Raw genomic sequence first — 72,089 nt, 5'->3', positions numbered from 1 at the left:
GCAGATAGCCTTTAATTGCTCAGCCGACTATTTTGCTCAATTATATTTATTAACATAAGCAAATTGATTTTCTGTCTATAAGGAAAGACACTTTGAAATCTATATGCTTCTTGCTCAAAGGTTATGTCAATAAAATACTCAGTAGAGATTTGGAAATGGTCCAATTAATTTGATCAACAGAGACAAACTCAATATGTTAAATTCTAAAGGTTTTTTCCCCTTCTGAATTACTGTCTGCAGACTGCACTGATAGAATTACCAGATAATCACTGCATTTCAGCATTGCTCGTGCTCTGTGACTCAGTGTTAGGAACAATTGGTAGACAGGAGATTCCCTCAACCTGGGATTCTTGTTATACTGTTAGAGAGCAGTCGAGAAGTCAAACAGTTCCAAGGAAATGTATGTTTTCACTGAATTAGAATTGATTGCTCTATTGAATTGCTGACTTGGATAAGAATATACCAATTAATTTGAATGTTCTAGAACATTTAAATATTGCTGCATAATTTTGACTCTAAGGTTTTGATCCAATGCACGGGTGTGTGAGAATTTTTGATAGCTTCTGTTGCACCTGCTTTTTAAACTTCGTCTTGTGTAAGTAGAAAGTCAGAGAATTGGAATGATGAATCTGTGTCAAGGTGTTGGTCAGAGTTTGTGGTGATAGTGGTGACCGTACGTTGCTCCATTCGATGTGCATCTGCTTTGGAATACTGGACTCAGGAAGTCTCTGCGGTCTGGCTCCTTCTGCCTCCTGATCACATCCTGAAACCTCGGAGCGCGTGTTGTGTGCTGTGAGCAAGTCCAAGTGAAACGTAATGAAGAGTCTGCTGCTATTCTATTAATAGCTATCTTTTCCTAGAGAAAATAATTTTGTTACTCAAAATAGAATACAAAAACCAACTCAGTTAATGCCATAGGGTTTTATTAGATTTGCTGTCAGAGAAAAGCTTTGGATGTTAATATATATCATTTTGAAGTGTTGGAGGCTCAGATTTTAAAATCAATTAAAATGGGGTTAATCATTTATTTATGAATGTACCAATTTATGAGAAACAGTAGCATGGAAGGATGGTACGCAGAACAGTCTACAAAAAGAAGTGAACGGGTAAGGCCAGTGCTGTTGGCCATGTTTTCATGGTACTTTGTGATTATTTCAACATTAAGCTGGTTTGTAACTGTTGGAAGAGCTGACCCATCCCCAGACAAGTAGCGTACCTGGCAAGTATAGGGAAATCCAGTAAGAACTTTCTAGACCTAGTAATGTGCTGACTAGCTTTGGAAGCCTTCCTAATTAATTCCTAATGTTTTGCACAAGTCATCAAAACCTGCAGATAAATTTGTCTAGAGCATGATTATATATTTTTTTTCAAAATGTGGGAAGTGAAGTTAAAATAGAAGTTTTGGTGCCAACAAATTTGAAAACCATGCATGTAATTACCAGTCAAAAAGTTAATGGAGAATGTGTATTATGAAAAAAATACTTGGATTCTAAGAAGTTTTATATGATTTGAAGATAGAGAGCGAATATGTAAACACAGATTTATGATGGTATGCGTCCTTTAATAGCAAGCCATTTACGTCTACAGAACGACTGGAATTTGCAAAGTATCCATGATTTTTTAAAGAATTCAGTCCAGTTTTTAGGCTGTATTTACTTTCCTGCTTTGCACTAGAAGTTTGTCCAAAGAAACCATGTGAATCTTCCATCTGTTACCTTTTAAACTTTAAAACAGTTTTCCTTATTGATACTTAGAACAAAATAAGTTGTACAGATTATTTCTTATTTTTAAAGTGCCTTTCTCATACATAGAGGTTAGCCTTGTAGTTAGTTGGAATGGCTGCTAGGTGCTAACCAAAAAGGGAAAGACCCATAGCTGGTACTGCAGCCTGGGGGAGGGGAGAGGAAGGGGGGAGGGGAGTGCTAACCCAGGTGTGCTCAGACCAGGCAAGGAAGCAAAAGAAAACAGAATCGGAGCTCTCTATCCTTTTGGCTCCGACAAACACAAAGGGAGGTGAAGATGAGTCCGTTGTTGAATTCTGCCTTCAAACGACCCTCTAATGCCTCCCATTGGTCCAGATAAGCAGGGAGCAAACTTGCATGGCGTCTAGCAAATGCATTTGGTAGCCAGAGCCGTGTACGAAAGGGTATGAGCTTGCCTGGGGAGATGGTGGATACATAGCCAGCACAGGGGGCAGGCCAAAAGGGGACTCTCATTGGCTCTTGCCTTCAAGAGCTGATGCTCAAAACATCTGGTTGTACACATGTGCGCAGTCGAGTATTTGAAAGAGCAATGCTGATGATGTCCTTTACTGGGCACCAAATCACATTACAAACGTATGCTGGCATAATTATTGCGATGAAGGCACACTGACAGACAACTAGAAAGGCCAGAAACACACACACACACACACACACACACACAGAGTTATAATTAAAATTGTGTTTCAGTGAATCTGACCTTTAACAAATTGTATTGCAACAGTTGAAACTCCACTGAGATTCAAATAAAAAAGGATTAGAGACTCGCCACACACCGTACACATATGTACAAATTTCTTGATGGATTTGTCACTTAGAAATAACAAAGAACTAATTTTTCAAACAGAGGTGACTGCATCCATCATCTTGGGATCAAAGGGATCTTATTAAACAAGAAACATGACTCAAAATCTGTAAAAGAAAAAAAAAGGATATATTTGAGTATCCTGCAGTAAGTTAAAATACATGGCCGGGACACCACAGAAAAGCATTTTAGAACACGGGACCAGGACTCCGTGACTGGACTTGGAATCCTGCCTGAGATCCTCTGAAGCTCCCTTTAAACATTTAATAGGGCTTTCACAGCCTCGACTTCAAAGGCTCTTTCTGATGATTAAGGAAAATTACCCATGTGAAGTGCTCAGCGCGTTGCCTGATTCTTGGTAAGCAATTCTTGATAACGAAACAAGTTCCATTTTCCTGTTGAGTTCTGAAAGTTAATTTCAAAGACACACTGCTCTAAAGTTAACATGTGGCACCTTCCTTTAGGTTTCTTACACCTAATCCACGTGCAATATTTGGAGACGAGTCCAGGAGACGTTGTTTTTAAATGTCTGCAGTCAACTTCATGTTTATATTTTGATCAACTGCAAATCACACATATTTTAAACCCTAAAATTATTGTAATTGCATTGAATACTGTCGAAATAAATCTCTGTGACCTCAGAAGTAGTTAATAGCAAAGTCATAATAAACAAAACATTCAGATTTTTGTCTGTTCAGTAGAAATGCTTTTTCTTAAAGACAGCGATGTCTCACGCAAGTTCATGGTTACTGCAGAAAAGCAAAGGTGGGAAGAGATGAAAGAGACATCAGAATTGTAAGGTACATTAAATAGGTCAGCAGTGTAAACACAGCAGCTTGTAAGAGAAAGATACTATATTCTTCAAGATAAAAAGAATACAAGAAGGTAATAAGTATTTTACACTGGTATCTGTTAGGTTCCGTTCCGAACGCTTTGTTTCTATCAGCATTGTTGTTTAATCCTCTCACTGTCCTTTAGGAAGTTGATGTTCACATGATCACCTCATTGATGAGGACGCTGGGACATGAGCAACTTAGTGGAGGTTGTAAACAAGAAAGCAGAAGTGGCCGGAAGGTACTAACAGCAGCTGAACTCCAGTAACGGGTTGCTGTTAATAATTCAGTGTTAATTTTGGAAGCTTGTGTGTTTCTGCAGTCATTATTCTGATAACTCAGAACTACTCCCAGGATATTCCCCGAAGCACATCATTACCTGTGTGATGTGATTTTGAGAAAATACCAGAGACAATGAAATAACCTAAACCTTCCCCTAAATAAATGTCGAACATATTACGCTTGGAAATTCCTATCGTGAGGCCTCCAACTCCTGTCAAACCTGATAATAATAATAACAATATCTGCAAATAATGTTTCTGGGAAAGATGACAGCATTAGGTTGTGTCAGCTTTTGTCTACCAGTTCTGCAAGGCAAACTTGGAGGAGGTGAACAGGAAGTGAGTGGATTGAGAAATGATGTAGCACCTGCCCATCCCAGGCTGACAGGACCAACAGCACAGTTTGTCCGTAGCCAGACACCACATGGTGGCAAGGCCGTGGCGTCAGGTGATAACACACCTATCTTCCTGATGACACACTGAAGTGGATACTCAGTGACTGCTTTCTTTGATCCAACAGTGATTTGCTCTTCCTATAAAGCATAAACTTTGCTGAGGGATTCTTTGGATGAACTCAGATTTGCCCATTAAAAAGGTCATAGCCCCATCTTGAACTATCACTCTGACCCATTGGACAAAGTGCTGGTGGCTTTAGAATTCACAAGGAGCAAGAAGTGATGGCTCTCATGTTTCCTGATGGCTCGTTCCTCATAGATGGCCTTGTCTAGATGTCCTCACTTACCCGATGGGATGGAAGGAGTGGAAAGAAGGACAGTGTTTGTTGATCGATCACATTTATGAGTGCCCAATCCCCGTCAGGAGGACGTTGGAAGCCACACTTGGTAATCCTGCTGCTTTGGAAATGAAGTGTCAGCATGGGCCTTGCAGGAAGCATGGGCATTCAGACCTCAGCACCCCACTCCTGGAACCCCAAATGCATCCTCACAACTAAACATTCATTCATTCTCATAGCCCTCAGTTCCTTATGATTCAAGCATAGCAACTTTGAAGTCTCATCCGATATCATGTCAATCAAATCCGGTTGAACATCAAAGGTGTAATCGATCCTAAGGCAACTTGCCCTCTAGCCGTAGGTCTGGGACACTGAACCAGCTGTGTGCTTCCAAAACACAGTGGTGGGCAAGCTATGGGATAGACATCCCCATTCCACATGGGAAAAAATGGAAAACAGAAAGGCATAAGAGGCCCTTGCAGAATGCAAAACCAAGTAAGGCAAACATCCTATCATCCTTGAAAATAATCTTAGACTCCATTTGACACCACAGGACACAGCACTGAGGCTGGGCTTCCAAGACCCTGGGGAGGCTTACTCCTGTGGCTTTGCTTGGTGCAACCCGTGCCCTATTGAGGAGTTGGAGTCCTGAGCTAACCCTCTAAGGCTGGTGTTGCACACAACAGCTCTGCAGTTAGGCGACTTGGGAAATGTTGCTGCCCCATGGGTTTACTAAGCAGTGCCTTTGTGGTGGCTCCCTGTGGCATCCTGGGAAATGGACTTACCCTCAACCCACCTCAGAATCAGCACCACACGGACAGCATCTGAACCTGCTGGAGGGGCGGGCAAGCCGCATGTTGCCTCACGTGAGAAAAATCTGTGGCCAACAAGGGCTGCTCTCGGGGACATGGGGAGGAGAGGCTTGGAGCAGCTCTGGGTGCTAAGCTCTGATTCCCACGGGAGCCCTGGACCCCTCCTTGAGGTTCTGTCCTCAAGACTGTAGCACTGTGGCCTTGTGATGGACACGGAAGGCTCAAAGATCTCTGAAATGTGTTTGGAGGTCATTGTCTCATTGTTTGGAGCAGTAGCATCTGGCTTGCTCCTAGCCCCGGTAATCTGCTTATCACAGGACCACTTGGACCCATTTTGACTTAGGTTTCTACACTTGCTTTCTTACTCTTTACATGGGCAGGATGAGTGTTTTCCAAATCCCAATACTCTGTTTTCCTTTTGATTGTCAACTTCGTATTTGGCTCTGTGCTCTCATCCTGTATTTGACTGTCAGTTGTTAGGGGAAGTCATGCAGCACCTAGAACCATGCGTAGAGATGGCTTCTGCCACAAGTTGGAGTTCATTGCTCTGAAGTTCTGCCTCACATAAGATGGTAGAACATGGATAGAGTTCAGCCAGTTTCGCTGCTGTCTTGTAACAAGGGTGACCTGCTCTCTGGTTCCTAGAAAGGATTCTGCATTTCCATCTAAAACAGCATCAGAGTGGCTTTTACTGTCCTGTTCCTACCCGGACCCTGTTGACAGGCATACAGGTATATAGACTTGCCTCTAGCTCTCTGATCCAGGGTAGTCATCAGAATTGAGTTTCATGCTCCATTCATGACAGGCTAGGATTTTTTTTCCTGCATTCACTCAGAACTGTTCAAGCCTCTACCCATTACCAAGTTTCTAAGTCACTTTGACATTTGCAGGTAGTTGTTAAAGCAACACTTCAGTTAACTAGTAAAATTTTTTGCTATAGTCATTTTGTGCTACTAAAACAAGACAGGGGAACCTGGGTAATCTGTAAAAACCTATATACATTAGATTTCCATTATGATACATGTGTGTTATACAAAATAATCGCTCAGTACAAATTAAATTTGTAAAAAAAAGACAAGATGAAAAAACATGGAAAATGTACACATATAAACCTGCGTATAATGCAAACTTAAGTTTTAGCTCTGTTGATGAGATAACCAATAGTCTCATCAGTGAAATGAAACATTAACCCTATACCTATTAGCAGGCACAACTCCTGCTTCTGCTCTGCTCCCAGTAACCACGGGTCTACTTTCTGTCTCTGTGGATTTGTGTATAATGGACATGTCATGGGAGTAGAATCATAATATGTTGCTGTCCTGCTTATTTTCATTTAGCATAATATTTGGAAGGTTTACCCATATCATAGCATATCAATATTTCATATTTTTATTGGATGAATACTCCCACTGTAAGGTTATAGCATATTTTGTTCATCAGTTTAGCAGTTGTCAGACATTTGGGTTGTCTCAATTTTTTTGGCTATTGCAAGTAATTCCTTGGTGCATAATTATGTGTGAGTGTTATGGTTTGGATATACTTTGGGTGTCTCTCAAAAACCAGTGTTGGTGCCCAAAGTCTTATGCTAATGGTTAATGAATTACTGTTGATTGTTTATGGATTAAGGGTGGATACTTGTTCCAAGTTTATGTCGCAGTTGGGTCTTGTGGGAGGTCTGTAGGTCACTAGGGACGTGCTCTCAAAAGATAGTTCTTGTGAGAGGACTGGTTATAAAAGCAGGGTTTGCTCTAGCTTTTCTCTCTGCTTCCTGGCTCATCGTGAATCTTTGCTCTGCATTTAAGTCGCCCCCACCCACCCTCACCAGGCGCCAAACAGTGGGGTCGCGTGATCTTGAATCCTGAACTTCCAAATCTGTGGGCCAAACTAAACCTTTCCTTCGTAAGCAGCCTGTGTCATGTATTGAGTTGTAGTGATGAAAAGCTGAGCAATGGAACAAATTTTTGTGTGAACATGTTTTTTAATTTTGTTAGAGTATTTCAGAAAGTTGAAGGAATGTACATAAGATGAAAACTGTTCACAGGTTACAAATTATTTTGTACCATAAAAAGTTAATTCCATTTTCTGTGAAACTTAGGCAGTTCTTTCAAATACCTAGGAAAAAAAATTTCTGGGTAATTATGTGACATGTTTATTGTTTTGAAGAACTGCCAAAATAATTTGCATGACAGCTGAACTATTTTCTAATCCCACCAATAATGCCTAAATGCCTTGCTTTCTCCTGTATCTTTGGCAAAACTTATTGTTTTCTGTGTCTTTCATGATAGTTATTCTTGGGATTATGAAGTGATCTTTTACTGTGGTTCAGAATTGCATCTACCTTGTGAGTAATCATGTTGAGCCTCTTTTCGTGAACTTATCAGCCATTTATACATCTTGTTTTGGAAATATGTGTGTTGAAAGCCTTGACCCATTTTAGGTATTTGTCTTGCTATTGTTGACTTGGAAGAGTTCTTTGGATATTATCGATGCTAAACCTTTATCAGAAACATGATTTGAAAATATTTTTCCCAGTTAATAAGTTGTAGTCCCCCTTTCTTGAAAGTGTGCTGTGGAGAACCAAAGTGATTCATGGTAATAAGATTGAATTTTTCTTCATTTTTAGTGACTTTGTGCTTCAGCTGTCACATCTAAAACACTGTGACCTATGCCAAGCTCACAAAATTTTCATGGAAGAGGTTTAGGGTTTTTCTATTCTGTTTAGGTCTTTGATACATTTTGAGTAAAGTTTTGTGTAGAATGGGAGGTGTAATGGCTTCTGCATCTCTCTGCATGCCTTTGTATATTCAGTTGTGTAACACTTAAGGGTTTGACCTCAAAGCAATGCATGAGATGGGCATGGCTCCGTGTTAGTAGTAGCTGAAACAAGATGGTACAGGCACAGAAGTTGCTTTGCAGTTTGCTTATCTCTGTATATCTAAAATGTCAGACATGTAAAAGAAAAATGAACAAAAGTTGGAGTGCTGCACCACGGCTGCAGTGTTACAGAAGTAAGGTGATCCATCCGAGGGGACTCTTGCAGTGTGGAAATGCTTTCTCAGCTTACCTGAGAGAAGGTCCACGGTTTTCCTAATCATACATGCCCAGATCGGCTAAACATAGAGGAAAGCATAGCAGTGCTCTCCTGTAAGGTTTAGAACTTAGCAGTTGACTCCAGGTCAGTACTAGTGATGAGGAACTGCGATAGTCAAGCGGGAAGCGAGAGCAGAGAGCTATGGAGTGGATGTTGAAGATGCGCTTGATACTGGAAGCACCTGGGAGAATCTATTAGAGGTCATTTCTGATCCACTCAATCTTTTTTTTTATTATTATTTTTTAAGAATTTTTACTTACTTGAAAGGCAGAGACAGACATTCACCAAGAGATTTTAAATCCGCTGGTTTACTCCTCGAATGCTCACAACAGCCAGACCTGGACCAGGCCAAAGTCAGGAACCCAGAGCACAGTTTAGATCTCTCATGGGAGCAGCTGGACTCCAAGTACTTGAGCCATCACCTGTGGGCTCCCAGGGTCTGGGTTAGCAGGAAACTGGAATTGGAATTGGAGCTGAGACACACAGGCAGACACTATGGTAGGGATGTAGACATCCCAAGCAGTGCCTTAACCCTTTTGCCAAATGCAGCATCTGCCCAGTCTTTCTTGGAGTTGATGGAGTGTGTTCCTGCCTTGGTGGCGGCTAAGGATCACTAGTGAGTCATTTTTGCAGTTAATTTAAGTACTAAAAGGGTTACTCAATGTGCTTTTACAAGTGCTATGAACGGTCGCTAAAGAACCAACTTAGAGAACCAAAATCAATTCTCAAGTTCACAGTTTTGGTCTGCTAACATGCGTATAGCTATGAACCTTGCCAGATGGCCTGAAAGTTTGTTATTTGAATGCCGCCAAATAATGTTTCTTGGCATTACCCAGAGACTGGATGTACACTACAGTACAGTTTTTTGTAGATAATTAACACAGAAGAAATGCAAATATAAGAAGGTGCTACTGTGGAGTATTCCAGTAGGAATTCAGGAATTGATTGAAAAGCTATACGAACAATAGCAGTATTAATTTCAATAAGGAAATCAAAAAAAAGGCAAGTAAGCAGATTATTTTCATCATTAAAAAGAAATTCCTAAAAAAAGCATCTTAGTGTTTAACTTAACATTTATGACTATGTTTTGAATACTTTGATCAATATTGAGAAATAAATGAAAAAAAATTTTTTTTTTTGACAGGCAGAGTGGACAGTGAGAGAGAGAGACAGAGAGAAAGGTCTTCCTTTGCCGTTGGTTCACCCTCCAATGGCCACCGCGGCCGGTGTGCTGCGGCCGGCGCACCGCGCTGATCCGATGGCAGGAGCCAGGAGCCAGGTGCTTCTCCTGGTCTCCCATGGGGTGCAGGGCCCAAGCACTTGGGCCATCCTCCACTGCACTCCCTGGCCACAGCAGAGAGCTGGCCTGGAAGAGGGGCAACCGGGACAGAATCCGGCGCCCCAACCGGGACTAGAACCTGGTGTGCCGGCGCCGCAAGGCGGAGGATTAGCCTATTGAGCCGCGGCGCTGGCCAATAAATGAAATTTTTTAGACTGGACTATCTATGATGAAAAATGACCAAAACTATGTAATAGGTAATTCTTTGTGAATCTCATTTTAAGATCCTTTCTGATTATTAAATGTGTAGCATTTCTATTATTTAAGATTTTTTTCATTTTATGCATATATAATTTTTAAATATTTCTATTATCCAGTTTTCATGCCAGATAGAAATGACTTTTGTATTTTATTAGAATGTACACTCTTTTTAAAAAAATATTTATTTAAAAGAGTTAGAGGGACAGAGACAGCTTCAATCCGCTGGTTCACTCCCCAGTTGGCCACAACAGCCAAATCTGGGCCAGGCTGAATCTAAGAGCCAGGAGCTTCTTCTGGGTCTCCCACGCTGGTGGCAGGGACCCAAGCACTTGCGCTGTCTTCCACTGCTTTTCCCAGGCCATTAGCAAGGGGTGGATGGGAAGTAGAGCGGCTGGGACAGCAATGGTGCCCCATGAGATGCTGGTGTTGCCAGTGACGGCTTTACCAGCTATGCCACAACTTTGGCCCCTACAGTCCCTTTAAAATCATACTTTTGGCTAATCCTCCACCTAGCGGCGCCGGCACACCGGGTTCTAGTCCCGGTTGGGGCGCCGGATTCTGTCCCGGTTGCCCCTCTTCCAGGCCGGCCCTCTGCTGTGGCCAGGGAGTGCAGTGGAGGATGGCCTAGGTGCTTGGGCCCTGCACCCCATGGGAGACCAGGAGAAGCACCTGGCTCCTGGCTCCTGCCACCGGATCAGCACGGTGGCCATTGGAGGGTGAACCAATGGCAAAGGAAGACCTTTCTCTCTGTCTCTCTCTCTCACTGTCCACTCTGCCTGTCAAAAAATAAAAAAAAAAAAAAAAAGAAAATCATACTTTTATCATTATGTTACTTTTATATAAATTACTAGCAGTTTTATATTAAAACGGCTTATTACTATCACTCTTTATCTCAGGAAAAAAAATGGAAAAAACTTAGGACTTCAGGGCTGCCTGAGAATTTCTAGAAATTCTCATTTCTCATTCAGGAAACTTGACTATTAGGGCAGGAATTTGGAAAAAAATCCTTGTGCTACCTCGTTGCTGTTTGGAGAGTCAAGAGCTAGCAGTGAACACCAGGAGCCTGCTAAGAGTTGGGCTGTTGTGCTCCTGGCAGGCAGTGAGCTGAGCTAGAAGAAGAAAGCTTTTAACAATTACAAGCAGCCACTCCCCAGAGGGACGCGGAGACACAGTGGAGAAGGGGGCTCAGTAAAGGCCAGCCTACTGAGTCCCTTAGAATGGGAGCCCCCAAGAGTGTTTGGCTGTTGGGAGCCCTGTTGCCTAAGAACTGGACCATCAGGGACATCTAAGATTCGGAAAGAGTTCAGGTTCTAAAAGGAAGAAATTAGTGAACCCTGGAAGAGGAGCGTAACAGGGACAGGCTTGCTCAGTCCCCGTCCTGGGGGTGTCCCCAAATGCTGCTCTTGACCATCATGAAGGAAATAAACAGTCACAGGTGGATGTAAGAAATGACTGTTGACGAGCGGGCACCCGGGTGAACTTTGGTTTTATCCCATTTTCTGCGTACCCCTGGCATTCTCTCACATCTTCATAACGAATCCTCGTGAACTGTGGAACTTCCTGCCCTGGAGGTGCTTAAGAAAAGTTGTGATTCCATTTGTCTGTAGTGGACAGATGGGCGTCTTGGTGTCTTAAGTTACCACTCTAGGCCTCTTCGTAAGAGGCTCAGTCTGGCCTTGGCTTTGCTATATGCTGATGGCATTAAGATCTTTTCACTGTGCCGTGATCAAATAAGAAATAAAGCCATGTAGTTCAACATTATTAACTAGCAATTCAGGTCACAACAAATATTGAATTTAGCACAGAGCTCACGTCTGTTTGTAGGCCATTGGCTGTAGAACACTGGAGGGAGGGGTGGCGTGTGTGTGTAGGTGATAGTAGATGTTTACGCCCCCAGCATAACCATTAGACAAATTCTTCGTGCTGAACATGAAGTGAGAGTGGAGAGCATGAGAGATGTATTGTGCTTTGCAAAGCAGGGCAGCTCTTTCTCTGCTCACTAAGATGATGAGGCTCAGTGCCTTCTGCATGGATACAAATGACATTTTGCAAATTGAAAACAAGCATGGACAAGCTTTTTTGCTTTCAAATGATCTTGAGAATCAAAAGAAAATGCTGTAGCTACAAATTCGCTTGGAACAGAAGAACATTTCTATTCATTTTTGTGTTACAGAAAGTTTTGACAATTGAAAGAGAGTGAACTGACTGGTAGTTTTTCTGTTTGGTGTTTAATCCTTGCTGTTCTTGTGCAGAAAGCCTTCAAGATCGCTTAAGTATGTTATACTCTTTTGGAACTGTATAGCATTTAACTAAAAACCTGAAAGCAATAATGCTTTTCAGGAATGGAAAAGAGGTATAACAGTCCATTAGAAGTGGATTATTTCTGTCATTAAGGAGAATCATTATGTGCTTTTGAATGAGAAAACACACTGAAGAACCACAATTTGTTGGTGAATGAACATTTGGTTAATAGTTAGGCAGCCTACATTCAAGAAGAAATAAATATTTGTGCATGTGACTAATAGACGAGAGACTCTGAAACACACGTTGCACGTGCCATTGAAGCACAGTTATTTCTAGTGAACCCCTAAGATTTCCATCATTTATATCATCATGTTAATACACATTTTTCAAAGATAGCAATTTTGAAACCTGATCTGCTGTTTGCTCTATTATAATAAAACCGTTGAATTGCTGCCACTGAAGGATTTACATACCGGCCAGAGGCTGCCAGTTCTTCAGTCAAAATCCAAGTGTCTCCATCGCAACTCACACGCATTGCCTCCTCTCCCGTTAGGAACTGCGCGCTTGTCTCCATCCTCAACCAGCCGAGAGGCGGAGAGCATAGTCCACCTGTTAAGTTAAATAGTAGAAAACTGTACTGGATTGGAGACTGCTGGTAGAGATAAATACACGTGTACAATAGCATCCTGGCAGGCACATAAGCAGAACGATACTGTCTCTTCTCCACTGCATCCCGCAGCAACCACTGAAGAACTAGTCTTAGAAGAGGAATAACACGAAGGCATAGAAGAAAAACATGCAGATGAAAACATCCCATAAGGATGAGATGATAGGTCTTTATTTTCCAGATTGAAAAATTAGCATATCATTTACATAAAAGCTCTTAGTGAAGGCTTAGTAACACAGGAAAATATTTCTCTTTGGTATCCTCAAAAAGAAAATAATGACATCATCTTGTTATCCTAACTATGTTAAAATTCCCTTAAAATCCTTGGAAGAGGGAGATTCTCTCTCTCTGTCTCTCTCTCTGTCTCCCTCTCTCTCTGACACCCACTGCCACACACATTTGCAAACACAGTAAGATCAGATGAGCAGGGGAGCGCAAATCTGCACCGTAAAATTTAGAATCTTCAGGATGTTTATTTGGTCGCTGAATTTGAGTGTTACCAAGCGACGATCTTTTCCAGATGAATTTGTGCTTAGCAAGTTCCAAGTTTTATCAGGTGTTCTCATATTTCACAACAATGGATCGCTCGGTGGCTCAAAACCACTCCATCCGCCTCTGATTTGTGGTTTATGATTTGCTGTAGTTTGGGAACTCGCAGAAGGCACCTGACTATAATTGTGTCCAACAACAGATGAAAAGAAAGAATGTCTGCAATAGGGGCCCCCAGGGGTCCTTGGAACGCTGAGAACTTAAGAGTTGTAAACGTGGATTCAGATCACTTAAACTCTAGATGTGTTTTCTCTGCCGTAAAATACATATGGGGTTGGACTCAGCGAATGCCAAGTTCCTTGACAGCTTCGGTTCTTGTTTAGGTTCTCCATGGCAATTTGTTTTTGTTGTGATTTTTCTCTTTGTTCGGTTTCTTAGTTTGCTGAATAAGTGACCTCCCTTAGAAGCGCGACTGTCCTTGACTCTCTGAGCTGTTTAGTAGCAAGATCGTCTCTAAGAAATCAAGTGGAAAATGCAATGCAATAAGCACAACTTGTGAGCTGTGCTTTCGTGGCTTCTACAAATATTCCGTGAGTGTGGATGCAGATGTACAGCAACGTATCACCAAGCAAGTCATAGGAAATGACCGAGAAACACTTGCTACTTGAACGAGTGAATGAACTCATAACCAAGTAGTTCAGGCAGTGTCAAGGGTTAATCCTAGAGCAGGATTTCAGCTTTAGGTGCTTTCCTATTGTTCTTCATTTGCTTTTATTTTGTTTCTGTGCTTGTTTAGTGAGCAAACAGAAATACACACTTTGCCTTTTTCCAAGCTTAAATGTAAACAGTGTTTTCTGATCTATAAGGACAGAGAACAGCAGTGTGTGAATTATGTGTTATTTGGCTTTTCCTGAATTCACTCATAATTAACCCTGTTCCTGAGATACAGGCATTCTGGGATGTGAGTGTGTGTGTGTGTGTGTACCAGACTACACATATGAATGAGGAAATGACTAACAATGACTAGGGGTTTATTGAGGGGATTTTTTTTTATTAAGTGGCTGTGTTCAGGCAGCCTAATTTCTTTCTCTTGATAACTTCCCCTTCTATTACAAACTGTTAAGCTCAGAGCCCAGATCAGCTAAACAGCGGACTCAGTAACAGTAAATGAAGTACCCTGAGCTTACATCAGACTAATTAGTCGAAGGGAAAGAAAAAGGGGTGGGGGAAGGGCTTGGGAGGACTTTCCAGGTTGCTTTGTGAAAGGCAGTTTGCTTAATTAAGCCAACCACTAATTGTTAAATATTTTTCAGGCATTAACAGAGCTACTCTGAGTGTAATTAAATTTTGATTTTAGTGGTATTTGCAGGGATTAAAGTCACAATCTGCCGAGGCTTGGGGTTAGTTAATATTCACTTCACTGCCACAGCTGTCCTCCATTATAATACAAAGGACAGGAAAAGAGACAGCAGAATGGGGTGAAGTAATGGGAAAGCCATTCATTCAACTGAGCCAGTTCCTTGCACAAATGGGTCTGAGCTGGGTGACACAACCAGGCATTAAATCCAATTTAATTTGATACAATAAAGGGACAGCTTAGCCCCATGCATTTCTTATTTTTAAACATGAGACTACAGAATGGATAAAAGAAATTCGTGTGATTATCATACATTTCCATCCAAGTGGTATCTCTGCACTTGTTCCACAGTATGACAGTCCTGCAAGGTTGTCAACGCATTCCTGCTGAACCCTTCCTTGTCCCAGCTGAGGGTGAACGAACCCATTGAAAGGTGACCGTAACTTTGAGTCTCTGGTACAATATAAACTGTATCTGTGTGCTCAGTGCTTTCCTTGCACTGAGACTATTAAAAAGAAAACGTTAATGGGGTTGTAATGCATTCCGTGTGAACGAAGCTTAGCATCCATGTGAGATGGAGGGACGTTGCTACCGCTGATGGATGGGTCACTGGTGTTTTGTGTGTTGTTGTGTTCTTTAAATTCAGTAGCTGGCATGGTTAAAACAAAGAGAGCAGTCGCAGCAAGAGATCTTCCTTGTCCTCCCTTCCCCCACTATTCCCACAACAGGCATCTACTGTAAGCTCCGTTGTTTCTGTGTGGTCAGTCATCCCATTGGCTGTTGATGGCAGAACTTGAGCTGTCATGTGCAATCCATGGTCTCCATATATACAAGGAAGCCACCAGTTGTATTAGGCTCCCAGGATAGGCCAAGTGCTAGTCTTGGAATTAGCTCTACATACAGCACAGGAGTAGGTGTGCAAATAGGGGAATGTCAACACCTACGTCCTGTAATGCTAGAAGAACCTGTATTTAATCAGATTATCAAAAACTGGAGCGGCCCTGGGGTTCACGTTGATGGCAGGATAGAAAGAAAAGGAGAAAGAAGGAAGGAGGGATAAACAGGAACTGAAGGTAGGGAAGAAGTGTAAGAAAAGGAAGTGGGATCAGAGTAGCAAAATCCCGTCTTAAAGGAATTTGAGGGTGACCTTTCTACTCAGAGTGAACAAATGCAGAGGCCAAATCCTTGGTATGCCTCGTGAGATCTTTTCTGGAATCTTGTTGAAATACTGTATAGTGAAGCCGTATTTTTGATTGTTGGATAATGACATCTCCTGTCCGTTCCTCAGGGAAAGTGGGGTGGAGACATGAGTGGGTTCTGTGGGGCAAGCGCCTTGAATTTGAATCACATTAGCGTAACCATTCTGTTGTTCAGGTAACCCTGGCCTAAATGTGTTAGTTTTTTTAAGGACTTTATTGATGCTTCACATGGAGCCCCCACTTCGCAACTGGCAGACAGTTTCTACCAGAGAGACAAAGCTTCCTGTTAAAGGTGCATCATGCGTGGTTTAGGGAGAAGTTGAGCAGAGAGCTTTAAGCCTGCACTCCCCACGTGCAGGGTGGCTGTCTCAGGATGTCCCCATCTCTCAGATCTCCGAGTGAGTCGAGCTGACAGAGGGCTCCTGCTGCCCGCACTAGTCAGAGCTCTGCTGCGTGGCCCTTGCTTCTGGAGTCCTCTCAGCTGCCTCCATGGCCTGAGCCATCACCTCTGCCTGCTGCCTTCCGCTCGCTTCCTTCAGCAGCTGCAGTGTTTCCTTCAAGGACTTTTCAACTTAGCAGGTCCTGCTGTCTGCTATGCTGTGGCTATTTTAGTAAAGGAACTGATAGAGCAAACAACCCAACAGCCAAAACCACTGCTAGGCAGGACTTTTTCGTCTGCAGGCTTTTTGTTACTCATCTCGTGTGTCATTCACCTCGCCCAGCATCATTTTTTTGCAGGCTGGCTTTGCATCCCTTCTCTGAACCACCCCTGTGTGGGATGGAGGGAAGACACAGCCTTCTTTGTGGTGGAATGAGAAGGCCATGCCAAGATGGCCGCTGGCAAGTGAGCGTCAGTCACTCAGGAATGGCTTGGGAAATCCCCTGGGAAACCACCTGGCAACAGAGCCTGCCTGGCAACGGGCTGTGATTGGTTAGGGCATAGACAGCCCCTTGACCAGATTGGCTGCCTTGGCTACTTAAGCTGCTGTACCAACTGAAATAAATGAGTCTGCAGGCTGCTCCCCCCTGGCCCACTTTCACCCGACTCCTGAGGTCTGTGTGGTGACTCTGCGCCTCTTGCCCTCACTGCGCTCATCCTCTCAGAACGAATCCACAGCAACACTTCTTGGCTTGAGGATGCCTTACTTGCAATCTATTATCAAAAGTTGAAACAGGAGAAAAAAATCTCCAACCATTTCTATGTGTCATAGTAACAGTTTTCACCAACATTATGCCTTTGGTCAAAAATAAAACTTCAGGTTCACCATTCTTAGAGCACCTGCTTTTATTCTAAAGAAGCGGAGGACCTTGACCCTTTATAGTAATTAGCCAATAATTGTGTTTATTGGATCTTTGCAAAGAACAGCAGTGGATGGTTTATTGACTGCTGTTGAGGAATGGGGACTCCATTGCCATGGGAAACACAACAGCTAACTAGTTAACTACACAGCGTAGGTAGCGGCCAGGTCTGTGGCTCCTGTGGACGCAGGCTTCAATAAACCAAGCTACCTATTCACAGACAGGATTGAGCTGACTGTGGTCTACGGTGGATGTCCAGGTTGATGAGAAACAAAATTTCATTTTCGATGGGAAAACAAACCTGTCCCATTTATAGCTTGCGGTTGCCGTCGAGACAAAAATGTAAGATGCTAAGATGACCAAGTAGAGTTTGCTTGATGTTTCTGGAACTATTCCAAACCGATCTGACACATGAGCATTTTATACCAGTGAGTCAGGCAGTCAACATGCACCTACCAGTTCTTTACAATTAAAATCGGATGGGGAACCAGAGCCTAGGAGCATGGCTGACAGCCTAGGTCTATCATACACATCCGAAATTCTAAAATACAGTAGCAAGGCAGGTAGTATTCTTATGCCTATCCTGTGAATTTATTAATGGAATAAAATCTGATTTGATCTAAAGCAAACTGGCAAACTGTTAAAGGACCTAGAGGATTGATTCCTTTCTTAACAATCCACTCTCTGCTTACATGTGCTCTCAAAGGCTCACTAATTTTTTCACCGTCGTCTATCATTCTTCCTCTAGTTCTGTTTAACAGGTTGAAGAAGACCTGGGGCACTATTTGGATTACCATTATAGTTCTTCCCAAATTATTCACTTCATACTCCAGGCAGAAAATTATATCTTTGTAAATTTACATTCATTTTTGTTCTTAAGTTCTGTAACACAATGAACTCAGGGCTGGCAAGTATCATCACTCACTTGGCATATGCGATTTGTGAGATGATGCAACCATGCTACAGAAGCGTTTTGCAAAGTTGGAGCAGGAGGTTTTTGTAAAAAAGATACTAAATGTACTAAATGTACTAAAAATGATGTGAGAAATTCTTAAGGGAGTCTGAAGCTGAATCGGATTTAAAAAAAATCATTTCCATTCTGAAACAAAATTTTTCTGGCAGGAAAGCCTCCTTCATTGTGATGGGGACAATCACATATATCACTTAGTTTGCATCTCGAGTGGGTGGAGTGAGGGGAAGCAGCCCAAGTCGCATAGGAGCTGTGTCAGCCAGCCTGTCTGTTCCTCCTGGTCTTTGTGAGATGCAAATATTTATGCATTACGCCAGGCAAGGGCTGCGTTTGGAAGACCACAGTCAGTAAGTAATTGTAAATAGCACGATTTTTGTCTTGTGGCCACCCTGGAAGATCAAGCTGAAAGAATTTGAACTGCAAGGAAGGAAAAGCTTGTTTAAACACATGTATGATATAATTAAGGAAGGGCTCTAGGGAAATTATCCAAGGCACGTAAGAATCAAATAGATTAACAAGTACAAAAACTCTATTCAAATAACAGCTTTCTGTGGCTTTCTAAGAGATCATATTTTAAAAAAAAATGGTAGTGGGGGTGAATAGGGATTATAATTCATTCTAGAACTATACAGCATAAGTAAATGAACAATAAAAATGATAAATTAGGCAATAAAAAAGATTACAGAAATAATGCTTTCGCATATTGGGCATTCATTAAATTGACTTCTCCATGTAATTACTTTAACATTTCTACTTCTGATTCAGTGCAGATTTTTGGATCATTAAATAAGATAGTAAATATTATACATTTTTCAGGAAGATAATTTACAGTCTCACAGATTGTCCAAAAGAGACTAAGACTGGCTGAAAACCAGACCAGCCTTTAACACGGTACATTTTTGAACTTCAGATAATTCTTCAAAACCATTTGTGCAAGTAAGTATTGGGAACCTGCTACATACTAAGTGTTGTATCGTGGAAAAGCATACAGTTGGCACCCAGCAATTGTTTGAGACACCTCCTTATTCCTGTAACGTTTTGTGGATATACATTGTATGACAAATGCCTAAGAGAAGCTCCCGGTGGAAGATAAAGGTTTATTGTGGTTTATAAGGGTTTAAGGTTTGCAGTCCAACAGTGGGTGGCCCTATGGCAGGTGGAATACATGCAGAAGGATCCCATGATAAGGCAGGAAGCCAAGAAAGAGCACCTGCTCCAGACGCAGGCTTATGTAATGAGTCCTTTCACAAGGGCATGCTCCCAGGAACCAGGGACCTCCTATTAGGCCCACTGGCTCAGCACCATAATTGGATCAAGTCTGCAGCCTTTCCCGTGAGGGCCATCCTGGTGCCACCCCTGGAATGCATAGCCCTGTAGCGGATGCCAAAGCCAATATCCAAATGAGGGCAGAGCTCAACTTTATATAGCAAGCAGTAATTACTATGACATGAGTTTTTATTCCCAAGTAAGCTAAAATAGCAGTGGGACTGCTTCCACAAAATGTACCAGTTAGGAAGATAGCCATGGAAGCAACAATCAGCAAAGTGCTATCAGAAAAATAGGTGATTAAGGTTGGAAGATGGCAGTTGGAAGACGGTGCTTGATCTAGGTGTTCAGAATTCAAGAACTCCCTAGACCGCAAGGTAAGTAAAGAACACGTAGGGCAACAAACAGCATCAGGCACAGACACGGGGATTTAGCTGGCATATCCACTTGGTGATGGGGATTGGAGGAGAGGCATTGGCACTGCCTAAGAGCTTGTTAGCAATGGACAGTCTCAAGCTCTGTCCTTGAACTTCTGAGCAGGATTTACAGTTCCACAAGATCTCTAGGTGATTGCTCTATCTGCTAAAGATGGCAACGCTTGAGTTGATGCAGCTTGCACTGTTGGAATACTCAAAGTCAAAGCTGCCAGCTGTGGGGGACCGAAGCCAGGCTATAAGCACAGAGCTAGAAGAGAACACGTAGGAAGTTGAAACTCAGTGCATAGGCATGGATGAAGCACACGAGGTTTTCTGAAAGGCAGAGCAACAATGAAAAATTTGCTGCCTGTGGATGCCAGTACTTGTGGAAGATGGTGAAGAAAGAAACCCCGTTGGGGATTTTTATAGCAGTTTATGCAAGAGATGAAGAAGAATTCTGGACTGAGTAAGGAACTTGAAAGAATGAGCCATATTCTGGAGATGGCCTTGGGAAGGATTGCCAGGGTTTTAGCACAGCTGTTAGGGGTCACCCTCCACCAGGGAAGCCTGAAAAAAGAGCCCTCCCACCCCCAGGAAGTAACTCATTTCAAAATGAATTATGCTGTAGGGCTTCAGTACAGACCAACACTGATAGCACTATAAAGGGAAAGAAACTTCGAAATGAGGATGGCAGACGGGTCAGCAGCTAAAACAGCAGCCGTTTACTGTAGGCAGTCATTCGTCGATTGATCAACATTTGTTCAACAGTGGATCCTAAATTCAGACATGCCAGTCACCTGCAAGCCCCGGGAAACCACGTGGCTTAGAAACAAAACAGGCGGACACTTGAAGCTGTATTAGAATTCCAGGTGTGGGTAGTGCTGGTGCTGTTTTAAACAGTACAACAGGCTCCTCAGTGAGTCGGAGGTTATTTCAAGGATAGAGGTGAGGAAAGAGCTTTGTGAATATGACAGAGGGGAAAAGCTCATCTACCTAGAGCCATCTTGGAAAATTCCACGACTTTTAAGAAGCTGTGTATTGTATTTATTGACACTGAGTCATCAAAGTTTGGTAACATTGATAACCTTTGGCACTTCTATGAGTTTTTATACTTCCCTATATATTTCATGTGATTCTTGTAATGCTTCCGAAAGAAAATAGGCAGGTTTTAGAGATGAAAAGTAGAGATTCAAGATCCCATTTAGAAATGGACATTTGGCATAGCCATTAACATGCCACTTAGGACATCTGTGACCCATTTCACAGGGCTTGGGTTCGTTTGAGCCCCAGCTCCTTTGCCTGTTTTGGCTTCCCAGTAATGCAGAACCTGGAAGATGGCAAGTGATGGCTCAAGTAGTTGGGGGCTCTCCCACTCGTCTGGAAGACTGGGCATGGATTCCTTGTTCCCAGATTCAGCCTGGTTTGGGCATTTGGGGAGTGAACCAGCAGATGTGATGGTGTTCATTCATTCGCATTCTCTCTCTGCCTTTCAAATCCTTTTAAATCCCATACATACAACTTAAAAGTTCTCTGATCTTTTGGTGTATGGATTACTTAACTACTAGATAATGAATTACACATTGAAATGTGTTAAAAGCACATAAAATGGAGAGCTCAATACTGAACATCTAAAAATACGAACCTCACTGTGAAGGATTTCAGATAACTGCAGATTCTTCTCCTACTACCCCATCTGTGTAGGAATGGAGTCTATTTCGCCTTGTCTTGAATCTCGATAGCTGGAATGACTTAGCTTCTGGCAGAATGTGGAGGCAGTGGGAAGCGACTTGGGACTTGGGAGGCTAGCACACTTAGAAAAGCCTACTGTCTTCTGTGTTTGCTGTTGACATCGCTCACTCTGGGAGGAAGCCAACCACCTGCCAAAGGCGTAAGTACACAGAGAGCCCTGTGCTGTGAGGAAGATGGAGGAGCCAGGTGGAGGACCTGCCTAGGGAGGCGCCCAGCCATGCCAAGCTCGGACACGAGGCATGGTGTGCAAGGGAGAAAATGTGCAGGACGTTTCCCGCTCTAGCCTTCTCACTGGTGTTGAACACAACCACGGGAAGAACCCTAGGGAGAGCTGTTCATCTCAATCCCGTCAGTCCTCAGAGGTGAGAGAGGTGATTGTTGTTGGAAGCCGTCAATTTTTGGTAAGTTTCTTAGACCTCTATGTAGCTGAGATGGTCATTATTTTCAAAAGAAACAAGCCGTCATTAAACAAATAAACACGGATTGAACTAACAATGGTCAGTTTACCATTTCTCTTTGTCGATATCTTACTCTGTAGCACCCTGATACGTATGCAAAAGATAGTTTTTTAGAGTAATGAATTTGTTTTGGATATACACTGGGTTTATAATGTTGCCCCAAGAAATCAGTGCAACACAAACTTAATAACAATACCCTCAGATCTCTAGACTGATAGTTCCCATGTTCAGAGGATGTTTTAAAAATCAGTAGTTCAACAGATAATGAAATTTGCATGGTATTTTTTGACTCACAAATTAGAAGTTTGAATCCAAGTATTATATAAATTAGGCCTAAAATATCATATCCAAAAGCAGTACTATATGCTTTTCTGATGACTTGTGCTACCTTCCATTTCTTGGCAATTTAAAAACTATTTTGTGCACAGGAAAATTAATCTATGAGGCTAGAAGCCAGAAAAAGTGGTTTCCTGTAGGGTGAGGATGTGACAGACTAGAAAGCAACGCAGAGGAGCTCTGGGGCAGTGGAAGTGGTGCACACTCGATCCTGGTGTAGGTCACAGCAGGATGTGTCTTACTATAATTCATGAATGGTGTTTTTAATATTGGGCTTTGCACTGTGCATAACTTGCTCCTTCATGTAAACAATAGTGAAGTTATTTCACATAGGAAAAAGACTTGTCAATCATGGATGGTTTGGGCTTATTTAACTACCCTTTCTCTATTTTCCAAATATCAAATGGATGGGCGAGGTCTAAGGTATGGGTATCTGTGGTCACAAAACTAAATAAAACTAAGGAAGTTCCTCAGAGCCCCAACGTATATGCCCCCAGAGCATGAGTGTTAGAATGGGTCTGAGAAATCATCTACCCCAGCTTATTTCACTCTGTAGGTAACCTTGGCCTTGCTAACAAACCCAGTAAATAGCTTTGCATTCTTAAAACTTGATGGTAAGTGGATTTGTGGAAGCACAGTGTGTGGAGTAGGAGGTCACTTACCCAGTGGGTGCAAGTACATAAAGTCGGTGAAAATGAGATTCGGGAGGAGAGAAGCATGGACAGCGTCAGCATTTCAGTTGAAATAAAATAAGAAGTAAGTCCAGATCCTGCCGGGCTCTTCGGGGTTTAGATGAAGAAGCACGAGCTCTTTCTCCGCCGGCAGTTGCCATGGCGAGTGTGGAAGGTCATGGGCCACTGTGGACGCGGCGAGGAAGCACAGCACAGCCGGAGAGCAGCAGCGTGTCCGACCTTGCCTGTCTGCTGACTCTCAGCTGGCGGTGTGACTTTGTGAAAGTTGCATAGCCTCTCTGTGCCTCAGTTTCTACCTCAAATGGGCTATTTCCTATTGCAGAGAGCAGCTGTGAGGATTAAAAACTCAGAAAAGTACTAACGCATTGAGGGAGCAAGGTGAGTGTCTAGGAAATAAAAGTAAACGACTCTGAAAATGTGTCCGCTTTGACTTCCAGTTCAGTTTCTTTAGGTGACTAAAGACTGAATTTTTGAAATTATTTTATGCATTTTTTTATTTCTGAAGTACAAACACAGCTGTCATCTTCCAGTTCACTCTTGGTGCCCACAGTGTCTGGGCTGAAGCTGGGAAGAATGGTACAAAATGCAATGCAGGTGTGTGGCTGGAAACCAGGGAGCTGGCCTATCACCATTCTCTCTCCTGCACTGGCAGGAAGTTGCAGTCAGGGGCTGGAGCCAGAAATCAAACGCAGGTACTCTGATACAGGACACAGCAGCGTAACCAGGAGGCCAAACACCTGCTAACTAGATGATTAAATGTTTAAAGAAACCTCTCCTCTTTTTTTAAAATGGTTGTCTGATCTGTCTGATTTGATAGCCTTTGTCTTTGGGTTTTCAGTGAATCGACTTTGTCAAATCTTTCCTCCACATGAAACTGTTTTCCAAAGAACCTCAATAATCTTAACAAATTTGACTACTTGGCATGACATGTACTTAATAAAATAATTAGAATGGGAAGGAAAGCTTGGGTGGTATAAAGACAGTAAACACTTGTTTGCACCGCTTCAGCAACTGGGGCAAATGTGCAGAACAGGGCACTAGCCAAGTGTTTGCAGAGAGCATACTGTCGGCGTCAATCCCTGTGTTCCACAGAGAGATGGGAACTTAGGCCATGCCTTGAGGTTGAAAGAGTTCAGGACTGGTTATGGAAGTACCTTAAGAATGTTTGGAGCCTTTATACTGTTTCTGGCTTGAACTTGCAGGATCTGTGTTCAGTAGTTGCTAAACCAAATACTTGTAATAGCCCCCTGAATCTATTTTCCAGAGTATTAGCAGAAAAAGTACAAACGTCAACAAATCTCTCATACAAGGAGGTTGCATTTTCTGGCGTGAGGTGACTCTACGTATTGTCCAGTTAGACTTAAGGCTTCAAGTCCAGAAGCGGTGCTGTTGGTTTTTCTGATATGCAGTCCGTATTATCCAGTTCGTCTGGGCAATTTAAAACCAAGTGTGTTTAGGGGAAAACTGACCTGCGGGTGTAGATATCACAAGAGTGGTTACAAGTAGGCTAGAGTGGGGATTAGCAAAGAAACACAAGAGCATTTGCCTGGGTGCTGGAAACTTTGTCTCTCCCTCTCTCCCTCTCTCTCCATCTCTCTCTTTTGATGGGCACATGGGTTACACGGGGAGTGGGACCTGGTTCACTACTCCCCCCCACCCCCCGTGTTTCTCCAGTCCATGGGATGCCCACTGCTGTCTGCATTTCTGCTCTTGCTACTTAGCCCTTAGAAGTGCTCACCAGGAACAGGTCAGCCGAAGTGGTGCAGCTTTCCCTTGTTGGTATCTGGCCGGAATAGGACAGTTCGTAAATCCCTAATAAAAGACGTACTTTGGCTATTGACATTCGCATAGCTGAGCTGCGATTCTTGAATCTTAAAAGCGTCTGTGAGAGTCCTTAGTGACGAGGGGTGAGAGGTTGCATTCCATGTTCCCTACGCAAGCATGGAAAGGCTGAACGACACAGCAGTAACACCTGACGTGGCTGCGTGGATAAGCAAGCATTCCAAAGATAAATACAGACACCTCCAGCCAGGGCTGGAAAGCATGGGTTTTCCTTCTGGACGGGCCCATTACCGGCTCACCAGCAGGGCTGAGTGTTGATCCCCGGTCAGCAACACTTCGGGAGTCTTTGTTCCAGCATTTTCCAGCAGCGAAAACATAATGGAAGAAGACCAGCCAAATGAGAGTGTGCTTCTGCCATTTTTTGTTTAAATACAAGAAGCATAGTTGTGAAGGAAGAAAACAGAGTGGGAATAGAGGAGTAGACAGAGATGAATGTGTAAGACAAATTTAGATAATCAAAACGGAGCAAGCTTTCACTGATACTTTATGGTTTTTCCCTCTTGTAAAGGAAATGAACAATGAAACAAAACTAAATAAGCAAAAAAAAAGTTAATGGCTGGAGCTATGGGCACCACCTTGGGTCCTAGTGGTCCTGTGGGCAGTGCTTAGGGGATGTTGGTGAGAAGTGGGGGTAACGGAGGAGAATGGGTTGCAGCAGCCCTCCCAACAGCCTAGTATTAAACTGCACTTCTGGGGTAATAAAGAAATGTCCTACCTCATTGCAAAATAATAATAATACCGGGGGGAACACATAACAGGAGTCCTTATAAATCACACAGCAAAAAGACGGAGTGGGCTCGTGCCCAGCTGGTAACACCATCAAACCCTCTGGCTTTTCTGTGCCACATTCGGCCTCTTCTTTGTTTGCTTCCTCTGCATCACGCCCTCCTGGTGATCTTGCATGTGAAACTCACACGCACATTGGATGCTTTCCTTAAAGCCACCCCGGAATCCCAAACAAGACTAGTTTAAAACTATGTATCATTTTCCAAGACAAATGCACACCTTTCAAAGCAGAGGGCTCTGTTTGAATTCCAAAGGCAGCCGAAAAGCCACAGCAAGAGGAGCTGCGCGTCTCCAGGGCTCTGTGCTGGGAGGGTTGGGGGTAGCACTGTCACGAGGAGGCTCCTGGCGAAAAGAAGTGGGATTCAAAGCCAACACCAGTTCCCCTGGGGTCTGTTGTAATCAGGAGACAAATGGTCTGTGCTCAGTAGCATGTATTCATTCTGTTGCAAGAGGCTGCCAGTGCCAGCTTCCCTGGGCTTTTGTGGAAATAGAGTACAAGTCTTTTCCCCTTTCAGTTAGCTTCAGAACAGGAAGAATAAAAAAGTCCACTGCTGACAAACAGCGCTTTGGGCGTTTGACACCAGCCTTTGATCTAGTTACTCAGACAGTTCAAAATGAACAAATTAGGTGTTTAGGACAAAAGACATGGCGATTCTTCCTGCTCCCGGCCAGAGCAGGGTGGACGGACGGCGTTGTCCACCAGAGCTGGGGGAGCTGTCCCCTCCAGGCCATGGGATGGACCTGGGCAGTCCATCCTCCTCCAGCCCCAGCCAGGAGCGGGTTGCGCTCCTCGTTAATTAAAATAAGTGGGGAAGGGAAACTCGGCGGCGCTGGGGTTAACACAGTAAACTGGAAGCCATCTGGTGCTGGAGTCACTTCAGCTGAGGCCTGCAGGCTGGACCACAGGCTTGCATCCTGGTGGTGGTCAGGCGTGGTTTGATGATCAGACAGACACAGAAAAAGCATTCATGTCCGCCTCTGCCTAAGGACCCAGGCTCCCTCGCGGTCCACATACCCCATAAAAAGAAGCCAATTCTTTATTCTGTTATGTGAATTGAGCTCTTACAAGTATTCTGACGTGGAAGGAGGCAAAGTGGGTATCTCAGTGTCATCTCTCTTCATGGGAGAGGGTGGTTTTGTTCCCCTGATTGAAGGTCAGTGTTATTCCTTTTTTTCCTTCTTAGAAAAATCTCTTTTCCCTTTGTGGAAGGAAGTGTTTGTACTCTGAAATGATTCGTTGGGAACCCAGCAGCCTACGACCCACGAAGGAGTATCCGTGGGATTGGTCATTTGCACCACGTTTTTCTGTTCGGGGCTACTGATTAAAATCTTTTAAGTAATGTTTCCTGGGGCTTAGAAAGGAGACGGCACTTGAGCTCTTGGGTGGAACAGCAGCAGGCCTTGAGGTGAGCTACGGCTTTGAGGTCAGTGGGTCGGGCACCCAGGGAACGTGCTGAAATGTAGCACCTTAAAATCACAGTGTATTTTCAGCAGACAATGGGAAACTGGAAGGAGAAAGTGAATTCAGAAAAAAAGAAATCGGTGAGCACAGATCCCGATAGCCCTTCGCGTGGAAATGTCGGACTTGAAAAGTAAGCCAGCTTGTGTCATCTCTTGCCATTCTGCTTGGTGATGGCCGGGTAGGGATTATTTATCTGCTGAGTTCAGCTATCCCGTCAACCCCCGCGAGTTCCAGCCTCAGCCTGTGCTGCAGGTTCGATTTCCTCTCTTCGCTCTGCTTTTTGCAATGTCTGGGATCCACATTCCTGCCTCGTGTCTGTGAGGGTTAGGGGGCATCCGCTCACGCACCCTCGGTTCGGGCCCCAGGAGGCATCTCCCAGCAGTCAGGGAGGTGGTGGCTGTTGGGCACAGTGTCAGCCCCACAAGTGTGACTGCTTGGCCGGGGTTCGTTTCCTCTCCACTACCGGCTCAGTGATCAAGAGAAGCCTCAAGAGGATGGTGTTTGCCGCTTTGACCTCCTTGGAGCTCAAGGGCTTCCAACATTGGCCCACGGTGGTGCAGCCCAGCCAGGAGACAGAAAACTCCCAGTAAATGGATGGCAGAAGGCAATGAGCTAACCATGCCTCTCCCTAGCAAGGGATCCTGGAACACAAAAGATCTTGCGCTTGGTGTGCTTCTTCCTTGTAAGCCATTTGTACCAACAGAGCCTGGCTTGTCCGAGGCAAGAGCTGGGGAGACCAGGGCACACCTAATGTAAAAGAAAAATACAGAACGTGGATGCTGCATTCCTTTCTGAGCAGGCTCCCGCTAAGGAATCCAGCCCTTAGGAGAAAAATGGACGCCTTGGGCGAGGTGGGATCGCAAGGTCTGCTAGACCTTGAGTCTGGACTCACCCCATGTTAGAACTCTTCAGGAGCAGAGGTTCTTGTTCAAGTTCACCTGTGGCTGGACTCCATGGCGGTTGGAAGTTTTTCTAGATGGTTACTCGCTGGGCTCTGTTCTCTCTGTCACTCAAGGTTAGTGCGTCAGATTTGTATAGATCTTGAATGCCAGTTCTGGCACTTAACACCTATAGGACCCTTGGCAGGTCTCCTAAGCCCCCTCAGCTCTTGGTGCCTCCATACCCTCTGCAATGAGATAATAAAAATCCCAACAGCATGGGAATGTTGTGAAGGTTAAGCGCATTATATATGCTGATTACTTGAACTGTGCCTGACTTATGTGTTAGGTACTGATTCTATTAGTAATACTTTTGTGACAGTCACATACATGCAAATCCTTGGCTCTCTTTCACTTACTTGCACTCAGCTGTGATCCAAAAATATATAGGAAACTGGAGAAGTAAATAACTCTTAAGTTTTAAATTCCATTCCATTCTGAGTATCCTGATGAAATCTTACCATGTGCTGTGTTTTGTATACCAAGATGTGAATCGTCCCGTTGTCTGGTGTCTCCACACTGTATACACTACCCTTCTGTTAGTCACTTAGTAGCCATCTAGGTTACCAAATAAGTTACAGCAATACTACAATGTTTGTGAACAAGTAACCCTTTCTTAATAGCATCCCTAAAGGACAAGAATAAAGATACCAACCACTTCACCTAAAGGACTTCCTTTAGGTAAAACTTGATCAGGAATAAAGGAAAATCTAATGCTAAGGGTGCTAAGCTCTGCAGTACAACACACAGAGACAGACCACGTGCACACGGCTTCTATCACAGTGTGCTGTTGTGACTGTTCTGTTTTACTAGCTGTTACTGTTATGCCCTTGCTATGCAATATTTACACATGAGACTTTAGTCATAGGTTCGTATATACACGAGAAAGCATAGTTTAGACAGGGACTAGGACTACCCACGGTATCAGATGTTGCCGGAGGCTTTGGGTTGGACCCTCTGCAGATGGGCTGGGGGGAGACGACTGTGTTTTATTTGCTTTGCTGCTTCCCTTCCCCCTTATTTTTGGCGTGTTGATTGGACACACTCAGGGGACGTTTCTGATAATGAAAATTGGTTAACAATGGAAGCACAACATTTAACCTTTAAAGAGAGCTTGCTCATAGACAAACACTTTGTCCCAATATTCTAAGGTCAACTTCTGCTGGTGTAAGCACTCATTTACATGTCGTGCAACAGGAATGCAGCTTTGAGAATTTCTAACAATTTTGAAATCTAAGGGTGTGCTGTCTGTATGCATTTCCTGTAGCAGCTGCAACAACTGACTGCAACCTTGGGATTCAAGGACATCAGTGTGCATTTTTTTTTCATGATCTTGGAGGCCAGATGTCGGAAGTCCATGTCAGTAGGACGGCATTCTATCCCAATGTACTAGGGAAGACTCTGTCGCTTGCCTCTTGTACCTGCTGCTGGTTCCAGGGTTCCCTTGGCTTGCAAGTGCATCCTTCCAAAGTCTCACAGCCATCTCCTTTTCTTGCTCTTTGCCCTCGTGTGTCTATTAATAGTGCCCCTCTGTTTGCCTCTTACAAAGATAACTGTCATTGGTTTGGGAGCTCATTAGATTTAGGGATAATCTAGGACAAGCTCTTGCTTCCCAGAATCCTTCACTCCATCACATCATTTTTGTTGTTTTAAGATTTATTTATTTATTTGAAAGGCGGAGTTACAGAGAGGCAGAGGCAGAGAGAGAAAGAGAGACAGAGAGAGGTCTTCCATCCACTGGTTCACTTCCTCAGATGCAGAGCTGCGCCGATCCAAAGCCAGAAGCTTCTTCCAGGTCTTCCATTCTGGTGCAGGGCCACAAGGACTTGAGCCATCTGCTACTGCTTTCCCAGGACATACCAGAGAGCTGGATTGGAAGTGGAGCAGCTGGGTCTCTAACCAGCATCCGTAGGGGATGCCAACACTGCAGGCGGCAGCTTTACTCGCTACCCACAGCACCATCTCCCCATCACATTGTTTACCATTTAAAGTAATACAGAGCCTAGTAATTAGCAAATGGACTTTTTTATGGAGGGATACTGTTCTCCTCACTTGGTTGTCTATGACCAAAATACACTGGGAGAGATTGAAAAGGTACCTGCTTTATTCAAATTAAATGCAAATGCTGTGAAAATGGACAGAGGACACATAGGAGAGACAGGCAGCTGGTGTGAGTGCGTGCGAGATGCATCCCACCAGCATCCTCTAGAAAGATCTGAAGTAGGTTTTGTTGGCTGTTAGTTCATGGGTGGAGGTTGCCAGTGCAAGGTGGCACTGGAATGAATGTTTCCTGTTGAAGGAGGGAGATGTGCCACCCTTGTAAATACCACTTGCCTGAAGACTGAGAAAGGACAGAAGCATTTTGACAAATGATTTTTCACTGCTGCTGTATAACAAAAATGCCAAGATTATAGTGCCTTACAAAATGCACATTTATTATTTTAGTCTCCATATCTACGCTGGATTCTGACATGGAGATAGTACCAGCACTGCGTTCCTTTCTGTGGGTTCTGCAGAAAATCCACTTCATCCATGTTTCCCCATCGGCTGCTGGCTGCTCCGTCTCTGAGCCAGCAACGGCCTATCTCCTCATCTTCCTGCTCCTATTCCCTCTGAATATTGTTGGCCGTGGAATGGCTGGTGTGAATCTGCAGGGCACACCTGGACTCTGCTTCCCCGTGTTAATGCCAGCTGATAAGTAACCTTCGTTTGTCTGGAAAGGCCCCTTTGCCATGTGAACAAATATGGAAGAACTTTCTCTCTGTCTCTCCCCCTCACTGTCTATAACTCTACCTCAAATAAAGAAATAATTAAAAAAAAAAATGGACGACACAAGGGCTTGAAGGCCATAGAGGTCAGAAGTCTCCGCTACTGAATCTTGGAGTAACCGACCGCAGCTTACCCCGGGAGAATGCTCCTTGGGCTTGCAGCCAAAGGCCCCTTCCAGTTGCACCGGATGGGCTGGTGAACGTGGGTGGCCACTGTCTGGCTTGGGGACCACTTGCTTAGGATTTCAAAGTGAAGCAGTCTGAATGGATACCACTCAGCATCTCTCATGCTCCGAAATTATGCAAGTCTGTTACTCCATCATGAAGACTGCAACCCGCTATCAAGCCCACAGTGCAAAATGCATCTTGAGGTTTTGCTGGGCATCACCCAGCTATTGTCAGCACCATCCGTGGGGCCAGAGCAGTGGGATGCTGTCAGCTCACAGATGGGTTGTGCTTTCAGAATAGATGGCATTGAAGAGTGTGATAAGATAAGCATACCAAATAGTTTCTGCCAGGAAGTCGCGGAGGAAGTGGACAGTTGAGTAGTAAAAAATAAGGGTTTGGGCCATGTGAGTGCATGCTGCTTTTACAGAAGTCATTACAGGAGGAATTTCAACACAGCCACGTATCCCAAGTGAGAGCCACAGGAGGCCTCTAATTCCCAGCACACCTCAAGGGCAAGTCCCAAAGAAGGCAGTGAACTCGCCCTTTCTGCACTGTCCAACTCCTTCCGTAAATCTCTCCCTGATGCCCGAGCTCAGAGAACGTTGTTCAAAAGGTATGCGCACTTGGCAAACCTTGGCTGGACCTAGAGACTGAAGCGTTGCCTAGGTCTTAAAAAAGAGGTAAACATTTTATTCTGTCATTTTCATGTTGGTCATATTGCTAAGATTTCACTGAGTCTTGATAAGCCAAATGGATTAGCCCAGTACTCATATTTTTAAATAGTTAAAAACAGTAAGGACCTATTGTTAATTTCCATCTTCCTCTTTCTTGATTAATTTATCCACATGACTGTGCCCCTGAATCTATTTCCAGATCTTCCTTTGTTATGCTTCTGTATCTGTAGCATTCTTCCAAGACTAAAGAAATAGATTTTTCTGTGGATTTTCCTAAAAGGTTACTAGTAGTTTTTAAGACCGAGATACTCGAATTTCATAGCAGTAAGCAGAGATGCGACTTAAAACTTCTAGCTTAGGTCTAGAACTGGATTGAATCGTGCTCATTCACCAAATATGTACGAACAACCACATCTGCTAGGGATAAAGTGGGGACCAAAACTGGCCTTGATCTCGAGGAGTTTACATAGGAGTACAAGATAGGCAGTAAACAAATCAAAAACTGTGATAAAGGATGCGAGAGAAGGAATTGAAGGTTGATGGGAGTGGAGTATGACTGCTGGGGAATGGGGTGTGTGTTAGGCAGGGTGGTTTCTGACACGGACCAGCTAAACAGGAGCAAGCATTGTGAAGTTGCAATGCTAGCACCATTGGCAGAGCATTCGATTGGCAAGTCCAAATGCCCTGGTATGACAGTTGTTGGGCAAGTTGGAGGAACAATAAAGAAGCCAGGCTGTCTCTAGTGCTGTGAGCAAAAGGTTGAGAGAGAGAGTTTGAAGGGAGAGCCAGGGTCAAGGCCTATTGGATTAGGATAATGACAGGAAATTTGGTTTTCAAGTGTGATAACAATCAATGGAGGCCTGAGAACAGAGGAGTGACATCGTTTGATTTTCAGTGTTATCACTCTAGTTGCTGTTTGAGAATGGAGTGCAAGCATGAATGCAAGAAACCAAGTTAGAAATGTTGTATTACAAATGTAAGCTCAGGCGGATGTGGGCAGGCATGGTGGGAGGCAAAAAAAAAAAAAATCACATGTAGGGGCCAGCGTTGTGGCGTAGTTGGTAAAAATGGACTGTCTCTGATGCCATATGGGTGCCTGTTTGTGTCCTGGCTGCTCTACTTCCAGCCCACCTCCTTGCTATTGGCCTGGAAAAGCAGCAGAAGATGGCCCAGGCCTTTTAGCCCCTGCTGGCCATGTGGGAGGCTCGGAAGAAACTCTGGCTCCTAGTTCCAGCCTGGTCAAGCCCTGGCCATTGTGGCCATTTGGAGAATAAACCAGCAGATAGAAGATATTCTCTCTCTCTCTCTAACTCTTTCAAATACATATGAAAACCTTTATATTTTTTTTAAATGCAGCTTTAGCATGCAATTTGAGGGTTCCATTGACCTGTCATCATGAGCATGGAATGGACATGGAAAATGAGGGAAGAGGAAGGGAAACAGCTGTCGCTGACAGGATGTGGTCACCGTCAGACATCCCAACACGTACGCTCGGTCTCGTCTTGGAAGAGAAGGGACTGATCATTGTCTTCAGCATCGGCCACCGTGCAGGACTCACTCACGTGAGGAAGGGACAAGGGCTAACTAGAGACAGAGCCTGAGCACGCAGCAACACAAAGGAGAGGCTGTGATCCTCTCCGTACTGGAGGAGACGGGTGAGCAGCAAGTGTGTAGTCTGCCTTTGATTCACAAGAGCCCAGTAAGACAGCTGTAGTCGGAAGACAGATGAGCACTTGGCTGTTAGCATTCAGCTATAAGGCATAACCGTGTCACCTGTAACCATGGTAGTATTAGACAAAGTAGGAAGGAAAAACATCTCATTGCCTTTTCAAGTACATTAAAAATGTACCTTGGCAGGGGCTGGCGATATGGTGCACTAGGTTAATCCTCCACCTGCAGCACTGGCATCCTATACAGGCGCCAGTTCTAGTCCCGGCAGCTCCTCTTCCAGTCCAGCTCTCTGCTGTGGCCCAGGAGAGCAGCAGAGGATGGCCCAAGTGCTTGGGCCCTGCACCCGCATGGGAGACCAGGAGGAAGGACCTGGCTCCTGGCTTCAGATCGGCGTGGCATGCTGGGTGTACTGGCCGTTTGGGGGGGTGAACCAACAGAAAAAAAGGAAGACCTTTCTCTCTGTCTCTCTCTCACTGTCTAACTCTGCCTGTCAAAAAAAAAAAATAGGCTCAAAGCTATTTTATAGATTATAATTCAGGAATATCAAGCCATATTATTCCTTTAATTTTGTCTTTTCATAGTCTTGTGAAGGCTTGGTGTCAACTATTCTGTTTAGATTGCATTTAATAAATCAAACGAGGTTCTTATTATAAACTGGATACTACGTCTACTCTAGAAACATGGCTGTAAGTACTACATAGTCCCAATCTGTCTGTAAAGGAAAAAACAAATAAACACCAGCATTTGTGTATAGTGTAAAAACAAGGAATGGATCGAACACCAGGGGAATACTGTTAAATAAGCTGTAACTACTATTTGAGTGGAGATGTCGGGCAAAGTGATTGAGAGAGCTGAGATTTGAGCAGGATCATGAACACTTAGAATCATTAAAAAAAAAAAAAATACAGAAAAGCAAGTGTTGGTCCAGCAGCTTGTTGATGCCAGCGGTGGCTCAAGATCAGTGGAACCAGGATGGCACACAGTCAAGTGCATTGCCTCTGCACGTACAGACTCGGCTCGAATCCTTCTGCCCTTCCTGTGTGTTGCTGGGCCATCGCCTTCATCTCTGTGTGCCTCAGCCTTCCCGTCTGTGCTGCTGGGATAGCAGCCATGATGCCTTTCACTCAAGTTGTTAGTGGATAGCAAAAGCTATCCCACATGTTGTGTGAGTGTAGTGATAAAAAGTAGGCTCATATTTTTTATTTGACATAGATTAATCCAGAGGACAGAGCAGCTTTGTGAAGTGAGTTAGGCTTTATAAAGGATGAACTTACTATTCCCTGGATCTCACAAGTAAAGACCAAACGTAGCAAGCTAGGAATCTTATTCTCCCGAGTCTGCGTGTGTGGGTCGTGATTTCCAGTGAAAGGGAGTTGGGGGCTTTTATAGCTAAATGGGCCATGTGGCTTCACCCTGCTCTTGGCCACAGACAAAACCATCCACCGTGGCTGACCTCGAGGTGAGTGGCTCACAAGAGAGCAGACCGCAAGGTGGAAATGTATCTGTCTTACTCGACAGCTCCCAACTAGAAAAACAACTCAAACTCATGCGCTCATGGCTGCAAGGTAGTGAGGTCATTTTAATAGGTTCATTTAATGCTTTAAGAATCATTAATTAGACTGCATTGTTCCTACGCCTGTGGAGGAAACTGTATTTGAATTGTCGGAGGCGAAAAATTCCGGGTGAGATGCCAACGTACTCAGCACACGTCAACACCTTGTATATGAGTTAGACAGTGAAAGAGAGACAGATCGTGAGAGAGAGAGAGAGAGAAAAAGGTCTTCCTTCCATTGTTTCACTCCCCTAATGGCTGCCACGGCTGGCGCTGCACTGATCTGAAGCCAGGAGCCAGGTGCTTCCTCCTGGTCTCCCATGCAGGTGCAGGGACCCAAGCTCTTGAGCCATCCTCTACTGCCCTCCTGGGCCACAGCAGAGAGCTGGACTGGAAGAGGAGCAACCGGGACAGAATCCAGTGCCCCAACTGGAACTAGAATCTGGAGTGCTGGCACCTCAGGTGGAGGATTAGCCTAGTGAGCCACAGCGCCAGCCTGGCCATTCATATTTCACAACAAAGTTTCCAAGTGATTTCATCAGATTCTCATTTCCAGGATAAAATTTTAAAAAATCAAACTTAAGGCTCTTGTGAAGACTTACTGTGGTCAAGATGGAAGAATGCCATGGAGATCTCCCTGATCAGCAACAACTACCTGAGCACCAAAGGGGAACCTGTTGAAGTGAAATGGACACTATGAGAAACAGTGACTTGATCAGCTCTTGTCCTGACTGTTGATGTACAATGTAATACTTTACCCATTTTAGTATTTTTTTTGTTTTGTTCTAGTACTATTGGTTGAACTCTGTAATTAACACACAATTATTCTTAGGTGTTTAAATTTTAACTGAAAAGTGATCCCTGTTAAATATAAGAGTGGGAATAAGAGAGGGAGGAGATGTACAATTTGGGACATGCTCAATCGGACTTGCCCCAAATGGTGGAGTTAGAAACGTGCCAGGGGATTCCAATGCAATCCCATCAAGGTGGCATGTACCAATGCCATCTCACTAGTCCAGGTGATCAACTTCAGTTCACAATTGATCACACTGATAGGTCTAAGAGTCAAAGGGATCACACAAACAAGACTAGTGTCTGCTAATACTAACTGATAGAATCAAAAAGGGAGAGAACGATCCATCATGGGAAGTGGGATACACAGCAGACTCATAGAATGGCGGATGTCCTAAACAGCACTCTGGCCTCAGAATCAGCCCTTAAGGCATTCGGATATGGCTGAAGAGCCCATAAGAGTATTTTAGGCATGGAAAGCCAAGACACTCTGGGGAAAAAAAAAAAAAAGAAGAGACCTAAATGAAAGATCTCTGTGAGTGAGATCCCAGTGGAAAGAACGGGGCCATCAAAGAAGGAGGTACCTTTCTCTGAAGGGAGGAGAGAACTTCCACTTTGACTATGACCCTGTTGGAGTAAGATCGAAGTCAACGAACTCAAAAGGCTTCCATAGCCTTGGCAACTCATGACTAGAGCCTGGGGAGATTACTGACGGCATAAACAAGAGTGTCAAATTGTTAAGTCAACAACAGGAGTCACTGTGTACTTAGTTCTCATGTGGGATCTGTCCTTAATGTGTTGTCCAATGTGAAGTAATGCTATAACTAGTACTCAAACAGTATTTTACACTTTGTGTTTCTGTGTGGGTGCAAACTGATGAAATCTTTACTTAATATATACTGAATTGATCTTCTGTATATAAAGATAATTGAAAATGAATCTTGGCCGGCGCCACGGCTCACTAGGCTAATCCTCCGCCTAGAGGCGCTGGCACACCGGGTTCTAGTCCCGGTTGGGGCGCCGGACTCTGTCCCAGTTACCCCTCTTCCAGGCCAGCTCTCTACTGTGGCCAGGGAGTGCAGTGGAGGATGGCCCAGGTCCTTGGTCCCTGCACCCCATGGGAGACCAGGATAAGCACCTGGCTCCTGCCATCGGATCAGCGCAGTATGCCGGCCATTGGAGGGTGAACCAATGGCAAAAGGGAAGACCTTTCTCTCTCTCTCTCTCTCACTGTCCACTCTGCCTGTTGAAAAGAAAAGAAAATGAATCTTGATGTGAATGGAATAGGAGAGGGAACGGGAGATGGGAGGGGTGCGAGGGGGAGGGAAATTATGGGGGAGGAAGCCATTGTAATCCATAAACTGTACTTTGGAAATATATATTTACTAAATAAAAAAATAAAAAATAAAAAAAGACTAAACAGCAAAAAAAAAAAAAAAATGCCATGGAGAAATACAGTGACGAGAAAGGGAAGATGTCCAGCGTGGTACTGGGGATGGTGAGAATGAAAACTGGCACTCACCTTAACCAACTGTTCCATGTCTTCTGTGTGCTCTGCTTTGGCCCTGCCTGGCCACCCCTGCACGTGCTCTGGCGGCCATGGAGAGGTGCAGCCAGAATCTGCCATGCCGGATGCGTGTTTGAGTCATGCCGTGACACCTGTGATCAAGGAAGAATGGGTGATGTCCTGCCTCCAGCTGCTTTGCTGGGCTCCAGCTCTCCTCTGGGCATTGCTTGTTTTGAACACATGGGCGGGCACTGGAAACAGATGAGTGAGGCTGAATATTGAGAGAGGTGAAGGTCTGACATGTTCAAGGCAAACATGGAGATGTTTCAGTGGGAGGAAAAGTCCCATCCGCTACAGAGGCTGATGGACCCATGACACGGGGAGCACTGAGTGGCCCAAATGTCACTTCAAGATGTGAGGTCGCTGGTGGTGAAAGCAATGCACTGAACACAGCAGCTGTGAGCCTGCCGAGGCCAGGGGAACAAGATGGCTGCCTGGGGAACAAGATGGCTGCCAGGGGAACAAGATGGCTGCCTGGGGAACAAGATGGCTGCCAGAGGAACAAGATGGCTGCCAGAGGAAAAAGATGGCTGCCTGGGCGCTAAGCACAGCACCAAAGAGAAATCGCCATAGGGGATAATGCAAGGAAGAGAGAGATTTAGAATGCATCGGTGGCAGAAGATGTATTTTAACTAGCGTTCCGAGCCTGAAGCCTATAGCCCTGTGTGCTGTTCTGTGCAGGACAGGTGGTGCACACCTCCTTTGGAAGTTTCATGTTCAGTGACCCTAAAGAAATTTTCCTCAGGTGGCCTGCCTTAAGGAAGGCTTTGCCAACACCCCTAGTAAGGACAGATGCCAAAACATTTGCCAAAGTATTGGAGAGTTAAAAAAAAAAAGTTGGGGCCGGCGATGTGGCGCAGCAGGTTAACACCCTGACCTGAAGTGCTGGCATCCCATATGGGCACCAGTTCAAATCCCAGCTGTTCTTCTTCTGACCCAGCTCTCTGCCGTGGCCTGGAATAGCAGTAGAAGATGGCCCAAGTGCTTGGACCCCTGCACCCATGTGGGAGACCTGGAAGAAGCTCCTGGCTTCAGATCGACACAGCTCTGGCCATTGCGGAGTGAACCAGCGGATGGAAGATCACTCTCTCTTTCTCTCTCTCTCTCTCTCTCTCTCTGCCTCTCTTTCTGTGTAACTCTCACTTGCAAGTAAATAAATAAATATTTCAAAGAAAAAAAAAAAAGTCTTGTTGGTTGAAAACACCATTTATGTATCGACTAACCTTGGGGAGTGTCTGACCCATGACCTCTATGAGAGTTTATGGAACTAGAGAATCAAAGGCACCCAACTCAATATCTGCAAACCCCATGAAGCAGCAGATCCAACGGCGGACTCCAAGTCACTCTGACATGTGAAAGCAGCCAGGTATATGTCAGGCGAGGTATCAGAGAAAGCAGAGAGAAAGTTGGGTAATCACAGCCTTCCTTGGCCTTCGCAAAGGAAGAAAGGCCAGGAAATCTGAGGCGTGCATTTCTCAGTGTGTTCACAGCACGTGGATTCTCTCCGTCACACAGGGAAGTTAGGGAGGCCTGGTTTCCATGTAGTCTTCAAAAGGAATTTATTGAGGCGCTGCTATGTACCAGACACCAGGCTGGGGCTTGGGAAGAAACTGCAAATGACACAGCATGAGACAGAAGACGCAGGTATCTCCATAACGTCAAAGACGTGCATCTAAAAAGAGATACCATGCTTCCGTGTGATTTACATTACATTTTCAAAATCACCCAACGTGGATTGTTGTGAAGAATAATAGAAACGTAATAGTGTGGAAGGTGCCCAGGATTTGGGTGAGGATTAAAGGTAGGCTGTGCCTTTAATTGAAAGAGCATGTCAGAGGAAGAGTATAAGGAGTCTTCAAAACTGTTCATGAAAAACGCATTTTCTGAAAAAACTACGCAGGGGTTAATTGAAAATTCTTACACCCAAGTAAACTTCATTTGATTTTTTTCCTACCAACTTGTTTTTAAAATACCTTCTCATCTGAAAAGGAAAATGGTGAATTCAGATTTGAATAGGCCTCTCTGGTATGCATAGCTCTCTGCAAAATAATACAACGACCTGAACTGCACTTGCTTTTTTTCTATTACCGTCATCGCCTTGGCTGTTACAACACACAAGTAGTAGATGGACAAGGAAACAAGAACAGCACCACAAGTGACTTGACTGTATTTTTAATAAAGATTTATTTATTTGAAATAGTTAAAAGGGAGAAGGAGAGACAGAGAGAGATGCCTTCTGCTGGTTTACTCTCCAAATGGCCACAATGGCTGAACCTGGGCTGATGTGAAGCCAGGGACCAGGAACCATGTAGAGGGGTCTCCCACTTGGGTGTGGGGACCCAAATATTTGGGCCACACTCTGCTGCTTTCCCAGGTGTGTTAGCAAGTGGCTAGATGGGAAGTGGAGCAGCCAGGACTTGAACTGGCACTCATATGGGATGCCAGCACCCCAGGTGGCAGCTTAATCCGCTTGGCCACAGTGTCCACTGACCCCTAACTGTATTTTCAAAAGAAGCGTTTGGGGCATCTGAGAATTTTACACGTGTGCCAGACATCCAGACTTCCTGCTTTTATTTGATCTGCATCTTTCCCTCCATCCGTGTTACCCACATATAACTTCTGAGCCCCGGAACCCGCACAGGTTCAGTTCCTGAGTTGATGCCCATGTGGGTGACCCTCGTGGTTTGCTGAGTGCCCTAACGCTCCCTTCCCTGCGTGGGAAATGTGGCTGATAGTGCCTCACCCACGTGGTTGAGGAGAGGAGTAACAGGACCTTGTACATGAAAAGCTCACACTGCAGCCTAAGGCAGCCAGTGCTGTTTATATATAATCTATTTCTCCCTCTACTCTTGTTTTTCTCCTGTTCCTTAAGCTTTTTTGTTTCCAACTCCCACACCCCTGGACCCTGTTCACTTTCCTAGGAAAGATTCACAGAGCAGATTTCCGGAAGAAACACTTTGTGTTGATCTGTAGTGCAGTCTTGGTGCTGTTGCTTATTACCTGTGAGTTCTTGTAAAATTCCTTGACCTTCCTAAGTGTCCCCAACCATAAATTGCAGATGTTAATAATGTGCTTAATCAGGCATGGTAAAAAAAAATGAGGGGAGTTTTATGGGTGTTGGGTACTCTGTCTGCTCCTCTAAGCTGACTCTTCCAACTTCACACTCTTGCAGGTCGCTGGCATTTATTAAATAACTCAGGGAGCCACCTTGCCCTGGTGTGGCTTGGCACAGCACGGCTTAGCCAGAAGTCACCAAGAGGATTTCGAGAAGACGCAGGAGCGTGGTTAGGGTACCCAGTTCTCTCCCTGTTGGCACTGTGTTTTTTCAGTGCAACAGTCTATTGAGGCCTTGATACGTAGGTTTTGGTGAAGAGGCTTTTGTCCCCCCTGAGTTCTGACAACCATTCTCTCCCATGATGCTTTAAACCCAGGGGTGGTCCAGGCTCCTCACTGTGGGCAGTGCTGCATTGCACAATCAGAGGAAACAGTACAAATTATGCATGCATTACTCTTAGCTGGTTTTCCTAAAACAACCAACCCTACACACACCTTTGTAAGTAGCTGCTTATTAAATTCTCCTGGTTTACCCCAGTGTGAGCCTGCCATTTTGGCCTTCCAGGGTCCCCACCGCTACAATGTGTCAAGTCCCTGGCTGCCTGGCTCCGAACCAATGAGACTTTGCCCTAAAAGCAATGCCCACCAGTAACTTCCTCAAACTTTGGCTGGCTTGACAGTACCATTCACAGCAAATGTCAAACTTTACTCTTGATGAACTGACTGGACAATCCTATGGAGCCTCTGAAAAACAATAGTCCCCAAAGTAGACAAACCTACATCCAAATAAATGTAATCTGTAGGAAGTACAATTTGGGTTCCCTGTTCCTATGCATTGCCCACTCTGTGTACTGCCAATTGCAACATTTCCTTGTTCATTGTGCTGTGTTTTGGACAAATGTCAAGTCCTCCAACACACAGAGGAGATGTGCCAATGGGACAGAGACTAGAGTTCATTGGATATTGTAGGTCTGCAAAATACACCTCACTCAAAGAGTTTTTCTTTTTTTTTTTTTTTTTTTTTTTTTTTTTTAATTTTTTATTTATTTTTTATTTTTTTTTAACTTTTATATAATGAATATATATTACCAAAGTACGATTTATGGATTACAATGGCTTACCCCCCATACCGTCCCTCCCACCCACAACCCTCCCCTTTCCCACTCCCTCTCCCCTTCCATTCACATCAAGATTCATTTTCGATTATCTTAATATACAGAAGATCAGCTTAGTATACATTAAGTAAGGCTTTCAACAGTTTGCTCCCACACAGAAACATAAAGTGAAAAATAATAGATGATTTTTTTTAATGATGATGAAATCAGATCAGACCTATTGTCATGTTTAATCCCAGTGAGAGTCAAGTTGGGAGTTGATAGTTTCTTTTCTTTTTTTTTTTTTTTTTTTTTTTTTTTACAGAGGATCAGTTTAGTATGCATTAAGTAAAGATTTCAACAGTTTGCACCCCCATAGAAACACAAAGTGAAATATATTATTTGAGTACTCATTATAGCATTAAATCTCAATGCACAGCACATTATGGACAGAGATCCTACATGAGGAGTAAGTGCACAGTGACTCCTGTTGTTGACTTTACCAATTGACACTCCTGTCTATGGCATCAGTAATCTCCCTATGCTCCAGTCATGAGTTTCCAAGGCTATGGAAGCCCCTTGAGTTCTCCGACTCTTATCTTGTTTAGACAAGGTCATAGTCAGAGTGGAGGTTCTCTCCTCCCTTCAGAGAAAGGTACCTCCTTCTTTGAAGACCTGTTCTTTCCACTGAGATCTCACTCACAGAGATCTTTTGCCAGAGTGTCTTGGCTTTCCATGCCTGAAATACTCTCATGGGCTTTTCAGCCAGATCCGAGTGCCTTTAGGGCTGATTCTGAGGCCAGAGTGCTATTTAGGGCATCTGCCATTCTATGAGTCTGCTGAGTATCTCACTTCCCATGTTGGATCACTCTCCCCTTTATTTATTCTATCGGTTAGTGTTAGCAGGTACTAGACTTGCTTATGTGCTCCCTTTGACTCTTAGTCCTTTCATTATGATCAATTGCGAACTGAAATTGATCACTTGGACTAGTGAGATGGCATTGGTACATGCCACCTTGATGGGATTAAATTGGAATCCCCTGGTATGTTTCTAACTCTACCATTTGGGGCAAGTCAGCTTGAGCATGTCCCAAATTATATATCTCTTCCCTCTCTTATTCCTACTCTTATGTTTAACAGGGATCACAATTCAGTTAAATTTCAACACTTAAGAATAACTGTGTATTAATTACAGAATTAAATCAGTCATATTAAGTAGAACAGACAAAAAAACTACTAAGAGGGATAATGTATTAAGTTGTTCATTAACAGTCAGGGCTATGCTGATCAAGTCACCGTTTCTCATAGTGTCCCTTTCACTTCAACAAGTTTCCTTTTTGGTGTTCAGTCAGTTGTCACCGATCAGGGAGAACATATGGTATTTGTCCCTTTGGGACTGGCTTATTTCACTCAGCATGATGTGTTCCAGATTCCTCCATTTTGTTGCAAATGACTGGATTTCGTTGTTTCTTACTGCAGTATAGTATTCTAAAGAGTACATATCCCATAATTTCTTTATCCAGTCTACCGTTGATGGGCATTTAGGTTGGTTCCAGGTCTTAGCTATTGTGAATTGTGCTGCAATAAACATTAGGCTGCAGACCGCTTTTTTGTTTGCCAATTTAAATTCCTTTGGGTAAATTCCAAGGAGTGGGATGGCTGGGTCGAACGGTAGGGTTATCTTCAGGTTTCTGAGGAATCTCCAGACTGATTTCCATAGTGGCTTGACCAGTTTGCATTCCCACCAACAGTGGGTTAGTGTCCCTTTTTCCCCACATCCTCGCCAGCATCTGTTGTTGGTAGATTTCTGAATGTGAGCCATTCTAACCGGGGTGAGGTGGAACCTCATTGTGGTTTTGATTTGCATTTCCCTGATTGCTAATGACCTTGAACATTTTTTCATGTGTCTGTTGGCCATTTGGATTTCCTCTTTTGAAAAATGTCTATTGAGGTCCTTGGCCCATCTCTTAATTGGGTTGTTGGTTTTGTTTTTGTGGAGTTTCTTGATCTCTTTGTAGATTCTGGTTATTAACCCTTTATCTGTTGCATAGTTTGCAAATATTTTTTCCCATTCTGACGGTTGTCTCTTCACTCTCCTGACTGTTTCTTTTGCAGTACAGAAACTTCTCAATTTGATGCAATCCCAATAGTTAATTTTGGCTTTGACTGCCTGTGCCTCCCGGGTCTTTTCCAGAAACTCTTTGCCTGTGCCAATATCTTGAAGGGTTTCTCCAATGTTCTCTAGTAACTTGATGGTGTCAGGTCGTAGATTTAGGTCTTTAATCCATGTTGAGTGGATTTTTGTGTAAGGTGTAAGGTAGGGGTCTTGCTTCATGATTCTGCACGTGGAAATCCAATTTTCCCAGCACCATTTATTGAATAGACTGTCCTTGCTCAAGGAATTAGTTTTAGATCCTTGATCAAATATAAGTTGGCTGTAGATGTTTGGGTTGATTTCTGGTATTTCAATTCTGTTCCATTGGTCTATCCTTCTGTTTCTGTACCAGTACCATGCTGTTTTGATTACAACTGCCCTGTAGTATGTCCTGAAATCTGGTATTGTGATGCCTCCGGCTTTGTTTTTGTTGTACAAGATTGCTTTAGCTATTCGAGGTCTCTTGTGCCTCCATATAAATTTCAGCACCAATTTTTCCAGATCTGAGAAGAAGGTCTTCGGTATCTTGATTGGTATTGCATTGAATCTATAAATTGCTTTTGGGAGAATGGACATTTTGATGATATTGATTCTTCCAATCCATGAGCATGGAAGATTTTTCCATTTCTTGGTATCCTCTTCTATTTCTTTCTTTAAGGTTTTGTAATTTTCATCGTAGAGATCTTTAACGTCCTTGGTTAAGTTTATTCCAAGGTATTTGATTGTTTTTGTAGCTATTGTGAATGGGATTGATCTTAGAAGTTCTTCCTCAGCCATGGCATTGTCTGTGTATACAAAGGCTGTTGATTTTTGTGCATTGATTTTATACCCTGCTACTTTGCCAAACTCTTCTATGAGTTCCAATAGTCTCTTGGTAGAGTTCTTTGGGTCCCCTAAATAAAGAATCATGTCATCTGCAAAGAGGGATAGTTTGAGTTCTTCCTTCCCAATTTGTATCCCTTTAATTTCTTTTTCTTGCCTAATAGCTCTGGCTAGAACCTCCAGAACTATATTGAATAGCAGTGGTGAGAGTGGACATCCCTGTCTGGTCCCAGATCTCAGTGGAAATGCTTCCAACTTTTCCCCATTCAATAGGATGTTGGCTGTGGGTTTTTCATAGATTGCTTTGATTGTATTGAGGAATGTTCCTTCCAAACCCAGTTTGCTTAGAGTTTTCATCATGAACGGGTGTTGTATTTTATCAAATGCTTTCTCGGCATCTATTGAGAGAATCATATGGTTTTTCTTCTGCAGTCTGTTAATGTGGTGTATCACATTGATTGTCTTGCGCACATTAAACCATCCCTGCATACCAGGGATAAATCCCACTTGGTCTGGGTGGATGATCTTTCTGATGTGTTGTTGCATTCTATTGGCGAGAATTTTATTGAGGATTTTTGCATCAATGTTCATCAGGGATATTGGTCTGTAATTCTCTTTCAGTGCTGCATCTTTTCCCGGCTTAGGAATTAAGGTGATGCTGGCTTCATAGAAAGAATTTGGGAGGATTCCCTCTTCTTCAATTGTTCTGAATAGTTTGAGAAGAATTGGAGTTAGTTCTTCTTTAAATGTCTGGTAGAATTCAGCAGTGAATCCATCTGGTCCTGGGCTTTTCTTTGTTGGGAGGGCCTTTATTACTGTTTCAATTTCTGTCTCAGTTATGGGTCTGTTTAGGTTTTCGATGTCTTCCTGGTTCAATTTAGGTAGGTTGCATGTGTCCAGGAATCTATCCATTTCTGATAGGTTTCCCTGTTTGCTGGCATACAAGTCCTTGTAGTAATTTCTGATGATTCTTTTTATTTCTGTGGTGTCTGTTGTTACATTTCCTTTTTCATCTCTGATTTTATTGATTTGGGTCTTTTCTCTTCTTTTTTTAGTTAGTTGGGCCAATGGGGTGTCAATTTTGTTTATTTTTTCAAAAAACCAGCTCCTCGTTTGGCTGATTTTTTGTAATGTTTTTCTTGATTCAATCCTGTTGATTTCTTCTCTGATTTTAATTATTTCTCTTCTCCTACTAGATTTGGGTCTGGTTTGCTGTAGGTTTTCTAGATCCTTGAGGTGAATAGAAAGCTCATCTATTTGGTGCCTTTCCAATTTCTTGATGTAGGCACCTATTGATATAAACTTTCCTCTTAACACTGCTTTTGCTGCGTCCCATAAGTTTTGGTATGTTGTGCTGTTATCCTCATTTACTTCCAGAAAGTTTTTGATTTCTCTTTTGATTTCTTCTATGACCCATTGTTCATTCAGGAGCATGTTGTTCAATCTCCATGTGTTTGCGTATGCTCTAGGGATTCCTGAGTTGTTCATTTCCAACTTCATTCCTTTATGGTCTGAGAAGCTGCATGGTATGATTCTAATTCTTTTGAATTTGCTGAGACTTGCTTTATGGCCTAGTATGTGGTCAATCCTAGAGAAGGTTCCATGTACTGCTGAGAAGAATGTATAATCTTTAGCTGTAGGATTGAAAGTTCTGTATATATCTGTTAGATCCATTTGGGCTATAGTGTCGTTTAAATCTACTGTATCCTTGTTGATCTTCTGTCCTATTGATCTGTCTATTTCTGAGAGTGGAGTATTGAAGTCCCCCAGTACTATTGTATTGGGGTCTAAGTCTCCCTTTAAGTCCGTTAACAAATCTTTTAGATAAACCGGTGCCCTGTAGTTAGGTGCATATACATTGATAATTGTTATATCTTCCTGTTGAATTGATCCCTTAATCATTATGTAGTGTCCCTCTTTGTCTCTCTTAATGGTTTTTGTGGTAAAGTTTATGGTGTCTGATATTAAGATGGCTACGCCTGCTCTTTTTTCATTTCTGTTGGCATGGTATATCTTTTTCCAGCCTTTCACTTTCAGTCTGTATGGATCTTTGTTGGAAAGATGTGTTTCTTGTAGGCAGCAAATAGATGGGTTTTGTTTTTTAACCCAATCAGCCAAACGGTGTCTTTTAACTGGACAGTTCAGGCCATTCACGTTCAATGTGACTAATGATAAGTGGTAACTTTGCCCTGCCATTTGCCAAAGATAAGTTCTAATATATGCTTTGAATTCCCTGTGATCTTTTGCTGTGAGCTTTCCTTCCTTGGTTTCCTTCCTTTACCTTCTTTCATATTGATGACCGTGTTTCTTTGTTTCTGTGTGTAACACATCTTTAAGCATCTTTTGCAGGGCTGGACGAGTGGCAACAAATTCTTTCAATTTCTGTTTGTTATGAAAAGTCTTTATTTCACCTTCATTCACAAATGATAGCTTTGCAGGATATAATATTCTGGGCTGGCAGTTGTTCTCTCTTAGTACCTGGGCTATATCTTGCCATTCCCTCCTAGCTTGTAGAGTTTCTGATGAGAAGTCAGCTGTGAGTCTGATTGGAGATCCTCTGAGAGTAATCTGACGTTTCTCTCTTGCACATTTTAGGATCTTTTCTTTATGTTTCACTGTGGAGAGTTTAATTACAACGTGCCGTGGTGAGGGTCTCTTTTGGTCGTGTTTATTAGGGGTTCTGTGAGCTTCCTGTACTAGGATTTCTCTGTCCTTCTCCAAACCTGGGAAATTTTCTGCTAATATCTCACTAAAAAGGCCTTCTAATCCTTTCTCCCTCTCCATGCCTTCAGGAACTCCTAGAACCCGAATGTTGGGTTTTTTAATAGTATCCTGAAGATTCCCGACAATATGTTTTAGATTCCTAATTTCCTCTTCCTTTCTTTGGTCTGACTGTATCCTTTCCTGTTCTCTGTCTTCTAAGTCCGATATTCTCTCTTCTGCTTCTCCCATTCTGTTTGTAAGGCTCTCTATTGTGTTTTTCATTTGATCTATTGAATTCTTCACTTCAGTCACTATCCCAGTTTCCTGTTGTACTAGTTGTTTCGTTTCATTTTGATTCCTCCTTAATATTTCATTTTCACGAGAGAGATTTTCTATCTTGTCCATTAAGGATTTCTGTAGTTCAAGAATTTGTTTTTGAGAACTTCTTAATGTTCTTATCAATTTTTTGAGATCTGCTTCTTGCATTTCTTCTATGTCATCATCCTCATAATCTTGAATTGGGGTGTCTTTTTCATTTGAGGTCTTCATGGTGACTTCCTTGTTTTTATTACCTTGGTTTTTGCGTTTGTTATTTGTCATATTGGAGATATTTGGTTTCTTCACTGTGGTGCTTTTTCTTGTTATACTATGACTCTAGATTAAGTGGACTATCTGTTTTTGATGGAGCCTTAGGGCTTGAGATGGGTGTGGCCTGAGAGCTCTGTTTGGTGTGCCAAAGGTGACACTCCCAGGTTAGGCGTGGTAAACCTCTCTCTCTCTCTCTCTCTCTCTCTCTCTCTCTCTTTTTTTTTGATTCAACAGGGAAGTTATTCTGCACAGCTCGCGTTCCAGCGCTGGTGTGTTGAGTCTGCCGCTGACGTCCCGAACTGTGGGCTCCCACGCTCTCCACGCAGGTCTGCTCCCCTTCCAGCGCCGATGTGTGGACTCGGAGCCCTGGACTTCCCAAGTCTCCCCGCTGTTGCACTCCCCTTCGAGCACTTGCGCGCAGCTCCGTCCCTCGGCTCGGCTTCCGCGGCTCAGTCCCGCTGCTCGGTCCTGTGGTTCGGCTTTCGCGCGCGGTGGGCGACCTTGTTCTCCCAGTAGGTCCTCCGATTCACGCCCACTGGATCCAGAAGAGTTTTGTCTGCAATATTTTCCTGGTTCTTTTTTCTGAGGCTACCGTAACTCCCCTTTTATTAAACTAAATTTTCCCGGACTATCGGTGTGCGCCCTCACTATTCCGCCATCTTCTCAAAGAGTTTTTCTCATAGGCACTGGTTAGATGTTTGGGTACAGTGACTGCAATGCCAACTCAAAGTAGATAAAACTCTGTTAAAACAGTATTGAGAAATTCAATAAGGTTCTGCATGCAATATCAAGTACTAGATTTATCCTCTTATTTGTAAATACCTGCATCTCTTTTAGTTGAAAATGCAAACTGTTCATATGTTGCAGTACAAGAAATATGATGGGTTATCAATCTGATAGCTGCCAATGAAGCAAGAACTGTTGGTTTCTTTTAGGTGGCACACAGCAATTTTCTTACATTTTTCCTGTGTCCTTGGCTTTTTCCCACATCTTACAGCTTCTTTCTTGTGTTTTTGTTCTTTTTTTTTTTTTTTGACATGCGGAGTGGACAGTGAGAGAGACAGAGAGAAGGGTCCCCCTTTCTGTTGGTTCACCCCCCAAATAGCCGCTACGGCTGGCGCACTGTGCTAACAGGAGCCAGGTGCCTCCTCCTGGTCTCCCATGTGGGTGCAGGGCCCAGGCACTTGGGCCATCCTCCACTGCACTCCCGGGCCACAGCAGAAAGCTAGACCGGAAGAGGAGCAACCGGGACAGAATCCGGCGCCCCAACCGGGACTAGAACCCAGGGTGCCAGCGCCGCAGGCGGAGGATTAGCCTAGTGAGCCGCGGTGCCAGCCTGTTCTCTGTTTTTTGAAGCAGGCTTTTGCTAAGCTTCATGTTCGATTAGCCTCATCCAAAATACCACATCTTTGTAATTTAGGTCCTTCAGTATACGCAAGATGTGAACATCAAGGTGCTGTTTCCATAGCGCTTGACAGGGCATGTTGTAAGAGGACTTTTAGAATTCTAATTATTCTGCATTTTGAGAAAAGTCCACACTTAGAGCACTGCCACTTTAGGTGTAAGCTGTATATTTAACTCATCAACACCAGTGGGCTCAGTGTGGTGTTTCTTTTATACACTGGATAGGAGCCGTTGACTCGGGTGTTCTGTTGCCTTCTTTATCTGTTCCACAATTATTTTTGCCTGTCTGTTGTAAGAGCTGCAGGTCTGACTGATACAGATCACAAAGTACTGATGTCTCTGTTTTGTTGAAAGTTGGCAACCTCTGCTCTTGGCTCCTCTTGGACGCAAGTCCCTGTGACTGAGAGCCTTACTCCTCCAGTGCCTCTGAGAAGCCACATCCCTCCTCTCGTCCATAGCGAAGCTGGCACACAATAGAGGTCACAGGCCCCAATTCTTCCTGCAGGAGGAGCGCAAGGCGGGTGACTTGCACCCTGGGAAGCTGTGAGGTTTGTCTGGGAGGCTGTTCTGATGCTTGGCTGACGCTGACAGATGGAGTAGGGCCAGGAGGAAAGGCATGACTTTTTTTTCTCAGTTTGAAGTTCAGCAGTTTTTCTTTTTTCTTTATTTCCATCCGTGCTTACCGAGCAGACTCGAAGGGGAAGAACAAGTGGCAGTAGGAAGACCTCTTAGCCTCTTTCTGTGGCTCTCACCTTCTGGCACTGCCAGCATTGATCGGTGCCTCCAGTGTGGGGCTGTGCAGCAGCCATTACAGGTTTCCAGCGACGTGCAGTCAGGAAATTTCTCGAGGGGGCTGGACCAGTCCTTGATAGATAACCACAGCGCATAAGCTTTGCGACCAAACCGACAGACTTGGAGGAATCATTAAAGACAGTGTATAAGACAACATCATATCGCCAAAGGTACAGATACTGTTACTTTAATATTCCTCACTATTAGACTGCTAACCCAGCAAGTCACGTAGGTAATGCGTCTTGTGTACATTTTAAAATATGCATTCTTCCATTTGCAAGAAGAAGAATAGTCTTTATTGCTTTGGATAGTAGCCAATATCTAAAGAAGGCAGTATCTGGGTACCACCTTGTTTAGTGAACTCTGGAGTTGTTAGGTGCCAACCTGTACACAGAGAAGGGAAATTCAATATTAAGGTGATTCTTTTTAATCCACCTTCATTTCCCACTTAAGAGTAATATACTAGGTCTTTCTGAAGTCTGATATTGGTGAACCCCACTCCCTGGTTTCAAAAGAACCTGTGTGTTTTGTTGGGGGACCATCCTTGCCCATAAGGAAGTTGAGGGTTATCACACAAACACATGGGCTCAGTAACAAGAATGGCTTTGGACAAGTGTGTTATCTGCTGAACACATTTTGTATGAATAGAAGTCGAGTTGATCATGTCGATTCAGTGAACAGAGAGCAGAGTTTGCAGTAAGCAGGGGTTGCAAATCCTGACTTAGCTTCTGGTTAGTGATTGGGTCTGTAGCATGTGACTTGAGTGGAGTGCCATCTTCGTCATCAGTAAAACAGGTGATAATAACGTGAGAATTAGCAATACGCCTACCAAGCTAAATTGGCAAGTGGAGTTTGCCTAATAGACAGTTATCCTGACAAACTACATTTTGCATAGCCTTTGTTACAGTATGCAGTTAAAAAAAAATTGTTCAAAATCGGAGGAAAATATTCCAGTCAATCAATCTGGAATCTTCTCATCTTCTCCCCTGCAGTATTGTCCCAGGTTTCTCAGCCCATCTGCTAGCTTATTCTACTTGGGAACAGCTTGATTTCCTCTGCCAAATTAACACTTGCACCGTGACCAGGCATTTTTTCTGACCCATTCCTGGAACAGAGAATTCGACCTGTCCTCACACTCTCTCCTGCAGAATGGCGGTCTCTGCCTTCCTGCTAAAAGGAATCAGAGCGAGAACTTGGTGACATCATTTTTCTTCTACTTATCCAACTTTGGTCAATATTCTTCATCTTTGATTAGCAGTTAGGTTATTTTACAACTTAATTCTACAGTGAAAGCATAAATGCCTTCTCTTTACAATTATTGACTTACTGATATTATTTGAAAGGTACAGAAACACAGAGTGACAGAGAGAGCCCTCTGATCTCTCTGCTGGTTCGATTCCCAAATGACTACAACTGCTAGGACCGGGCCAGGGCAACATTGTGAGCTAGGAGCCCAGTCTGGCTGTCTCTTGTGGATGGCAGGGACCCAGCCACCTGAGACATCACAGCTGCCTCCCGCAGTGTGCCTTGGCAGGAACTTAGAATCAAGAATGGAGCCAGGATTCAAAACAAGCCTTCTAATATGGGATGCAGGTGTCGTAAGTGAATCTTAGTCATTAGGCTAAATGCTTGTCCTAGAATGAATACATTTTTACAGATAATCATCTAATAATGGCCCCATACTTCGTAGCCTGGCTTTCTGGTCCTTGGGGGTCCAGGCCTGTGGGCCACATGACCATGGCCAAGTGATTAATGTCTCTATCAGGTTTCCCGCCTGAAGAGGGAGTATAAAAATACCATCTCACTCTTAGAGTTATGGTGAAACTTGGTGAGTTAATTATACAGAAGAGCTTAGAACAAATAGAGCATGTCATAGACATGCCAACTGTGATTGCCCAAGGAGTTCTTTTTTGGAATCTATTTCATGTTCACTTTTGTGCAAAGGAGAAAAAGAGGTGAAAATGGCTTAGTCCACAAAATGTAGCCTAATCCCTCACCTCTCTCCTGGCCCTGCTGGCCCTGTGCTTTCGAGAAGGTGACTCTTAAATTAGTTCTTTTTATTTGATGAGTTACCTTGGGAGCTTTTTCCCCATTTCTCCATCAAAAACTCAAAAAAATAGCCTTTGAAAGTGTGCTGAGTCTCTGACAGCATCGTGAATGTCACAGGCAGTCCTCCTCTCCCCTGAGAGAGGCCCAAAGCCCAGCACACTCTCCTCCGACTTCATACACAGGAGGAAGCAGAAGGAAGTCAGATGTGGCCAGAACACTGGGCAGCAGCGACTGGAAGCACTGAGAGCTTGTGAAGAGTGCTTGAGTCCCAACCCTTTTGTGCTCTGTCTCCTGGCATCATTTCCTCTTTGCTTGCAGAAATTTAATAAGTGTATTGGAAAGGCAGAATTACAGAGAGAGAGAGAGGTGGGGGAGGGAGAGAGAGGGAGAGATTGTCCATTTGCTGTTTCACTCCTCAAATGACGGCAATGGTCAGGGCTGGGCCAGGAAGCCAAGAGCCTGGAACTCCATCTAGGTCGCTTATGTGGGTGCAGGAGCACAAAGACAGGTCATCTTTGACTGCTCTTACAGGTGCATTAGCGGGGAGCTGTATCAGAAGTGAAATAGCTGGTGCTGTGGCTCTCTAGGCTAATCCTCCGCCTGCGGCGCCGGCACACCGGGTTCTAGTCCCGGCTGGGGCACCAGATTATGTCCCGGTTGCTCCTCTTCCAGTCCAGCTCTCTGCTGTGGCCTGGGAAGACAGTGGAGGATGGCCCAAGTGCTTGGGCCCTGCACCCGCATGGGAGACCGGGAGGAGGCACCTGGCTCCTGGCTTCGGATCGGCTCAGTGCCTGCCGTAGCGGCCATTAGGGGAGTGAAGCAACGGAAGGAAGACCTTTCTCTCTGTATCTCTCACTGTCTATAACTCTACTTGTCAAATAAAAAAAATTTTTTTAAAAAAGTGAAGCAGCTGGGATTCAAACCAGCACATACATGGGATGGCAGTGCCAGAGGTGGCAGCTTACGCCTTTGCAACTGCAGTGCCAGCCCTTCTTGCTCGAGGTTCCAACCTTCCTGGGAAGCTTTGGTGACACTGATTTGCCAACCTGTGCTTTTCTCTAGGTCTCAGGACCTTGGTGACTGCAGGTGAGCTAGATACATTTGATTTTTTTTCCATAAAACTTTATCATTTTAATGACTTACCAACATTTAAAATTACTGACCTCTCAGTTAAAGGTTTGGTCTTAACTTCTCTTGACAATTGTGTGCGAAATTGAGCCCTGACTGCCTGTAACTCATTGTGGCCACATCATATAGGCAGGGCCAGAGAAAGCCAGTATCCCACTCCTTGCTCTCTCAGACAGCCCACCTGTGCACTCACTGATGCAGCCTACAGTGGCCCTCAGAGAGTCTCACAGTTGGCCACTATCCCAGGGAGAAGCGTCATTTCCCTTGATGGGCTTTTCTTTGACTTTGTCTTCATCTCCTTCCTCTTTCTGTTCATCTCTTCTGACAACTGAGTAGCTCTAAGAGGCCTGATCAAACTCTGGGCTTGAGGAAAGATGCCAGTTTTGGGATCCAAGGTAGAAAAGTCCCCAGGTACAACAGCTGTAACAGGTGAGCCAGGCAGCACAGAAGCCAACATAAGGTTAGCCACAAGAACTGCCTCTCGTGTCCTTGTGTTGTCACATGTGTCAGCCTTCACTGGAGAAGAGTTAGAAACCTTTGATTTCCAACAGCACCATGCTCTTCAGAACCTGTTCTTACTGAAATCCTGTAAACATTCCTGCCTCATTCATTACCTAATACCAATTATTTACTGTTGGTTCCATCCTTAGACATGGCACCACATCCTCCATCCCACTGCCTGCAATACTGACTTCCAAAGAGCTTTTCTTCTTTTATTTCTTGTATTTATGTATTTTATAATTCATTTGAGGGAGGGAGAGAGAGAGAGACACCACTCCTATCTGCTTGTTTGCACCTCAGTTGCTCACGAGGCTGAGGCTGGGGGTCAGGGCTGGGGCCAGGAGCCAGGAACACAATCCGGGTCTTCTGTGTTAGGTAGCAGAAATCCAGTGCATTGAGCCATCACAGCTGTTTGCCAGGGCCTTCACTGGCACCAAGCTGGAGTAGGACACAGAGCCAAGACTCCAACTCAGGTCTTCCAATGTGGAGTGTCCACAGCTTAACTGATAGACTGAGTGCCAACTCGCTCCAGTGACCCTTTGAAAAGTTGCTATAGAGCTTTGCTGTTGATGACCACATTGCAGGTTTGTTTGTCCAGAGTATTCAGGAAAGTAGAGGTGCCATTTTGTTTCTGCCATACAAAATGTACAGTTCAGAAGCCTAGAATGCTGCATCTCCCAGTAATGTCTCTGTAGACAACAGTAACACCATTTTACTCAAGTGATTGCTTGCACTGTAGACTGCTCTGTGTCCCACAACCTGTGAGGACAGTGGGCCCACAGTGGGGTGAAAAGAGTGGTCCCATTCTTTAGCAAAGACACAAGACAGATTCAATTACTTGAGCCACATCAATCAGACGTAGCAGAAGTAAGAGGATCTGGCTGGAAGGACCCGTTGGTCTGCCCTGCACAGAGCTAAGTCCCTCAGAACTGGGACAGAAGTGGGTATGCTGACTACACTGCTTGCCACTTGCGGGACTATGAGCAGTGAAAGTAACTCCTCCTGCAGTAGCTCTTCAGCACTTGGGAGTGCTGTGGGCTGCAGGTGGCCTATGGTGGAGACTCAGAAAACGGCCATGTGGGCACTGAAGCACCATTTTCACCCAAAAGTCAGTGGTACGTATTGGCAGACGAGAACCCTGAAATAATCCTAGGTATGACACAGGTAAGCACTTGGCAGCCAGTCAGCCCTGTTCTCCAAGGTCCCACCAGGGAATGCCAGGCCTGCCAGTGGGGACAATTGGCTTTTCTGCGCCATCCCAAGTCTTTGTCCTAAACACAGGGATGTCTCGTAGATGAGGGTCCTGGAACTCCTTGGGTGCCTGTGGCTAGACCTTGGTCAAGGTGGTGTGTGGGTGACTGTGGCGGGAGAGCACCCTGAAAGCAGACAACGTGGACCAGGGTGGGGTCCACACTGCCCCAGATCAGCCTCAGAGCTTCCCACCCCAAAAGTGCTCCTGTGCTATCTGGCCCAAGATGCTAAAGGAATACCTCTTGGCTGAGTCTGAGTGTGATACTGGCCATCAGGGACCCCTCTGGAGGCATTTCTAAGTCTCTTTTGGGTGAGGCCAATATGTGTCAAAACTTTATTTTCTGCTTGGTGGTCATCTTGGTAAACCTGTGCCTCGGCACTTTTCTCTTGGACACTCATTGCTGTCATTAATAAGGATTCTCTTCCCTCTTACTGTTGGAAATTTTATATAGTCAAGTTCCCTTGTTCTTTGTTCTTTTGTTTAAAGAATTATTTATTTGGTGCCAGTGCTGTAGCATAGTAGGCTAAGGCTCTGCCTGTGGCACTGGCATCCCATATGGGTGCTAGTTCAACTTCCGGCTGCTTCGCTTTGGATAGAGCTCCCTGCTTGGAAACCAGTAGAAGATAGCCTAAGTGCTTGTGCCTCTGCACCACCATGGGGGACTTGGAAGAAGCTACTGACTCCTGGCTTTGGATCAGCCCAGGTCTAGTCATTGTGGCCATTTGAGGAGTGAACCAGTGGATGAAAGAACTCTGTCTGTAACTCTGTTTCTCAAGTTAAGTAAATAAATATTTTATTAAAATATATTGAATTTTTAAGAAATATATTTAAAAAGATTTTTAAAGAAATATTTATTTACAGAGAGAGAGAGTTCTTCTATCAGCTGGTTCACTCGCCAGATGGCTACAACAGCCAGAGCTGTTGCCTCCGTGCCAGGAGGCCAAAGCTAGGAGCCAAGAGCTTCATCCAAATCTCCCCAGTGAGTGCAGGGGCACAAGCTCTTGGGTCATTTCTGCTGCTTTCCCAGGTGCGTTAGCAGGAAGCTGAATCCAAAGTGGAACAGCTGAGACTTGAACCGGTGCCCATATGGGATGTAGGCATTGTCGGCACCAGCGAAACAGTGTGGCTTAACAAACATTGTCATAGCACCTTGAGAATAGAGAAGGGAATTGCATCGTGTGGAAGGCACAGGGAGAAAATGAAAGCATTCGTGGGCCATCCCCAACAGCAAGGGATTTTTGTGACCATTCACTCCATGAGATAAAGTCAGCATGTGATAGGTACCCAGTGGCTGAATATTAGTTAATGTAAGATAAGGTATTCAGACAGCTGCCTTACAGTGGGAGAGTATTGGACTCTATTCGTTCTACCCTGGAGCTTATATCCTACCACAGGAGCATGGAGCCTCATGGGCCCGAAGGGCCATTCTCAGACCCTCCACAACCGGCTCAGTTCCATCCACCAGGAAAGTAACCACTTAAGTTATTGTCCATAGACATTTAAGGCTCAGTTCCTGGTTCCAGAGTTAGATCTCAGCTTCACCCTTAAACCAGTGCCCTTTGGAGATCATTGGTCCCCCCAGAGAAGCATTTTCCTAAGCAGAATTCTAGCAGCACAAATTTTGAAAATGGATTTTCTTGCCTTGCCTTTCCTCGTCTGCCATCCAGTGTTTGCATTGCCAGGCAGGATTCAAAGGTCAACTTCCCGGACTCCTCTAACCACCCAGCAACCTCGGAAAGCAGTGTGTATTTCCTAAGCAAATGGCCCCTCTGGGATAGAGTAGAGAGTTGATCTGACTCCTTCCTTTCTGTTCCTCTTTTTGAAAAAGTAAGCACTTGGCTGGGCTTTGCTAACTGTTCACACCCTGTTCCTCATCCTAATGTTGATGGCCAGCTCAGGACCCTGGCCATCTCTACATCTTTCTCCACTGTGGAAACAAGACCAACATAACCAACATGCATTGTCAGTTAGTCTGTGAAAGCATTACATTTTTAGTTTAACTATCAACTGGTAAAGTAGTTTTCATTTTGTAAAAATCATAATTATCTATAATTCACAACTATCTGCATGTTTTGACTATTCTATGGGTGATAAATGCTGAGTCTGAATCAGGATTTAAGCTGAATTTACTTTTAATTTACATATAGTCATAGTTAAGAAGACCTATTTAGAAATTCATATCTTGGCCAAAATCAAATTCTAGAATTCATATTGATTCTCAATAAGGTAAGGATAAATTTATTCTTTTCTTCAAAAATATATATTCTTATGGATTTCTGTGATTCATTGTGAATAAATAACCATCCTACTTAATATCATTTAAAGGAAATCCAACTGCAAAATAAATGAATTTATTATTTACATTGACAACTAAGATAGGAAATTGATTCATTTCAGTTGGGCCTCTCAGCATTACCTTTGCTTAGTTTTAAGGAAGACCAGAAAGACCAAAGGCATTGTTGAGGTTAGCAGGAAGTTCTGTGTAATTAAATAAATCATGTGATCTTCTGTGTATCTACTAAAAGAAAGGCACAATACCGAGGTATCTACGGACCCACACTGCTGGTAACCTTGTGTGGAAGAGGGTGATGATTTTGAGAGTTATAACTGGTAATGGCCTTTGAATGCAGCCTCCACAGGTCTTGAAGTCCCCAGTGCACATAAGGTTCGGCCCTGTCCAGATGGGGAGTGATAAGGACGCTGCGAAGAGAGCAGGTCATTGTTGGGCAGCTGCCAGAAACTTGCCGCAGAGTGAATCATGTCAGCCTGGGGTGCTTTAGCCAGCATTTTTCTGTTTTAATTTATCAAGCCAAAGCTTGTTGACATGAAAGTGAATGAAATTGTTATACAGTGGGCTCTAAAAAGCCAGCTCAAGGGTTTAGTGCAGGAGAGCTCGGGCTATAAATAACAAAGAAAATACAGGGAAGGCTCTTTGTGCCAGCACCTGCTCTGTTGCTAGAGTTGCATCGGCAATTAACTCAAATCCCAATATCAGCATCAGCTGGAATGAGGCCAATTCTGTGAAATAGCAGAAAGGTTCCCTAAGCTGTGTCAACGATTATCAAAGGACTAATCCTCTAAGTAGTCGTTGCCGTTTTTGACATGGGGCTATATTTATTTGTTTATCAAATGTAATAAATAAGTGACAGGAATGACAAATTGTACTGGTGTTGCTGGGAAGGTAGCTTCACAAAGGTTAATGTTATCTTTGGGAAAAAAGATCTGAGAGTGAATTGTGCAATAAGGACACAATGAATCACAGAGTAGCATTTGTAAATGGAACATTTGTGTTTAGCTAAAGTGTATAAACTGGCTTAAACCAAAACAAGGTATCAACAATTTCACAGTGAGTGAAAGGGACAAACCAGCCTACTGGAGTAATATTTAACACACATACACTGGGGGGACGGGTGCTCTGTGATGAAAGGGCGTTGAATATTCCAAACCTCTACTCAGTGTTGTGCACGTCGGAGCTCCTAAGGATGTATCATTCTCTTCTTTAAAAGGATGTTACATGTCTTAGGCAGAAATGAAGTGTGGCACTGTCTCTTGTCTTCTGAGGATGGGCCAGCAAGACGTCTCCATTGCATGCGCTTGGCCACTGTAGGACGTGGGAAAACAAGCTCTCTGAGTCCATTTATTTCTCCACGGTTGGGTTTGTTTGTGCCTTTGCTCAAAGGATGCTTTCTAGATGCCTACTCTGGGCAAGCCTCTGTAAAGGTTTTGCCAATTTTCCCAGTGAGAGTGAAGACGAGTTAACTGCATTATGATAACTACCTCTTTTATCAAGAAAGATAAAACATGTAAATTAATACTTAGTAGGCTGACAAAAAGGGATGAATATTTCCATTAAAATTGAGAATCACAACATAAAACTTACTCTCATCATTTCTCGCTAATACATTAATTCATATACATCTCATTTAAAGATAAAATTAGCTTCATAATTTCATAATAATTTAGCTTCATAATAACTTATGGTGTTTAAATTATATGATTGCATAATGTGGGAGTTATGTAAAGTGTTGACTGTATGTTTACTATCTTATAATTTATACACTACACAAAGACCAGTAGGCCTTCCCACCCATCAACATTGAGAGTCATTTAAAATTGCTATGAATATTATTTAACGTCAGTAGACTATATTGTGGATTTGACTTTCAGGAAAAAATATTTAAAACATTGACATTTTTGAATATTTGTTAGTCATTTTACTAACTGCTTTATAGACTGGATATTTGCCATGTCCCCCTAGGGTAAGTACAACAACTCTTCTCTCAGGCTTTTATGGTTGAGGAAGCTGGGAACCAGACGCATCATTAACTGGCAGTACTTGAATTGGAAGCACATGAATGGTGCTACCAACTGGAATACTAATCTGAAACAGATTATAAATATTTCAAAAAGTAAAACATTATTTGTAGGCACATGTTCAAAAGAAAATAAACAAATCTTTTACAAATGTAAACATTTTTATATTTAGATTTAAAAATACAAATTCTCATATAAATAATAAGTTACAGATACGTAACATGGGCATCAGTGTTGTGGCCTAGTAGGTTATATTGCCTCCTGTGACATTAGCATCCCATGTGAGCAAAGTTCGACTCCTGGCTGCCCTACTTCCAATCCAGCTTCGTGCTAATATACGTGGAAAAACAGTGGAAGGGCCACGCACGTGGGTGACCTGGATGGAGTTCCAGTCATCTGGCTTCTGCCTGGCCCAGCCCTGGTCTTTATGGCTATCTGAGGACTGAACCAGTGGATGGAAAAATCTCTCTCTCCCTCTCTCACTTTATCCCTCCTTCCTTCTCTCTCTTCGTCCCTTTCTACCCCTCTCGCATGGTCCCTCTCTCTATAATTCTGCCTTTCAAATAGATGAATAAATAAAAAAAATAATGAAAGGTTCTTATAGTATCAACAGAAAGACCTTTGCAAAAAGCTTTGTAAGAAATATGTAGAACATTACAAGGTGAAAAGTTGTAACATTCAGCTGAAAGACCTTATACAACCATCAGTAAGTTGCACTCTATCCTGTTTCTGGAAATGAAGATTCCATATTGTTAAAATATCACTTATTTAAAAAAAAAGATTCAGAAAATAAAACCATGTTATTCCATTAGCCTGGAAACTAAATCCGTGGAACCAGCTGGAAGGAACCTGACCAGAAAGGGAGGAGTTAAAGTAACACACAGGCCAGAGCTGCAAGTTCCTTCTCCATGGCCAGGAGCTCACAGAACTCTGAGTGCAAGAGCAAGTCAGAAAAAGACCCAAATACGTATGGGAACTCCCCGCAACAGAGCGTTTGAGGGTAAAGATAACTTTTCCTGTTAATCTGTGATAACTAGAAATCATTGAGAAAAGACGAAATCATTTTGTCCAAATGGCTGCTCACAGAAACTGCAGATGGATCCAAGATTGAAAGGAACCGGGAAGCCACAGAAGCCCGCATGCAAACGCGGCTGATTTCCTATATATCCTGGGGTCGGGGTGACCTTTCTCAGCAGACCCAGAGTTCAGAGACCATGACTTCTACCATTTAGAAAGCACTTCTAAAAAAAATAACAGCAAAGGCTAAAATATGATGGACAGACAAGGACACTGAACAAACAAGAAACACGTAATAAAAAAAAAAAAAGCAAATACCGTAATGTAGAATAAAACCTTAGGATTTGGTGCAAGAATATAAAACAAAAACGAGCTCATAGAAAATGGGCGCACACCGAAACAACAGTTCATGAACAACAAACCAAGCATTGAAGAAAGTACTTCACATATGAGAATTCTGACCTTTCCTAACCCTGAGACAAATTGAATTTAAACCAATGAGGAAAAACAGACTTGTATGTAGGTACAATTGTATTGTATAATGTTTGTAGTAGTAACTTAAAATACAATGTATAAATACATAAAGCAATAATTTTTAATGGAATAACTCAAATTCTAGTAAGAGACTAGCTAAATAAATAACCACTCTAAATAGTGAGAAAGTGTGCAGACCAACCAATAAACAGAAATTCGGGTAGAACCAAATGTTAAGGAATATTTTGTTGGGTAAGCACGTATTTAAACCATTTTAGACAGTGATAATAGCCACAAAGTAAACCGAAATGGTGCTGAGGGTTGGGTAGACTATCTGTGCTATGTGTATTCAGAGGAAGCGAGCCTTGGAGAATACAGAGACCTTAAGGCTAATAAAACAGAAAAGAATCAGATCTCAAGCAAAGGAAAAGCACACCTGAGACTGAGAGCTGGAAAAGGCTGGGAAAGCGGAGGTCCACAGAGTTGCAGTTGGAGTGGAACACAGAGGAACTTTGGCATACAGATAGGTGCAGAGTAAAGGCCTACTGGAGTCATCGCTGAGGGCGTGTGTCGTCTGACTGAGGAAGACGCTGGCAGCGAGGAAGTAACCGCTTGTTGGGAATTAGGCACAAGCACATTATTTCCTGAAATGCTGGAGTTGAACTCAACAAGCCAGGAATTAGATATCATGACTTCCATTTTATAAATAAGGAGCTGAGCCTTGGAGAGTGAGGGGGTTAACAAGTTTAACCCAGCTGGCTGATGGCTGCCAGGGAGAAAGGTCACCCTACTTTGAAACCTGTCCGTCTCCGCCACCTATACTCGGGTATCACTTACCTTCCATGCACTGAGCCACAGGCTTTTAGAACTTTCTTGTGATTACACAGACGAGACTCTTCGACACTGAATGTCTGTGTTAGGAGGGGACAGGCCCTGTTAGCTCGCCTGGCCCACGTCCGTAGCCACAGCACCAAACACTGTGGTGTCTTTCATAGCCTTTACCCGTGCACCTTTCCAAAGACCCAAACCTCTGTATTTCCAGCAGTCTGCTGGAACAGTATTCTAGCCAATACAAGTTCCAGGTCTACGTGTTCAGAAGCGGAACCCCACAGCATCCCACTCCTAGAAAAGCCTTTTTATCACTGTTCAGCCTGAGAGGCTCACCTGATGTTTTCCATCTAAAGGTTTGGGAGGTCCTTGATCGGATCTTGGCTTGTTTACAGGATCGCCCCCAACAAACATGTCCACGTCAGCTGTGTGTATTTTGGATATGTGTTTGTATGTATCACATATCTTTTGGATATGTGATATGTCTTTCATTCAGCCTGTCATCTTCACCCCTGCCTTCTCCCACCAGATTTTTACCCCAGGCCATGCGCACAACTCCCTGTCATTAGGCACAGAAACACTGTGTGTACATCCTGAAAAAAAAGTGCCAGCCATGTAGACTCTTCATTTGAAAGGTGACCGAGTATGTATTATAGTAGTTCAGAATATGTGTCAAAGATGACCATTCCTTTACACATACGAGGTACAAATGCGTACATGCTACGTGGGAGATACTCTGTCCACATAGATGTGTCTGTTTGGAGACTTAGGAGAATACCTAAGGATTTAGGTATCTTTAGAACCACCATTCTAGTCTGGGCTTCTGTGAGTTCAGTTTTGCTTAGGTTCTGTGTATAAGGAAGATGGTGTGGTGGTGTTCTGTCTGGGCCTGTGCTTTTTCACTTAGCATAATGTCCTCCAGTATCATCCATGCCATCTCAGATTAGCATTGCCTTTTATTTTTTTTAAGATATATTTACTTATTTAGAAGTCACAGTTAGAGAAGGAGAGATTGAGAGAGGTCTACCATCCACTGGTGTACTCCCCAGCTGGCCACAGCAGCTGAAGCTGCGCAGATCCGAAGCCAGGAGCCAGGAGCTTCCTCTGGGTCTCCCAGGCAGGTGCAGGGCCAAGGACTTGGGCCATCCTCTGTTTCCCCAGGCCACAGCAGAGAGCTGGATCGGAAGTGGAGCAGCCAGGACTTGAACTGGTGCCCATGTGGGATGCCGGCACTGCAGGCGGTGGCTTTTACCAGCTGTGCCACAGCACCAGCCCCAGGATTGCTTTCTTTTTAAGGACTGCTTTCTTTTTAAGTACTCCATTGTGTGCATACTCCAGTTCCTTTAGCCATTGATCGTTGATGGCAGTTCAGTGGTCTTTGTATCACGGCTGCTGGGAGTTGTGTTGCAATGAGTGCAGGTATGCAGATATGTCATTTACATATTTTACATATTTTTTACTTACTACATTTTCTTTGGATATAAACATATATACCCAGAAAGGGAACAAAACAAAAAACATTAAAAACAGAATTAAATACATGATTTGACAAAAATCACATATTTCTAGTTTTTTGTTTGAGGAACCTCCACTCTGTTTTCCACAATCTGGACACTAAGTTGCATTCCCATCACAAGTGTGTGAGAGCTGCCATTCCTCCACACCTTGCCAGCACAGACACTTCGTGTGCTTGATAAAAGCTGTTCTCACTGGAGTGAGATGCAGCCCTGTGGTTTGGATTTGCATTCCTCTGGTGGTGAGTAATGTCGAGCATTTTTTCATTACCCAGTACCCAGACCCGGAGTATGTGTTCTTTTGAGTAATGTCTATTTGAATCTTTGATGCGTGTTTCAGTCGGGTTACTTGTGTTGTTGCTGTTGTGTGATTCAAGTTTCTTAGCTATTTTGAATGTTAACCCCTAACCACATGTATAATTTCTAAGTATTTTTCTCCCGTTCTTAAAGTTGCCTCTTAACTCAGTTTTTTTTTTTTTTTTCTTTTGACAGGCAGAGTTATGCAGTGAGAGAGAGAGAGAGACAGAGAGAAAGGTCTTCCTTTTTTTCCGTTGGTTCACCCCCTAAATGGCTGCTATGGCCACCGCACCACGCTGATCTGAAGCCAGGAGCCAGGTGCTTCTCCTGGTCTCCCATGGGGTGCAGGGCCCAAGCACCTGGGCCATCCTCCACTGCCCTCCCGGGCCACAGCAGAGAGCTGTCCTGGAAGAGGGGCAACCGGGACAGAATCCGGTGCCCCGGCCGGGACTAGAACCCGGGGTGCTGGCGCGGCAGGTGGAGGATTAGCCTAGTGAGCCACGGCGCCGGCCTCAGTTGATTGTTTTCTTTGTTGTACAGAAGATTCCAAGTTTGATGGAATCACATTTGTCTGTGACTGCCTTTGTTGCTTGCTTTTGTGGTGATTTTTAAGAAATCTTTGCAAAGACCAATATCAAGATTTCTCCCTGTGTTTTCTTGTAGCTTTATAGCTTCACATCTGCCATTAAAGTCTTTAAATCAGTTTTAATTGATGTTTGTCTGTGGAATAAGGTAAGGGCCTGTTTGACTCCTCCTGCGTGTGGATATTTGGTTTTCCCTGTACTATTGAAGAAGCTGTCATTTTCCCATGCATCATCTTGACATCTTTGTCAACAATTGACATAAATTGTTATTTTTTAGTTTAAAATGTATTATGAATTTTGGAGGCTGTGTATAATTGGCATTTTCCTTTACCTCTTCTTGCCAAATATTTTTCGTTGCTATTTTAAGCAAACTAATTTGTGAATACAGCTGATGTTCAAGAAAGAGTGTCAAAGACAACATTTCCTTAGAGGCTACTAAAAGCAGTGCCAAAGAGTTCTCTGCTTGCCTCCTCTCCTTCTCTTCTATGTTCTGTCCTTTCTTAAGCTCTCCTCCTCTCTCTCCTCTCTCCCTTCCTTCTTCCCCCTCCCTTCCTCTCTTCTCTATCTCTTCCTTGCTCTTGCCCTCTCCACTCCCACATCTTCCAGCCACTGGCCAATACTATGTGGTAGTCACAGTTCCAAGTACAGTGAGAATGTAAGGGAATGAGTTAAGCTTGCTCATCTCCTAAGGTTCACATTCTGAAGCTAGGAAATACAAGTAAGTTAAATAAAAACGCTTTGTAGAAAAGCTCATATGAAGTAGGCATTCTCAAATAAACAGGAACTTAAAGGATCTGTTCTCAGTAGCTCTGCCCATAGGAGGTGCTAGAATTTGTTCTTCAGAGCCAAGGAAATAATATGAAGTGAAATGAAAGGGTTAAGATCAATGGAAATGGTAGCTATGTGGGTAAATATAATGAATATCTTTTGGCTCTTTTCCTAATTTCTTTAAAAGGCAAAGCAATGTGATCATCCATTTATGTTAGCCAAGCAAAGCAAACTATGGCTGGGCGATTATTTCCTCATCTTTGAAAAACTACAGCTGACATCCACTCAATGCTGAAAGACTGAACACGTAGTCTCGTAATCAGGAGCAATGACAATACCTGTAATGACCACATCTAATTGAGGTAATTATGCAGCTCCAGACCATTGCAGGAAGAGGGAAAAATACACCGAAGGCATTAAGATTAGAAAGGAAGAAGTAAAACTGTCTGTATTTGCGGATGGCATCACATTAAAAAAAAATTCCTAATGAATCTGTAACAATAGACTACGAGCATTAATGAATGAATGTACCAAGGCAGGAAGGGTATATGGCCCATTTATAAAAGTCAATTTTATTTTTCCACACTGTGGCGAAGCAACTGGAAAATAAAAAAAGGTGTGTAAAATAGCTTGCATGATAGCATCTATTGCTGCATAGCCAATTACTATACAGTCGTTGGCTTTAAAACTATAATATGGTTACAGTTTCCTTGGGAATAGCTTAGCTGGGTGATCCTGGGTCAGAGTTCCCCAAGGGACTTCAGCCACAGGGACATTTATTTTGATGCCTGGACTGGGCTGGAAAATCTGATTCTGCAGAGGGTTCTGTCGCAGGGCTGGCAAGTTGAGGCTCAATATTAGCCAAGAATTTCAGTTCCCCCACCACCCGCACCTCTCCGTTGGGTCTCTTAGGGGTCCTTGGACATGGCAGTGGCTTCTTCATTTTTATAACAACTTTTTTGAGTTATACAAGTTTCACGTGTTTAATGTATACAGATGTAGAAACAGAGTGGGGCTTCCCCTCCTGCCCACCCACGTTCCAACCCCCCCCCCACCTTGGATTCCCATTCTTAATTTCTACTATGACCTCTTAGCAGTTTGCTTAGTGGTCTCATAGATAGCCCTACTCTAAGTAGAGGAATTTACCAAATAGTATGAAGAGAAAGAAAACAAAACTAAACATTGTTCCTCAGTGGAAGAGACAAGGGCTATAAACAATCGTCCATTCTCCAAATGACTATTTTGCTCAAATATATTATATTTCAGGCATGCTATTACTTGCATCAGATCAAGAAAAATATGATATTTGTGTTTTTGGGACTGGCTTATTTAGCTAAGTGTAATGGTTTCCACTTGTGACCATCTTGTTGCTAGAGACAGGATTTTTTTTTTACAGCTGAGTAGTACTCCACAGTGTATATATACCATAATTTCTTTATACAGTCACTATTTAATGGACATCTGGCTTGATTCCGTATCTTGGCTATTATGAATTGCACTGCAGTGAACATGGGGATACCGATAGCTCTCTCCTATACTTTTCTCTTTTGGTTTGGGTAAATTCCCAGGAGTGGGATGGCTAGATCATATGGCAGGTCTATATTCCGTTTTCTGAGGTATCTCTATACTGTCTTCCACAGTGGTTGTACCAGTTGTACCAGTTGATCAAAGTACCTATTTCTGCACATTCTCGCCATCATTTGTCGTTTATTGATTTTTATATGCTAGCCATTCTAACTGGAGTGAGGTGGAACTTCATAGTGGTCTTGATTTGCATTTCCCTGATGGCTAGAGAACCTGAATATTTTCACAAGTGTCTGTTGGCTAATTACACTCTTGAGAAATGCCTGTGTAAGTCCTTTGCCCATTTCTTTATTGGATTGTTTGTTTTCTTGTAGTTGAATTTCTTGAGCTCTTTATATATTCTGGATGTTAACCGTTTATCAGTTGCACAGTTTGCAAATAATTCCTCCTATTCTGTGGGTTGCCTATTCATTTTGCTGAGTGTTTCTTCCGTAGTACAGAAGCTTCTTAGCTTGATATAACCTCATTTGTCAGTTTTGGCTTTGATTGCCTGTGCTTCTGGGGTCTTCTCCAAGAATTCTTTGCCTATGCCAGTGTCCTGTAGAATTTCCCCCATGTTCTCTAATTTGATGGTATCAGGTCATAGATTTAGGTCCTTGATGCATTTTGAATAGATTTTTGTGCAGGGTGTAAGGTAGGGATTTAATTTCATGCCTCTGCATGTGGAGATCCAGTTTTTCCAGCACCATTTGTTAAAGACTTTCTGCTCCACAGATTGATTTTAGCACCTTTATCAAATATAAGTTGTCTGTGGATACGTGGACTGATTTCTGGAGTTGCTATTCTATTCCATTGGTCTGTAAGTCTGTTTTTGTGCCAGTAGCAGACTGTATTGATTATAACTACCCTGTAGTATGTCTTGAAATGAGCTATTTTGATGCCTCCAGCTTTGTTTTTGTTGGATAAGATTGCTTTAGCTATTGAGGGTCTCTGGTGTTTCCATATCAATTTCAGGATTGTTTTCTCTACATCTGCAAAGAATGTCATTGGCATTTTGTTTGGGATCTCATTGAATCTGTAAATTGCTTTGGGTAGTATGGACATTTTGATGATGTGTTTCTTCCAACCCACAAACATGGAAGAACATGTCTTCCTCAATTTCTTCCTTTACTGTTTTGTAGTTTTCATCATAGAGATCTTTGACATCCTTGGTTAAATTTTACTCCAAGGTATTGTTTCTTTTTGGCACTGTTGTGATTGGTACTGATCTTAACAGCTCTTTCTCAGCCATGGTATTGTCTGTGTATTCAAAGGCTATTGATTTTTCTGTGTTGATTTTATTTTCTGCCACTTTACCAAACTCTTTGAGTTTCAGTAGTCTGTCCATGGGGAATTTTTGCATCTCCTATGTATAGGATCATGTCATCTACACACAAGGATAGTTTCTCTTTTCTAATTTGTGCCCCTTTAATTTCTTTTTTGTGCCTAATGGCTGCAGCTAAAACTTCCAAGACTATATTGAATAGCAGTGGAGAGAGTGGGCATCTCTGTCTGTCTCCAAATCTTAGGGAGAAGGCTGCCAGCTTTTCTCCATTTAGTGGGATGTTTGCATGGATTTGTCATATATTGCCTTGATTGTGTTGAGGCATGTTCCTTCTGTACTCGTTTTCCTTAAGATTTTTATCATTAAAGGATGTTGTATTTTACCAAATGCGTTCTCTGCATTAATTGAGATAATCATATGATTTTTGTTCTTCATTTTGTTAATGTGGTGTATCACATGCATTGATTTCCAAATGTTGAACCATCCCCACATTCCAGGGATAAATCACACTTGATCAGGGTGGGTGACCTTCCTGACGTGTTGTTGGATTTTATTAGCTAATATTTGCTTGAGGATTTTAGCATCTATGTTCATCAGGGACATTGGTCTATAGTTCTCTTTCTCTGCTGCGTCTTTTCCAGGTATGAGTATTAAGGTAACGCAGGCTGCATGGAACAAGTTTGGGAGGATTCCTTCCCTTTCTGTTGTAAGAATAGCTTGAGAAAAGTTGGAATTGGTTCTTCTTTATTGTCTGGTAGAATTCAGCTGTGAAGCTGTCTGGTCCCGGGCTTTTCTTTGTTGAGAGTGCCTTTATTACTGGTTGAGTCTCCATCTTGGTTATTAGTCTACTTAGGTTTTCTGTATCTTCATGGTTCTATTTGGTAGATTGTATCTTTTATTTTAGGAATCTATCCAGTTCTTCTAGGTTCCCAGTTTGTTGGTCTCCAACTCTTTGTAGTAATTTCAGATGAGTCTTTTTATTTCTGTGATCTCTGTTGTTATATTTCCTTTTTCTTCTCTAATTTTACTGATTTGGGTCTTTTCCTTTATGAGGTTAGTAGAACCAATAGTGTATCAATTTTGTTTTTTTTTTTAAAAAACAGCTTTTTATTTCACTGATTTTTTTTGTTTCAATTTTATTTCTTCTCTAATTTTAATGATTTTGTTCCTCCTACTAGTTTTTCAGTTTGTTGATATTCTAGGTCCTTGAAATGCGTTGATATTTCATTTATTTGGTACCTTGCAGTTCTCCATGTAGGCACCAATTGCTATGAACTTCCCTCTTAACACTGCTTTTGCTGTATCCCATAGGTTTTTTTTTTTTAAAGAAAAAATTTATTTTATTTGTTTGAAAGGCAGAGTTACAGAGAGGTAGAGCCAAAGAGAGAGGTCTTCCATCTGTTGGTTCACTCCACAAATAATCCCATCAGCCAGAGCTGAGCTGATCTGAAGCCAGGAGCTTCTTCCAGGTTTCCCATATGGGTGCAGGGGCCCAAGGACTGGGGCCATCTTCAAATGCTTTCCCAGGCCATAGCAGAAAGCTGGATAGGAAGTGGAGCAACCACGTCTCAAACTGGCACCCATGTGGGATGCGGGCACTACAGGCTGGGGCTATAACCCGCTGTGCCACAACGCTGGTCCCTTCCCATAGGTTTTTTGAGTTTTGTTTTGTTTTTTAAATATTTATGTTAAAGTTAGAGTTGCACAGAGAAACAGAGGTCTTATATCCACTGGTTCACTGCCCAGTTGGCCACAACAGCAGGAGCTGTGCTGATCCGAAGCCAGGAGCCATGAGCTTCTTCCAGGTCTCCCATGCAGGTGCAAGGCCCCAGGGACTTGGGTTATCTTCTTCTGCTTTTCCAGGCCATAGCAGAGAGCTGGATCAAAAGTAGAGCAGCCAGGACTCAAAGCAGCGCCCATATGGGATGCAGGCACCTGTGCAGGTGTAGCTTTACCCGCTACACCACAATGCCGGCCCCTTCCCATGTTTTTTTTTTTTTTAAGGTTTACTTATTTATTTGAAAGAGTTATATGGAGAGAGAGAAGGAGAGAGGGAGAGGGGGAGGGAGGGAGGGAGGGAGGAAGATACCTTCTATCTGCTGGGTCACACCACAACTGGCAGCAATGACTGGAGCTGTGCCTTTCTGAAGCCAGGAGCCAGGAGTTTCTTCCCAATCTTCTACATGGGTACAGGGGCCCAAGGACTTGGGCCATCCTCCACTGCTTTCCCAGGCCATAGCAGAGAGCTGGACCAGAAGTGGAGCCACCAGGACTCAAACTGGTGCCCATATGGGATGTTGACACTGCAGGCGGCAGCTTTACCCGCTATGCCACAATGCCGACCCCTTCCCATAGGTTTTGATATGATGTATCGTCATCTTCATGTGTTTGCTGAAATTTTTTGATTTCTTCTATGACCCACTGTTGACTTGGGAGCATGTGGTTCAGTCTCCATGTGTTTATGTAAGTTCAAGAGATTGTTGAGTCATTGATTTCCAGCTTTATTCCATTGTGGTCTAAGAAGACGCATAGAATGATTTTGATTTTTTTTTTAAATTTACTGACACTTGCTTTGTGGCTTAGCATGTGGTCTATTATAGAGAACGTTCTGTGCACTGTTGAGAAGAGTGTGCATTCTGCCACAGAGGGGTGAAAGGTTCTGAAGATAGCCGTTAGGTCCATTGGGTCCATGGTGTTGATTAACTCTGTTGTTTCCCTGCTGATTTTCTGTCTGGTTGATCTGTCTGTTGCTGAAAGGGGAGTATTGAAATCCCCCATTACTATTGTATTGGTGTCTATGTCTCCCTTTAGGTCTATTAACATTTTTTTTTTTTTGAGTAGCTAGGTGCCCTGTAATTGGGTGCATATACATTTATTATAGTCACATCTTCCTGTTGGATCGATCCCTTAATCATTGCACTCGTGCCCCGGTTCCCTGATCTCACACTTCCTGGGCTTTGGGAACTGTTAGAAATAAGTTTCTGTTGTTGGTAAGTGACACAGTTTATGAGGCATGTATTTTTTGGCAGCTGGAGCTGGCTGTGTGTGCTATGTTCCATTGGAAAACTCGATGATGTAAATGTGTCAGTTTCCCCCCACAATGATGTAGATTACAAGTCCACTGAAAACCTAAGTGGACTTTATGTAGAAATTGGCAATTGATTTTTGAATTTTTAGGGAAATGCCAAGAAACACATAATACCCCTGAAAAAAGGAGAAAATTAGAAGACATATAGTATCTGACTTCAAGGCAAATAGCAAAGCTAGTACACCATCAAGAGAGATACAAAGAAGGACAGAGAGGTAGTTCAGTGAGACACAATGGAATCTAAAATGAGACTACTAGTCACTCAGAGAATCAAGGCATTGCAATGTGAAAATTACTCTCTGCAGATAGTGTGGGAACAACTGGATAAATGTAGGAAAGGAAAAAAATGAAATCTTGTCCCCTATCTCAGATGCCATACTGGAGTTGACTCAAGATGAGTCCTAGACTTAACTCTAAAGCTAAAACCTTAAAATATTGAAAACAATTCTGTGGACTTGGGGTGGGTGATGTGCACCTTTAAAAATATACATTTCATTTTATTTTATTTGAAAGGCAGAGTTACGGAAGAAGGAGTGACAGAGAGAAAGAGAGAGATCTTTGATCTGCTGATTCACTCCCCATGTGGCCACAATGGCCAGAGCTGGGTCACCCAGAAGCCAGGAACCTGGGATTCCATCTTAGTCTCTCACATAGATGGCAGGGAGCCAAGCTTTGGGCTATCCTCCCTTGCCACTCTAGGCCCGTTAGCAGGGAGCTGGATCAGAAGTGGAGCAGCTGGGACTTACACTGGAGGGCGTATGGGATGCCGGCATTCAGGCGGTGGTTTAACCCATTGTGCCACAGTGCCAGCCCCAGTGGTGGATTTTTAAAACATACACCATATTAATACAAAAAGAATAAGAAAAGAAGGTTGGACCTCATGAAAGTTAATACTTAACAACACTGCATTAAGAAAATCAAAGTACAAACCTGAGACTAGAAAACAGTTTGTTTCATATGTAAATAAGGAGCCAGGTCTTGGGTATGCTGTGTAGATAGCAGGAACCCAAATAATTAGGCTGTTGTCTGCTGCCTCTCGGATGCCTTTACAGGTCATAACTGGAGGATCCAGGACTCCAGCAGTCATGCTGCTATGTAATGTTGGCCTCCATTCTGCCACAGTGCTAAGTGTTTGACACAGCAGTGAGGATAGCGCTCAGGAGGTCCCCCTTCCATATCACCGTGCGTGGGTTCAATTCCTGGCTCCTTTGGCAATTCCAGCTTCCCACCAATGTGCACCCTGGGAGGCCCAAGAAGATGACTCAAGTACCTGAGTCCCTGCCACCCTTGTGGGAAATTCAGATTGAGTTCCAGAATCCAGGCTCTGGCACTCGGGAAGTGAAGGAGTGTACGAAAGATTTGTCTCTCTCTCTCTTTCTCTCTCTCTCTTTCTCTCTCTCTCTCTCAAATAAAAATATGAAATAATTTTTAAAAGTACTACCAGTGCCAGTGTTGCCAACATTGCAAAATGACTTGAACTCTTAATTAGTGATGGATGTGAACAATTGCACAGCTACTTCAGAATATAGTTTAGTATTTTTTTCTCATTAATAGACATGGACCAAAAGATCAGTTGATTCCACTCCAAAGCATTTGCC

The sequence above is a fragment of the Oryctolagus cuniculus genome, chromosome 6 (genome assembly GCF_964237555.1).
Source record: "Oryctolagus cuniculus chromosome 6, mOryCun1.1, whole genome shotgun sequence".
Taxonomy (NCBI): Eukaryota; Metazoa; Chordata; class Mammalia; order Lagomorpha; family Leporidae; genus Oryctolagus; species Oryctolagus cuniculus.
The sequence above is the reverse complement of the archived record's forward strand: the minus strand, read 5'-3'. Positions refer to the sequence as shown.